Raw genomic sequence first — 71177 nt, 5'->3', positions numbered from 1 at the left:
AACTAACCTTTTTCGAGAGGTAAGGAGAGTCCATAATCCTCGTGTTTGGCGGTCTTGCGTAGATTCTATTCGTGGTGTAGACCGTGAAGTGATGAGATGAAGATCGTCGGCTTAGTCTGGCTATGCATCACCTTGGCTGGGTTAGGGAACATCATGACGCTGGCTTGGCGAGTTGTCGGTGTTGGTGCGGAAAGTCATGGCGCGGATGGCTTGGCATGGTGGGGCCAAGGAAATGACGCAGTTTGGTGAGGCAAAGCATGCGTGGACGGCTTGGCATGTGGGGCCACGACATGGCGCGGTCCTAGCAAGGCAAGCATGGCGGACGGCTTGGCGTGGTGGGGCCAAGGCAATGGCGCGGACGGTCTTGGCATGGTGATTGGTCTTCGCGGGCCCGGTTGCCTCTTTTCCTTACTTGACTCAAATAGGAAGTCCTTTCCTGTTTCAAACTCCCAAGTATCGTGCCTATAAAAGGAGGGCCGACCACTCCTTTTACTTCACACCTATTTTTTTTTATTCAGGCTGTGTGGTAACAGTAAAGCGGACGAGTGAATCCCAGGTATGTCTTCCAACACTTCATCTTTAACTTTTTTTTTTTTGTGTGTTAGTGCAAACCCTAGCTGTAGGCGTACCTTTTCATGAACTTGTAGAAATGTTATCCTTCTGCGTTGGTATGAATCCTAGCCGTAGGTATGCTTTGCACGAACTTGTAGTAACATTTAGGCGTGAATACCGTAGTGATGTTGGCCGCCTCAATTACCGTGCAAAGTAGGCATGCATGAGTTGGTAATTGTCATTCCATTCCCGCAAAAACCTAACTTCTACGGTTTACTCCTTTTTCCTGGTGTGGCCGTGTGTATGGTTCCCGTGGTGGGGCGCGCATCCTCGGCCGGGCGCAAATTTCCCGCTGCAGGGTACGGTCTTGGCATGAGGTGGTGATGTAGGGTCTGTCAGTCCCCATTTCTTTGCCTATGTGCGTTATGACTTTGAAACAAATTGGCTTGCGTCCAGGATGGATCTCCTGTATCTGATAAAATAATTTCCATGCACTTTCCGTAATAATTTATCTTCGTATTGTTCCATTGTAGTTATTTCGAAGGTGGAAGTAGCGTGAGAGAATTTTCGTTAGGATGTCATTTGAGAAAGTTCTGCCGTAACGAAAGATGTTGGAAATTACAAGCCAAACATAGATGATAATTTCTTTACAACATCCACCACGATTAGGAGAAATCATCCCAAGTATGTGTCGATTCTTCTGACTAGTCCGGAAAGTGAAGGAGAGGCCCGGTCGGTTCGGCCAGGAGGTGTAATAAGGTTTTGTCTTCATAGGAAAGAGTATCATGCTTCTTCTATTGACTTTAAAATCTCTATGAGTCCGTTGTGTCCCTTTGAGAAATATATGTGATTCATGATGAGCCAGGAATATGTAAAAGCCAGTTTGACCAAGGCGCAGATCATTGATGCTGTCGCGGCTTCCGCAGTGCTTCGAATTAGGAAAGATATTCCAGGCTTGGTTGCTTTTATTTCCAGATGATGTCCAGAAACTCACACGGCCATATGAAGGTGGGGTGAAATGACTATCTCCTTAGAGAGCGTGGTCGTGTTGTTGAACCTTCCCGTAATAGGAAACCTCGATGTCAAATTGTTTGCAGATGAAGAAGAAATGCGCGCCGCTCTGGTTGCGAAATCAAAAGGATTCGTTCGGAAAGAAAACGAGACGAGGTGCTTCTACGGCTGGTGGGTGTCTCAGTGGTTTCCCGATGAGTTGGAGCCTAATCAGAAGAATAGTACGCTTCATGTCGCGGCGTTCTTGGCTCTTTGGTTATCCAGAGATATTTTCGATGACGGATCGGGTAAGAAGGAGATAAGGCAGGAACTTATCAAGTTTGCCATAAAATTGGCAAAAGGTGTCGTTCTCCCTATTGGCGGCTTGTTTCTTGGTTCTCTGTACACACACTTAGATCAGCTGGTCGCGGACATGTGCGCTTCAAATGGTTACATGAAAGTGGATTCGTATATTCATACCGCCTTTCTCCAAGCGTGGTTGTGGGAGCACTTCGAAAGGTATGCTCCAAAACCGTTGGCCGTACTTCCCGAGTCTTGGGGTGGCTCTAGGATACTGCGTTGGTCGAGTAGGCGCCAAAAGATTGGTTCGAACCTGGTTGGATTCCTTGATAACTTTCACACGGTCAATTTTGTCCATGGGCTCCGGCGCATGCGTCCATAACTCAGATCAGTACCTTTGCTCCTGCTCCGAGCATGTCTTTGTCTTCTGATAAAGAGGATATGAGTATTGGAGAGATGGTGTTCATGCGAAGCTGCAAGCCCGGTCATGTGTCGTCTTTATTTCAAGGATCTTGCAAAGCAGTCTCTTACAATATCGATAGGGCGGGTCGGCATATGGGTTTTGACCAAGGGGTCCTACTTGTTCGTCAGCCAGTTGCTCCAGAAGTCTCGTTGCCAACTGTTCTCGATGCTACTGTTCTTGTGTCGGGTAAAAGTCTCCCTTTCTTGCTTGCGGAAAGAAATCCATCAACAACCTCCAAATATAACATATTTTGGAAGGATGAGTTTCTCGTTTTCCATGGATTCTTGAATGATGTGGTAGAAAACCGTCGCGGTAAGCCTTCTCCTGCGGTTTTAATGGAGCATCCACTGCTGAGGGATCCTTCTTCGCCCAAGCGAAAATCCGTTAGCCCGAATGCAGATAGTCCCCAAGTGAATGAGCGAAGATCTAAAAGCCGTGCAGATGGTTCCCAATCAGTTTCGACAGCCCTACCGACTTTCAGTACGTCCAATATGCGGGTACGTGTGATTTTTCTCTTGACTTTAGTTGGATCGTGTATATCCTTGTTTCTTTTCTGAGTATCCGTCTTTGTATCTTGCCTAGGGTCTCAGCAGCGTGAATGCCTTTACCAAACTTGCAAGTAGTCAGAAACATCGCTTCTCGAGATGGAGGGTGGCGGTGCTGAGCCTATTCATGGCGATGGAGAACCCGAGAAGGATGAAAGCTCAGAGTTCAGTGATGACGAGAGTAGTTCTTCCGACAGCAGTGTTGAATCTTCCTCTAGACAGTATGAAAGCGAATCAGTGAGTCTCCCGCATGTTTTTTTTTCTTTGGAAAATATCTAATCCGTGATGTCGTAGGGGAAACCGTTTCTGAAGATGTCCCTGAGACAGAGCAGTCGCACCGGGCGACTTGAAATGGATGTTGAACGAGATGAAAACGTCATTTTGACTTAGAAAATGGAGAGTACTCCAGTGGCCACAAGTGCAATTTTCGTTTGGAATCCCTTGCCGGTTCCTGATGTGGACGCGGGCGCCACTTTCAACCCTCCATACCTGGTTCCTTATCCGGATCATGTGTTGATCGGGGGATTTAGCATGCCAGCCAAACATGCGGCGCTGTACACCAAGATATGGGAAAGCTACGGACATATCTCCACGACCAAGAAGATTACTAGTCAATTTGCGTTAGTTACGCGTGTGGAGGAAGCTTTGTCTTCGATTGACGACATGTGCAACGTGACCGGTAATACTGTTTCTGAGGATGTAATATCGAGCTGGAGGTTCCATCGTGACATGTGTGTAAACTTCGAGTTTAATGTTCCTTGGTTCGTTGAAGGTTTCTCTTAGGTTGAAAAGTTGCTGGTCGAAACAGTCGAAGGTCCTTCTGCGGATATGGTGAAGAAGCGGGAAGCGGGAGTCGAAAAATTGTCCAGGAAGCTGAAGTTGAAGAGGGCGGATCTCCAAAGCACGAAGGAGGCTCTTGCTAAGAAGAGCAAGCATTGTTGAAAAACTTTCCTTGAATGTAATTCTGTCTTCTGAACTTCTTATTTTTAGTTTTTTTTTTTTTGAAAGGCAAATGAAACGCCTAGTTTATGGTTTTGATTTCCTGGATTTTTGGGTTGATAGACAAATGTTACCTTGAGAGTTTTGGATTATTCTTTTGGAATGAATTGTTTTGGAATGGATTGTTTTGGGAATGATGTTGTCTTGGTTATGATTGCAAGTGACGCAAACATCCCAGGAAAACCATGGAACCGTGAGCATTGCGTGTTGGTAGATGACATGGGGTGAAACATAACATGTCTATCAGTTTTATCGTTCCCGTGAAAACTTGAAATAGCAAACCATGTATTTTTTCTAGGTAAGACTTACTCGGTTTTTCAGGTTTCCTGATGAAAAGGGAATCTTCCGGGTGTAAGACCGAGTTTTACGGGAGGCACCGCCGTGATTGTGGAAAGTCCCCAGTCATCTCATCTGATAATCGAGTCGTCGATCCCTGGTTGGATCGTTCTCTTTTAACCTCTAGGCAATCCCCAGTCATCTCTCACCGTCTCAAGACTGATAATCGGGTCGTCTGGTAACTGAGTCGTCGATCCCTGAGCGGATCGCATGTTTCTACCGTCTTGATGTCTGGTTCGAATCATGACATCGATGGTCGAAAATTGACATTGTAACCGAAAGATCAATCTCCCACTGTGGTCGCCAATTGTTTAAGGGTGAAAACGGTTTCTGCTGATTTCGGTAATTTCGGGTGTGTGGGTGAGAAACGAGTCTAAACCGTAAACAATGTACTTCAAGGGAGTACTTTAGATTCGAGAGATCAATCTATACAAATCCGGCTTAAACCAAGAAATGGTCGTTCCAGACTTGCTTCGGTCACAAAGTGGAGGAGAAGGGTTGGTTTTGGGGAGGGAAGCGAAGAGAGCGTTGAGACCAGAATAGTTTATTCTGGAAGAGTAGTTGTTTTGACTTGTATCAGAAAGCGTAAGCTGACAGATGGGAAAGCTAACAGGTGATTTCTGAGTGTTGTATGCTCCTGACCAAAACTTGTTGTTCGGTGGAAATAGGTAATGCCTATTTATACAAGTCGAAGTGAAACGTACTCCGGTCTCATTAAGAAATAGAAAACGGTTGAGTAAATGGGAGGAGGTGGTAACTGGTAATGCCTGGAATTGATGTTTCATAAAAGAAAGCGTTTCACCATTACTCCTTGTATTTACTAACCGCCTCATCCTTATGACACTTTCTTATAACGGGCGTAGTGTATGCAGCACGCTGTAAACCGCCAAACCAATACCCAATGAGCATCCCCCAGTTTGTGACATGCGTTGATGTCTCGAGTGTTTTCATGGAAAACATGTAGCACGTTGTTGTTGTCCGGAAAGTTGATCTTGGGAGACTTTCCGGCTTGGTGGTGACCTTCGACGATCAAGATTTTGCATCTTAAGAGGAAAGGTAACCGTTGATTATTGCAATCCTTCGATTGTAGCCAGTGGCATGAAAGCATGATCCGTATGGCTTTAATATGGCCTAGTTTAGGCGTGGCCAAAAGTTAGGGTTTCATCTTTGTATAGGCACGACCAAACTAGGGCCAAAGGTTGCCATGTGTTAGATGGTAACTTTGGATGGCTAAGATCTGCACCTTAGATGAAAAAGTGGTCGTTGATTGTTGCAGGCCTTCGTTTTGGCAGCCGTATAGGGAAGGCCGGCATGGTACGGCGCGGCAAGGTGGTTGGCATGCTATTGGCACATGTGGCATGGCATGCCTTGGCGTGGCCAAAACTAGGGTTTTGGGCCAAAGGTTACCATGCGTTGTTTGGCGACCTTGGACGGCTAGGATTTGCATCTAAGATGGAAGGGTGGCCGTTGATCATCGCACGCCTTCGTTTTGGTAGCCGCATGGTGGAGGCCGGCATGTTATGGCGCGGCAAGGTGGTTGGCATGTCATTGTCACATGTGGCATGGCATGCCTTGGCGCGGTTTGGCGTGGCCAAAACTAGGGTTTTGGTCCAAAGGTTACCATGCGTTGTTTGGAGACCTTGGACGGATAGGATTTGCATCCAGGATGGAAGGGTGGTCGTTGATCGTCGCACGCCTTCGCTTTGGTAGTCGCATGGGGAAGGCCGGCATGGTATGGCACGGAAACGTGGTTGGCATGCCATTGGCACATGTGGCATGGCATGCCTTGGCGAGGTTTGGCGTGGCCAAAACTAGGGTTTTGGGCCAAAGGTTACCATGCGTTGTTTGGCGACCTTGGACGGCTAGGATTTGCATCTAGGATGGAAGGGTGGTTGTTGATCGTCGCACGCCTTCGTTTTGGTAGCCGCATGGGGAAGGCCGGCACGGTGGGGCCAAGGCAAGGTGCGGTTGGCTTGGCATGGTTGGCCCAAGGGTTTGGCATGCCATTGGCGCATGGTGCGGCTAGCATGGTTGGGACCAAGGCAAGGTGCGGTTGGCTTGGCATGGTGGGGCCAAGGGTTTGGCATGCCATTGGCGCATGGTGCGACTAGCATGGTTTGCATGACTTGGCGTTGTAGACGTGGCTGGCATGGTTTTCCATTGGAACAGTGGTGAGTCTGGCATGGTTGGCATGCCCTGGCGCGGAGATGTGGCTGGCATGGTTTTTCATTGGTACAGTGGTGCGGCTGGCATGGTTGGCATGCCTTGGCCCGGTAGCATGAGAATTAGGGTTTGGCATAAATGATGTCGTTCAATATTAAGGGTTCTGTCGTGGAACATGACACAAAAAAAAGGTACCCTGGTAATTATTACGTAGGCATGCTGATCGATTCAATAAATGTGCTAATGGTCATAATGACGTCATGTCAGTTGTACGGTTTTACGATTTTAAACCTAAGCTAAAAACCACCATCAACACTAGTTGAATAATATCTTGTCCTACTATATCCCAACAAATCTGTTAGAAACCGGCTTGATATCCGTCTGAATCTGGTGGTTTAGAAGCTTTGATTTTAAAGACAGTTCTCTTTATTTCTTCATAAGTTGGCACTTCAATGAGCAGTTTTTTGTCTTCTGCGGTAACACTTGGAGTTATGAGATTAAGGAGATTCTCATTTATGATAGGATTGCTTGAACATCTGCTGAAGATCCTCCATGCTACGAAACCACTTTCCTTGTTTATCCTGAAGAGAGTCGATGTTGTTTCTTTTGTTTCTGTAATTTGCTTTCTGATGAAAGTATTTTGTGTTCTTGTCCTCATTTTTGATGATATTATCTCTTGAATGTTGATTAGTCATCTGACTTTCCTTTTAAAATAATAAAAACGTCTTCAAGATGCAAGAAACAATGGACCCCATGATCAAAGTCTTATAAAGAAGTTAGAAGAAAATCTGGAAAAAAATGGTATCAGAAAAGAATATTTGGTGTAGTAGAGATGCCAATTGATTGATATTGTGAAAAACTAAAAAAAATATATTGTGGAAGCTGCAAGAAAAATTATTGACTCGTTTTTGCAGAAAACTCACTTTTGAATGCGCTCATCATAGCTATGATCACTGATGATGTACATGATAATATCAATATATATATATGATAATTTACATAAATAATTTACACTTTAGGGAGAGAGAAAAAATAATAGACTTTGACTTTGGCCGTAATCTTTGACCAAAATTATTATGATTTGAAGATTGGGGCAGCTGATCATTATCAAAAGAAGTGGAAAAAGATGGATGGAAAGTGGTTAAGAGTAAACGCAAACAAAAAGCATCTACATATTTCTTAGCTATAGTATTCAGACGTATGACTACGGATGACTACATGTTAAAGTTAGGTATTTTAGATCCACAAATCGTTTTTAAATATTATACAAGAATATTTCTTGTTTGCGTTTTATTCTTAAATAATAGTTCTTGCAAGGAATAGTCTATAGGTTTCGAAATGCAAAAGTTGGTGGTGTACCCTCTCGTTTTCATTTACTTCAATATTTTCTAAGACAACAAATGTTGGATGGTTACAAGAGTTCCAAGTTCCACCAAATTGTACTAAAGTGAATCATGTTGGAATTTGCAAATGACAATACTTTAGTGTTCTTGATTGCTGAGATAAATCAGGTAAGGATGCATAAATATAATCTCTTGTTATTTGAATATGCTTCTGGTTTTTACACAAACTTTGGTATATATATCTTATTGGTGAGGTAGAGAATGTGGAATGGCTCACTTCTGTTTTTAAGTGTTTTATCGCTTTTTTTCTTGCCATATATGCAGGGCTCCCTACGGGAGATACAACTTCATCCGCGTCATCCTATAATAAAAAAAAGGATGATGGAATTATGTCGAAAAATACTTTGCCTTTGGAAAGCTCCTCAAAAAAACATGTAAATTAATCTTGATTAAGAGTACGCTATTGGGTATAAATGTCTATTATTTTCTTTATTTATGTGTCCTTTATGTGTTATCTCTTAAATCGAAAAGGCCATTCGAGATTTTATGTGGTATGATTCTTGTAACTCCAAGATAGGATGGGATAGAAAAAATATGCAATCCCATTCAAGCTTCTACTTTTTTTTTGTGGGAGGCATCGCCGAAAATTATTCAGTTAGTCTGCCTGTAATTTATCTAATGTTAAATATAAATCTACTTTTCCCCCTCTTGATCCAGAGCTTGGTCGCACATTGTGGGATTTTTCCTTTGACTACGTGGTTAAAATAACCTCCCAAATCTCGACAATCTACAAAGAACAAGTTTTGCATTGGTTACATCAAGTGGAAATCTCGTATGAATGTGTGTTATTTGTGTAAAGTAGGTGTGATGTGTTTTCAATGTTGTTGTAGTAATAAGATTCGTTCAAGACTTGTGAAAGCAGATTTTAGACTTAATTTTAAATAACAAATATAGGAAACTTAAATAAAAGTGATATGAAAAATATGGAGAAGACTGGGGCTATGGATTCCACTGATTACCAATATCAAAGTGATTTATATTTTCTAATTATAATTATGCAAATACTTCATTCAAGTTGATTCTTAATATTGCAAAAGTTGATTTTTTAGAAATAACAATTGTAAATCGAAAGTATGGGACATCAAAACCCTAGGCTAGCATGCTCCATCAATTGAAATAACAATTGTTTAACAAAAACCATTTTATCTATTTATTTATTAAGGCAAATAATCATATAATAATTGCACACATTAAATAAAATAGAGATTACGACATTTCATTGGCGAAATAGCTTCCTCCGTCGCCCCAGAGGATGGGTTTAGCTCATCATTGTATAAACTTGCTCAAAATATTGATTCATGCTCAAGATTTGTTTACAAAGATGAAATGGAGAGAAAATAATGAAAATCGGGTGCTTGCAACGTTTATAATTGTTGCAAAACACTGTTATAAAGAACGATAAAAATGAACTGTTGTTGTTGTATCTCTGCGACCCTCGTGTGGCTGTCGTTGTCACTGTTGATAAACGACTGCCTCTGGTGGTCTTTTATTCTTCGTGTTCTTCAGCAGCAGCAGAAATGGTGGTTCCCTGGTGCGATTTTTTTCTCTTCTGTTGTTGCTCTCCGCCTCTCCCAAACTCTCCGTCCTCATTCTATGTGATCCTATGAACCTATTTATACATCATTGCGACATTGAATCTCCAAAAATCTCTTTATTTAATCCCATTATTTCTTTTATTCTCGAAAATATATTGTTTCCAAAAATCGTTTTCCTACGCGTCTGCAGCTGTATTTATTTCCTTCTATACCTTCTTCACGCTCCAGAATATCGATCAACTCTTCCAAGCACGTGCAGTACACGTTTAAATTCCTCACAACTCATGCAAGCTCATGTTTTTCCTCCAACTCCCTGTTTGGATTAACCCAAGTTATCCAGCCAAATTTGATCGAAACAAACACCCATACTAGCTCTGTTAGGACATATCACAACTACCCATGAAGTTTCAGCGATTGAATCACACAAAAACTCCTCCAAACATTCGATCGAAATTCTTCCAGTGAAGTGAATATTTTTCCCGCCATTTTTATTTTTGAAATGTTGAAGATGAAGTGCCCCTATCCTTTTCTGGGTTGCTAATAGCAGAAGGGTGCTGAGGACAAATTTGGGTGCTGAGGATGAATTTGGGCTACACATAACCTTGGGTGTCCCTTAGCCAAATTTGGGGTCCGTATAGCAATGTCCTCCAGGGGTCCAAATAGCACTTTTTGAGCAACTTTTTCCACACAAGTGTATTTCTCCAAAAACACCTACACAAACATAAAAACACCATAATAAGTACAAAATCAAGCACTAGCAATAGAGGCACTGAGGACAATTCAGACACAAAAATGTGTCTATCAAGGTGCCGAGTTTAATGATCATATTTTTTTTATCAATTGTTGTTTTACAAAACATATTTGCTGGAAGTATTGTCTATATTTCAGGATTTTGTATGGACATTACCATAAAGTTGGTCAACTACTCACTTATCTACTCGTGGTAAGGAAATTCAGAATTGTACATCTACACCTATCTCCTATCTATCTTGATAGAACATACCAGTCGAATTTTCAACTCTAAAAAAAAACAAGGTTAAAAATATTATTAATAATACTCCCTTCGTTTCTGGAAAAATGTTACTTTGACTTTTTCATTTTAGCCTAAAAATAGGCCAAATTAAAAAAATGAAAGTAACATTTTTTTAGAAACGGAAGTAGTATAAGTTAAAGGTGTTTAAATGGGCTAGGTGAAAAGGAGAAAGTACTTACTACACCGTCAATTTTTTCGTTCATAAACCTGTATGGACAATTCCTTGTACAATCGATATGTATAGATATCTTGAATTAAGATCCTTATTCCTGGTTGTATATCAAGGTCAACCTAGTCTGTACCCGATCCGTACAAGATCCAAATTCCAACCATACAAAGTTTTATTATATATATTTCAAGATATGTATTCAACAAGAGTAGGTCTTATAGGATCTTTACAATCGAGATATAAACTTTCGAGGTTGATATTTCAATCATATAGAAACAATATCATGTGGAAAAAAAACACAAGACACATCAGAAATTTTGTTAACGAGAAAATCTTCAATCTAACAGTAAAACCCCGGGACCTCATCCCTTTAATCTAACGAGAAATTTTATCAAGCCGCTACAAACAATATCCTACTATAAGACTTCATAATAGAATGTAGACGAGATCGAATCAACCCTCTGAGAAATTAAACTTTAGTTGTGCTCCTTGGGTATCTTGGATCTCGCAAGACCCAACGCAGCACGAATACCCTAGTTGACGTCCTTTACAGGTCTACGAGTTGCTTCAAGAAGATATCAAGTAAACCACAATAATTATGATAGCTTACTCTCTTCTGGTTGTAAAGATGTATAATCGATTATACCTCACAATATCAATCTGACACAAATTTAGATATCAATCTTGTGGAGTTACAAAATATGAGATGAAGATCACTTTATAATTTATATCAACCTTATTCCCTAACGAATAATTCTTGAATGGACTTATAGTATAAGAGACAAACCTTAGTATAGGAAAGAACTACGATGATCAAGATAAGATTCCGGATAAGAAAGATCTATCATGTAAAAGATATATGAATCCCTTATTGAAGACTTTAACGGTCGTGACCTAATTATGTTTCACGAAGAAACCTAGGTCTTTAGAGGACGACTCTAGCTGCAACTAGGACACAACGTGCAAGGATTAAGATTCTAGGCTGTAGAGAGTCCTCTATTGATAATGATGAATTAGGATATATGTGTTAAACTTCATGCAATCGTGAGGACAAAACAAGTTTATGAAGTAGTTTCCATATTTACGAATTACTCTGATCCCAAGCAAACTTAACTTTCCAATGTAGATTGATCCCAAACGACGTAGTCTTAAAAGATATATAATGGTAGAAATAATGAGTAATTATGATAATTATGATAGTCAGTCTTCACATACCTTTGTTGATGAAGTTTTCGCAGATATCTTCATTGTTTTCAAGTTTTCAATCTTCAAGGGTTGTTATGTGAATTATGATACTCAACTACGTACCATGCTCTAATCCTAGTATGCTACTGATTTTAGCAGACTATAAATCAAGATATAATTTTTTCATCTAAAATTGAGAACAAGTTTTACATACAAAAACTTGTGAGTTTGACCAAGCGATACTATAACACTAGGTACGCTACTTGTTTAACTGGTATTTGTATTAATGATGTAATTATCCATTGAATGGATTAGTCTTTTAAACCTTTGTGATACTTTTTTTTGTCTTTGGGTCGGTATTCTTGCTAGATCTGGATTTAATCCTTGTGTATGTTTGCTAGTCCTTTCAATATAAGAGAAAAAAAATTGTTAGAGCACTGTTCGGTCGAACTCGCAAGCATTTCTATCTCAAACTTGTTCAAACTTGTTTGTCAAGTTTAGTTGATCAAAACTATATACTTGATTTTTGGTCTACTTATAGCTATGTCGTCTCGGATTAGGATGGAATGTGTAGTTGATCGTTAGACTTCACGGCGTTCACCAATTGAAGAAGAAGATCTACTGAGGAGCTTGGAGGAACTTCGTCAACAAAAGGTATGTGGAGACTAAATCAAAAACGCACCTGATATGGCCGCACTGGACATCTTATATTCGCTCCAATCCTGGTCACGCGATGATTCTTCGTCAGGCAGGTATTGATAAAGCTATAAACTCGTCTCTCAAACGTGAAGTGAAGAGGTACATGCGTGATTTAAACCGACTCTTCTGTCGTCGGGCTCCTTCTGTTCACACTCTCTTTACCGCGTGGGGAGAGGCAACCATAGTTTTGGAGGATGTAGTCGCCCTTACAGGGTTACCTATCCTTGGTAGCCATTCATACGACGAGGCGGAAGTTTATGGAGCATTGACCGATGAGGACAAGGCGCTGCGGGATTATTTGTTGGACTGCAAAGATGCCTCTCGGAGTGAGCTGGTGAGGAAGGACCAGGTGCCGGTGAAAAAGGGAGAGGAACGGGGGATTACTGGCGCAGGTAAGAAATAAGCGCCATCATATTCCACCAAAGGGAAGGCTGCGTTGGTCAGAGAGAAGAATAAACCCCCTTCGACGCATCCACAAGGTGCGCGCCAAAGGGAAGTATTCAGTATTCATCGTTAGATGAAAACCTGATTTAAGATTCAAGCTAAGTCTGCTTAAAACCAAAGAAATATATCTACACCGTTAGATGGTCTTAGATTGTTACACACAAATGAAATATACTTTCATTTAGATATGGGTAACCGTACCTATTTAGTTGGCTCAATAATAGTTAACCGAAGTTAGACATATAAATACTTTTGTCTTAACCACATTCATCTAACACTTCTATATCAACTATGATGATCAATAAATCATGAAAGACAACCAAGTGAATTTAATTGTGTTTCAAATAGAGTTGTTCAATTTCTCACTATTTCACAGAAATATATATGAACCAATTGAATCAAAATCGGATTGATTCATGAGAATCAATTCATGAACATTAAGCCATGGTTTGCAAAGATTGCATTCCTTAATTCATAAATGTATTTGTTCATGAGTATGAAAACATACTTAAACGATTTTAGAACTTTAACCACTAAGTTTGCAAACGGGTACGCAAACTATAGCCTCCGGACTTTGGTCTTGTCCGGCAGTTTGCAAACTGGTATGCATAATGCTGTCCTGGACCTTAAATCAGGTAGAACTGTTCGCATACTGGTATGCATACTTGGTTACCGGACTTTAACAGATAAAACCGTTTGCATACTAGGTTTGCAAATAAGGTTTCCGGACATGAATCATACCACAACAGTTTGCATACTGGTATGCATACTGTGTTGTATCTAGACAAAGGTTAATTGTTCTAAACTCCCATTTCAGTCATTGAAACATCCTTAGAAGACGACAATAGCTGTCTCACACAAACTATTAAGTAATTTTCAATTGATTGAATAATCAATAAGAAACTTTCCGAGTCGACATCAAATGATTGTCTCACACAAATCATGTAATATGTTTCAAGGCGATTTTCACATGATCATCTTTTGACTTATTATTTAGTTTCCAACAAATAAATTATTTCCAACTAAACTCGTCAAGAATATGATGAACGTAGCTAAATAAAAAAGCTTCCAACACATATTTCGAGAAATAGATAACCGAGTTAAACTCATCTTAAAATATCAAATGTGTATAATATAAAAGTCTATATAGCTATACGACTTAGTCTCATTAGGAGATAGAATAGAATAGACTTCTGAGTGATAGATAAGTTTTAGTCTCCACATACCTTTTGTTGATGAAGTTCCTCTAAGCTATACTCAGTAGATCTTCGACGAACGTCGTGAAGTCTAAAGCTCAACTACACATTCTATCCTAATCCGACACATAGTTATAAGTAGACTAGAAATCAAGAGTTATAGTTTTGATCAACTAAACTTGACAAACAAGCTTGAGATAGCAACACTTGCGAGATCGACCGAGCAATGCTCTAACACATTTGACCATGTCTAGATACAATACGGTATGCATACCTAGTATGCGACCTGGATTGTTATGATTCAGTTCCGGTAACCTTGTTTTCTTACCTAGTATGCGAACGTTTCTACGTGAGTTGGGCCCGAGACTGTTGTTTGCTAACCTGGTTTGCGAATAGCTGGACATGGCCAAGGTCCGAAGCTGTTGTTTGCAAACCTGGTTTGCGAACACAGTGGTTTAAGTTCTAAAATTGGTTAAGTATGATTCTCATACTCATGAACTAAACATTTATCAATTAAGGAATGCAATCTTTGCAAATTGTGGCTTAATGTTTATGAATTGATTCTTGTATAAGTACTTTGTAAAATTAGGAATCAATATGATTTTGTTTCAATTGGTTCATATATATTTCTATGAGACAGTGAACAATTAAACAACTCTGTTTGAAACACAGTTATATTTGACTATCTTTCATGATTGATTGATCATCATATTTGATCTAGAAGTGTTAGATGAGTGTGGTTAAGACAGAAGTGTTCATATGGCTAACTTCGGTTAATTGTTCTTGAGCCAACTCAATATACACGTTTAGGTACGGTTACCCATATCTAAATAAAAGTATATTTCCTTTATGTGTAACAAGCTAAGACCATATAACAGTGGATATTGATTGCTTTATTCTAAAGCAGACTTAGCTTGAATCTTAAATCAGATTTTCATCTAACGGTGAATATTGAATGCTTTGTTACTAAGCTATCTTAGCTTTGACTATAAGAAAAGCCTGATTTGAAAGACTATATAAGGGAGAACTATAGAAACTGAAAAGCCTAATCCGGACACTTTCCCGTGTTCTAGTTGCAAACTATAATCGATTCTCCTTTAACCTAGGTTTTTCCAAAACCCTATTAGGTTAACGACTTGAAGACTCATTTAGGATTCGTGAAGCCAAACCCAACTATTTTATTTGTAGTTGCATGTTCTGATCTTACTTGTTCTATCGTGTTGAGTAATATCTTCTGTAAGATTTTCTCGAGATTTATCTCTGATAGGTAAGATATAAAAAGTAGTCACAAAGTTATTCGTCTCAGACTTTGTGATTAGGCAGTAACTTCTTCTAACACCGTATAGTTCAGTTATTCTAAGTTGATTGATATTTCTAGGATGCTCTTTGGGAGTATAAGACCAGATTATCAATTGGTTCATGTTCACCTTGATTTATCAAAAGACGGAACAAAACTTCATAGGTACTTCTGTAGGAGACAGATTTATCTATCAGAATAGACTTATCTGTGGGTGACAGATTTGTTTATAAGTTTTCGACTTTGGGTCGTGGAAACTCTTAGTTGTGGGTGAGATCATCTAATGGAATCAAGTGCGTAGAATCCTGGGTAGTTCTAGAGGCGTAAGGAACACGACTGTACCTTAATCGGTGTGAGACCTGGTTAGGGCTCAACTACATTACAGTTGAAGTTAACTTGTAGTAGGCTAGTGTCTGTAGCGGCTTAATACAGTGTGGTGTTCAATCTGGACTATGTCCCGCGGTTTTTCTGCATTTGCAGTTTCCTCGTTAACAAAATTTCCGGTGTTTGTGTTATTTCTTTGCTGCATTATATTTTTTATATAGTTGAAATCAGGTTGTGCATAGTTCAATCAATTGGTAAATCTGACCTTGATTGTTGGATAAGAATTGATTGGCACTTGGTTATTGGTCTTTGGTATCGTCCAAGTTATTTCTCATAACAATCAGGCTCACAAATTTTTATCTATTCGATTGCAGATTGTATTGAGAAATTGAGATTAAACTCTTGATATATCTCTTGATTGAACTCGCTTTTAAGTTGGTTCTCTGAATTATGTTGTAGTTAGTCCCTGCATATTGCCGAACGAATTATTAGGTGTGGTTGTTATACCCCCGCTTTTTCAGATTACGCTTTAAAGATCCTGATTAGAAGTAGTATTAGAATTGTGAAGGGAATTAACAAAAGATAAATTATACCTAATACTAATAAGGAAGAATAATTCCTCAATTTTGACAACTTAATCACCGAGAACATAAGAGTTTCAACTTACTAAATCAATATTTTTGCAAATAAATCAGTCATCACTATATTTGAGATGGGTTCGTTTAAATAAGTTTGATAACTATAAAAGAAATCCTACACATGATTCAGATCTTCCATCTTCACTTCTTTGATGCTGAGAGGAAGGGAAAATAATAATGGAGGTCTTCTCGACAGTCTCTATCTATAGTAGATCACAAAAGGTATGGTTTGAATAGGTTGATACGAAAAGATAATGGTGTACTTGGTACCCTCGTCATTTCACTGTTGGGATAAAAAAAAAAATCCTATGTTGATTATTCGGGGGATAATTTCTGAAAGTTTTTTTAAATTCAAGAAATGAGGGGAATATTCCTCATATAATTGATATGATTTCGAAGATGATTGTAGCCTAAACTAAACTGCTTTGACCACTGATTTGCACAAATATGAAAATGGGAAACACTTCAAACTACTTCGAACAAGATCAATTTTTGAAATGAAAACTCCACTATTGGGACTACACCTTCACCCCACCTAATGATGAAGAGTAAGTGGCTTTTGAGACTAACTACGAGTGGCTACCATTACTAGAAAAGATGCAATCTCTTAATATGCAGAAGAAAAAATAGTTCGAGATTAGAACCGGAGAGTAATAAATAACTAATTTAATATTTCCAAACAAAAGATAACTTAGGATTACTACTTACAATTTTTTTCCTAAACTCAAACATGAGTCGACTCGAAATATTGCAGAGAAATAAAAAAACTGATTAGAGATGAATGAACCAAAACATTTAGTCACAAAGTATAAACTTGAAATAAATCACAAAGTAAGATTAGTATTCATGTCTAGTAGAAACACAAAGTTGAAATTTTGATCAAAAAATTTCACTTAGTCAACTTAATTGAGTATCCAATTTTCAGGGCTTCTCTCACCGACTTAATAAACAATCATGATTGATTCGATCAATTTCTCCTTTAGGTTTCAACCTACAAACTCGTTGTAAATAAGCTAAAAGTGAGTTTATATCTGATGATGATTCCTAAACTAACCCTATGTCTTCTAAAATTCTCACAAATACTCTTTAACCTAGTGGATATGAATGTCCAACGAAATTCTAAACCAACCATTCCATATTAGATTGTAAAAATTATATACCTACGTCCAATCCATCAATATACAGTAGGACACCGTGTCATCGACCCAAAGAATTTAGGTGAACCGCGTCAGGTTGGCGAATTTGATAACAAATGCTCAGCCCTAGTCTTATAAGGTGTTTGGATGGGAAATTTTTTTGCTCTAGCAGTGCTAAATCATAATTTATCTAGGAGCACCAGAGCCAAACATGAGGGGTGTTGTGATGTCACCAAACTAGGAGTTTAAATCATAGTTGTGTTACGGTATTTTTGCTGCCAAAAAACTCTAATCTTTGAGGAAAATTTGAACTTTCAGCACCTAACTATTTTTAGCTACTAGTATCTTCAAATGGGTATGTAAACACCCAAGTTCCTTGATACAAGATGAATATTCCATTAGTATGCAGTGTACTCAGATCAAAACAATTGTTTAACTTTTGCTAAGGTCTCGACACTGTTTTGTCATAGCTAAATTGGTTTTTCCTTTTTAATGACGTGAGTAACTTATAAGGGAAAGAACAACAACCATTCACAATTGTTTTGCCTATAACTTAAAAAATGAGTTATAGATTCGTTGCTTATCTTGAAGGAAAATTTTGTTGTTCACTTTCTTCTTTGATTTAAATTCGATATGGAATATGCAGTTTGTGTTATTTTGTTCTTCAATTTTCAGATCAAAATCAATGTTATGGATTTTAGGTTTTTAACAAATTCAGAGAACTTCATATTTCTCTTGGCGCCAAACAAGGGAAGATAGGTTGAATATTCGGCAGCTAACAAATCCGTTTGATAACTATGGTTAAATCCATAGTTTGCCTACATCACAAAACGCCACATGTCCGGTTTTTGTGTTGCTAGATCAATTATGCTAGAGCAAAATTCTTTCCGTTTGGATGTACGTTCAAAAGTGATTTTTTAATTTCTAGAAGTCCAAAAACATGAAATCAATTTGACTATGCTATTTCCAAATGACTTCTAAAAGCAAAAACGTTAAGCTTTTGTGGAGCAAAATATTTTTGTTTCTGACTTGTGTTTTTGGTATCCAAGACGCTATTAAAGATTTAAATTTCCCATAGACAAATCCCTGCAAAAATCGTGGCCACGAACAATAGCTCCAATTAATCCAGCCCGCCCACTAAGAGCAACCACAGTGGACGGTCAAACCTATAATTATGGTCCAGAGACGAGACACAGCGGGACGGAGTAAAGACTAAAAGCCGGACCAAAACCAAATTCCAGACTATATTTGGTCTGAAACCAAGACCAAAACTATATATAGTCGAGCGAACGTATAATGTTCGTTTGTCACCGGGCGGATATATAATGTGATCCTGGTGATGGGGCGGGCATATAATGTGATCCTCAGTGAGGCGTACATATAAAGTTCGCTTGATGGCTGATGGGGCGTGTATATAATGTGATCCTGTGATGGGGCGGGCATATAATGTGATCCTGGTGATGGGACGACATATAATGTGATCCTGGTGATGGGGCGGGCATATAATGTGATCCTGGTGTATACTTTTTCCCAAACGACCAAATTTACTCTTACACCCTAATATAACACCACGGACTAAACTGAAATTTGGTCGTTTTTTTTTGTCATTCGTCTATGATTTTGATCGCACCATCGCAGTTGTTCTGACCAACACGGGATTTCTTAACCACTTTAAAAAGGACAGTTCCGTAATAAAAAGAAAAAATCATGACCATTAATTTATCTTTAATTTCCATTATCGAGATCTGGATTGTCATAAATCTCCCTCTCCCTCTTCATCCCTTGTTCTTCACACCAAAACCCTAATAATTTCTCCCCAAAATTTTCTTTCAGAACCCTAGAAATCTTCAAAAAGATTTTTCATTTTGATCAATACGATTAGACCCAGGTCAATACCCTGAAATTTCTGGGAACTGTGATAGGTTCAATGCTCAGATCATTTCTGTGGAATTCATTTTTTGGTTTAATTGCTTAATCTAGAATTCTCGGGTTTGGGAGTTATCGCTAGATCAAGGTTCTGGAGATTTGTACATCGAAAAGGTTTGATTTTGATAGAAAATTTCTCATTTTTTAATTTTGTATGAATTTTAGGATTTTTTCTCCTGATTAACTTGGTCAGAGACAGTCTTTGGGAAGAGAATAATTGGAGCTTTTCAAGGGGGAAAAATCATTTTTTGTGGGAAAAATGAATACTTAGGGTTTCATTTTGAAATATTGAATGATTAATTGTTGTTGTTTTGCTTGCAGATTAAGGTATAGAAGTACAGGTGCAAGTGTGAGTTGGATTAAAGATGCAACAACTTCCAGGGCAGATAAATGAAGTTCATATTACTGATGAATCACTGAGTGATTCACAATCTCTGCATCATGTTCATTACATGCAACAAAATCATGCTCATATAGTAAATCATGAGAACAATAATGGTAATGGTGGTAGTGTAATGGAAGAGGATGATGATGGTGCTGGAAGTGATGGTATGGAGGCAGAAGTTCCTACGGGGCATTTAGCTGATATGCGTGGAACAACAATGACTCGTAATGGTATTGGTGGACATGGAAATCAGTTAACTCTATCGTTTCAGGGCGAAGTCTATGTCTTTGATTCTGTCTCCCCTGAAAAGGTGCAAACTTCTTTCTAAATTAATCTAGTTCAGTTACATAATATACATAAAGTTACACCACGTAGGAGTGTATACCAATTGTGGCATTACCATGTAAATGATTATTAAATTTTTGTGAATGGAGTCGCTCATTCACCCTAGATGTCTAGTAGGCCTAACTCATCCCTGAAAACACCAATAAATATCAGAAAGTAGAAAGATAATTCGGTGTGCACAGTGATGTTTTGAGTTAGAGGAAAACAGCTTCTCAGCCAACAATCAAACGGATGAGGCTACAAGGGTACTGTGCATGCAGTATGACTTGGGTTACACCTAGTGAGAAAATAGGAAGAAGCCTTAGGGATGGCATAAATGATCAATGAGTTTAATGATTATGCTTCGCCTGGAGTGGAGGCTTGACGGTTATGAAGTGCATTGTTATTTGTGGCTTTAGTAAAGATCCTAACAGTTGTACATGTTCACAACCCATTCAGAAGCGTTAGTTTGGATTTGTGAAGTATTGAGTACTTACGACATTAGTGGGTTTTACAGCTATGCTACATTTAGATGCTGGTAATGTTAAATAGACCCTCCCCTTCTATATTGTATTCATTGCTAGAGTAGGAAGATGGCTATTCGGAGGAAAGAGAAACTAATACTGTGTATCATGTTGACATGCTTTATTTGCTCTTTTGTTTGTAAGTTACTGTCAGAATAATGATACAGGCATAGGTTTTCGAGGTTGTTACTTGTTAGTAATTTACATTGCTAGGAATACATGTTAAAGTCAAAACTCCAAACTCTTTCAACCTTAAAGTTTGCAAGGAGCCAAGGGATTTAGATTCTGCTCTGCAAGTTGCTTGGTACCTTGTTTATTTCATACTGGTGATCATATACTTTTTGATGGATTGTTGTCTATTTTGTGTATAAGTCACTGAAAAAGGTTGGGCATATTTCTTGGTCTCATTGTATCTTCCAGGTCCAAGCTGTGCTTTTATTACTCGGGGGACGCGAAGTACCTACTACTGTCCCGGCTATACCAACAGCTCCTCCTCATAATAATAGGGTATTCTTCTTATGATGATCTGTTTAAACACTTTGCTCCTTTTGTCCCTTCATATCTCTTTGCCTTACAAACTAAATCTATCTTCCAGGGGTTGAATGAAATTCCACCACGATTAAATGTTCCTCAGAGGATGGCTTCTTTGATAAGGTTTCGCGAAAAGAGAAAAGAGCGAAACTTCGATAAGAAAATTCGTTATACTGTTCGTAAAGAGGTTGCGTTAAGGTATGAGACACATGATTGTTGACTTCTTGGATCTGTTTTTGAGTGTGTCAGTTGTTTTGGGTGGTACCAATTCCTTTTACTTCTACTTCTTGCATTCGAATGTATGTTTATCGTCATTTAAATGCGCCCATATTCTTGCATGTGATAAGTCAAAGATGAACTATTTGCAGTTCTTTAGATTATGTTATGTTTCCCTGGAACACATTCTGGATTCTAAGACTTTGTTACATGGTTGGTTATATTAATAACTTGGGGTACGAGGTGCTACTTCTTAAAGTTTTAGGTGAATTGAGTACATTTGCTTAACTGCGTAAGACTAGCTCTTATGGGCATTCAACTTGGGAAGATGGAGAAAACTGTGACCTTAACTCAAGTTTTTAAGTTGGTTCCCTACAAAGAGGGAACGGACTTTGGAATCCAAAGAAAAGCGCGGAATGGTTTTCCGCTTGAAAAATTGTTTCCCACTTCTTTTTTCTCGATTTTTTTCTTTTTTTTTTTTTTGTATCTTTCAGGTCTTAGGTCCCACTTTTCCTTTGTTTTTCCGATTTTTTATTCTTTCCAACGGGTAATCATTGTGTTACGTGACACACGAAATGATTCCGTGTTCTCAACAAGTAATGATTATGCGTTTTGAATTTTGGAACTGGTATCCACAAGACCTAGTCTCTTCCAAAATCTGACGTGGTTTCTCTTGTGAATCTTGTGAATAAGGACCATAATTCTCTTGGGGAGCCACCTCAGACTTTGGAAGACACTAGGTCTTATGGCTGTTAATACACTAATTGAAAACAAGAAAGCGCCTAGTCGAAAAGTGGTGCGTAACCATTGCAATACACTGTTTTGAGTGAAGCGCATAGGCTAAAATGTCCAAAATAAAGGAAAAGTGGGACCAAAATTAAAAAGATGTAATAAAAATCGAAAATATGGAAGAAAATTGGTAATCGTTTCCGGTTGACTAGTGGGAAACCATTACGCGTTTTTCTTTGGATTCCAAAGTTTGTTCCATCTTTGTAGGAAACCAACTTTGGAACTTGAGTTTTTCCCATCTTCCAAGTTGAATGGCCATAAGACCCTAGTCTAAGACCAGTCAAAGAGATGTCCATGCCTTTGTGTGAACTGACAGAGTTTCTTTCTTAACTCCAGAAACCGTGTACGTGAGGCAGACAATTGTAGGAAAATAATTTTCCGCCTCTACCTTATGCTATGCAGTGTTTTAAAAAACGTTTTGAAGCAGGCTTTTTAGCGCTTCACTAAATAAACGCTCCAATGCGTCCGCATTTATATTTTCTAGAGAAAAAAATGGGAATATTCTGGAGAAAAAACAGGGATTTAAATCCCAAAAACAAGTCTCAATGTTTCCTTCTTAGGTTTTCTGGAGAAAAAACAGGGACAAGTCCTAACGTTTTCTTTTTAGGTTTTAGTATTAAAAAACCCTAAAAACTACTCAACTCTCTGCTAGCCAACTATTTAGAGACTCCAAAACCAAAGAACAAGTCAGTACGACATAGGCTTAGTTAGCTATTTTTTTTGTTTGTTCTGCTCCCTTTATCCGTTTATCATGGTGGATTATTATGTTACTGCATTCTGCATATGCTTAATGGTACATTGATTTCTGATCTTCAAGCACATCAATGGCATCAAAAAAGTGACATAAGTTATGTTGTATAGAAAGTCAATTCTTATTTAAAGAATAAGCGTGTTCTTGGGCCATCGTAGAAACATAGATAGGGTCGACGACGGAACGAAGAACGAAAATGACGACAGCTTTTTTGTACACGTTCACTTGCATAACTACTAGGTTAGTTTATTTATTCCTTTTATCATGGATTATTAGATTGGTTTTTGGTTTTGTGTTTAATCAGTTTCACATATATATCTATAAGTTCTTTCTTTTTTTTTTTTTTTTTTTTTTTTTTTTTTTTTGTGAAGCTACACTGATGCTATGTTGTATTGTGAACCATAGGAAATTGATCTGAGTTATGCCATTGCACTTAATTTTTTGCTACCAAAAACTGAACACTTACAGCCTAAACTAATTGTTCCGTTCCATGGTTGATGCACTGTAATCTTGAAATTACATTACGATCTTGATAAAAGTTATATTGCTATTTTTGTAGGATGCAACGGCACAAAGGCCAGTTCACCTCTTCAAAGAACATTCAGGATGAATCTGGGTCAGCAATAACAACTTGGGATTCAGGTCGCTGGGGTGAAAACGGACAACAAGAGGCAACGTAAGATCATAATGTGCATCTCTTTGTTCTTTTTGTACTTACCTTGCGTCTTGATGTTCATCTGTTTCTGTTGATGCCCATGTTGCTTAGTTCTTTTCCTGTATCTGGGCTCATTAAAGATGTGTTGGATCTTTGGAAACTCGTTTTAGTGATAGTTTTAACTTAAAGAATGAACTCTGGGTATTTAAAACTCGCTTAAATCCATCTTGTTAATCTCTTTAAAGTTTCTGGTTACATTTTACAGCTATTAGATTCTGTCAATCTTGTTTTAGTGCTACTTAATCTTGTTTTAGTAATACTTATGAGTTATGACTTAATGAAAATTATTTACTGTTCGTTTCCAAAAAAAATATATATATATTTACTGTTGACGAAAATTGTACATGTAAGAAATTAAATTCAAGCTCTTTGATTTTGTCTAAAATAAACTACTAGATAGTAGTGTTAAGTAACTTGAGTCATATGCTCTTTTGTGAGCCATGGCATGCTTTACATCCCACCAGTCTTTGTTCTCATTTTACTGACCAGCCCTTAGTTGATACATTTCGTTGGTTTTTTTTCTTTCAGCTGCCGTCATTGTGGGACTTCTGGGAAACAAACTCCAATGATGCGTCGTGGACCTGAAGGACCGAGGACATTGTGCAATGCATGTGGACTGATGTGGGCAAATAAGGTTATTATTTAGCATCGTACTTTTGACTGTTGTGATACTCCACGGCATTTGTTTTTACACCAAGTTATGGTGCAGGAATGGTAAAAGAAGAAAGTTAGGTTTCAGAATGTAGAATGAAGGAGAGTTCTTAGTAGAAACTCAACTGAAATAAAACTCAGTAATAAATAAAAAACTGCCCACAAATGAGTATCCTAAACTTATTTAGATTTCCTAGCTAAGAATCCTAAATAAGGATACTTTAAATCGTAGCCCTTAATCTATGAGAAAGTCACATGATGTATAAACTACCAAATAACTCATCAAATAAATAAAGAAAAGATAGCCAATTATGCTCCTGCATCACTATGGTCAGCATTTTCCTTAGAATAATAAAATAATAGATGATTTGTTACTCCCTTTGCAGTCAACATGCACATGACCCGATTCCGATATCCAATATCCAGGAGTTGATGATATTACCTTTGCACATGTTTATCGTCCTTGTAAAAAAAGAATGCAGTAGTTAATTAGTAGAGGTGCAACACAGTTTGACTATTTTTCACCTAACTGCATTTTTACCTGCAGGGAACATTGAGGGACCTCACAAAGGCGGGGGCGGGTTTGCCAGTGCAGAATACTCCTCCCTTAAATTCAACTGAGGAGGTCAGTACTTGTTTGATATTTCCCACCTATATAATACATGTGAACATAAGTTTCTGTAGTTTGCTGTATGTTGATAATATTTTCTAGACCTCCATGAAGTGCACAACTAGTTGTTTCTACCATACACAATTAGGCATGGAGAAAGACATTCTAAACATTTAAACTTGAGACATAGTTTGGTGATTGTTAATATCGAGTCAGATTCATAACCTGAGTTTTAGTATCATCTGACGTATTTTTAGAAATCATGAAGTTGAACTTTGGTTAAGATCGTTCTTACAAATAGCAACCCTTACTGGTCCTTGTGTAGATACTGATGTTAACCATAATTTCCTCAAAATCTGCTCATCCTTTTCTTTGTATGTTCTTTTTTCTTGCAGAACAAAGCTGCAGAGGTTCTTGAAACACCAGAAGCAACTGGTAGTGAATCCTCGTGACCGTGATGTTGCTACCAAGTTCTCTTGCGAGTTTTATGTATATGAATCGGATGACAGGGGATATCTCATCTCAGCAGCCCCTTCTTAGATGATGATGATGAGTTCTTAGGGGGTTCCTCTCGTACATGTATTCTAACGTGACATTTCGGATCCCAGAAAAAAGAATTTTATATTTCTATTTCTTCTGCACCCTTGACTATGGCAGTGCCACTCGTATTTACACTTCATACAAGAAGAGAATGAACCTTTTTATAGGTAGTTGATTAAGAGTTTTAGTTTGTTATCTTCACCACCTAAATGTCTTTGGAAGAGCTTAATTATTCACTTGTATATTCTCTTATGTTTCCAGCTGTTTCTTCTGAACATTTTTAGTGTATACTTTTACTGGTGCATCACTTGTGTTTGTATCTGAAGCCAAACTGGATTGTTTACTAGAAAAAATTCTCAAGCAGTGTGAGCCAATTTGTCATTGTGATACAATTCTTAGGCTAACCCCTATGGGTTGGATTGAGCTGCTAGATTGGCCAAAAATTGTTGCAAATCAAGAAAAAAGTGTGGGAAAAAAGTTAACACTACTTCTGTCTACTTGTCTCTCCTAGCAAGTGCTTGCAGTTGAACTAGCAGCGACGACTAGCCAAGACAAGCTTAATAGCGTCACATGCTATTCTCCTGTGGCAAGTCTCTTGACTTGCAACATATAGCAATCTGCTACATGTTTTCCACGAAAACACTCGAGACATCAAACATGTCACAAACTGGGGGATACTCATCAGGATATTGGTCTGGCGGTTTACAGCGTGCGGCGTGCAACACGTCCATTGTAAGAAAGTGTCAGAAAGTAGAAACGCTGAATGATTCAGCGCTCAAAAAATGGTCCCAATGCTGAATGGTTCAGCGCTCACAAAAATCATAAAATTTGATCTGATGGCTGAAATTTAAAGCGCTGAATGTCAGCGCTCAAAAAATGGTCCCAATGTTGAGTGGTTCAACGCTCACAAAATTCACAGGGATCACAAAAATCACAAAATTTGATCTGACGGCCGAAATTTAAAACGTTAAACCAAACAACGCTGGACAGTGGTTCCATATGACGCGGACTGCTAATCTAGCTGCTAGATTAGCAATATCATAGAACTTAAGAGGTTGCCCTAGCGGACGTGGATGACCAATCTAGCTGCTAAATTAGAAGACCATAGGGATTAGCCTTAATCTGGATTTTCCTAAACCGAGCCTCCCTCCCACAACATAAATTTGCAAGAAACACATAAGCAAAACAGATATATCCGAAATTTGTTACTACTGGTTAAGTCATACCCAAATTCTCATAATCCAGACCCATATATACTCGGTGATTTTAACTTACACTTCAACGGTTCAACCTAAAATTTCTGGACGCAACTAAAAATCTGCACTGCAAGTCTGCAACTCAAAACTAAAACCCTAACTAAACCTTGGAGTAGGAGAAAATGGTGAAGTATATGAAACTGAAGGGAAGTAGACATTTCAGACAAAGGCTAGTGTTATCAACTCTATCAGGAACTCCAATCTCAATTGAAGAAATCAGAGCTGATGAAACATGGCCAGGTCTACGTTCTCATGAAATCAAATTACTTCGATTAATAGAGTTGATATCTGATGGCGGGGCTGTTGTAATCAATGAAACTGGTAACTAAAATTTATCTCCAACTTTTTTTTTATTTGGATTCCGATTTTTGGTTTTGGATTATATGAGGGTTTCTGAATTTTTTGGTCTGCAGGAACTAAACTAAAGTATACGCCAGGAGTAATAGTATGTGGAAAGCGTTATGATGATGGGTTCGATTGTGGTCTTAGTAGATCAATTGGGTATTTCCTTGAGCCATTGATTGTTCTTGGATTATTTGGAAAGAAGTCGCTTGAGATTAAGCTTAAAGGTTGTTGTTCTCTCTTTACTTTAAACTTCTTAGTTTTACTAAGTTGACAGATTTTACTCAAAAAGTATTCTGTCTATTAGTATTAGGACCCGAGCTTTACAAAATCTTACTGCACTTGTCTTTCCAAAATCCACAAGAACCAAATTGTGACCGTAAATCTATAGACGTCCGATTCTGAAACATAGAAGAGTTAAACCAACTAATGACCCACACATCTTGGAACTGATATTATCACCCAATATTTGAACAGTGCCAAGTAGCTAAGAAATAAATGATCCCTACTTTCATCTTTGGTATTATATAGACTGCAGTGTGTCTTAATATCATTTCTGTACCTACCTAAATTATCTCTAGTTGGCAAGATATGGTACAAATATTTCCAACCAAAGAGCTTTACCCTCTATGAGGGACTCTAGATTTCACAGATGCTTCCAAATTTCTCTAGGAACAAAATTATCGCCATTGCTGTTAGCAGGTCTGAAGTTACTAAGAGTGTCGTGAGCACTCTTGACAGAGCACTTACTATTTCTGTCAGGAGCCCAATTGAGAGTACCAACACCTGCATAGCTAACCGTTTCCAGCTAACTAGTAGGGTTTATTTGTCTTCTCTTTACCATTTCTGTTTCATTCTTATATTTTTTGGGTTCATAAACATCAATTTAAGAAATATTTATGTCATCTAGTTACACTCTACGGGATTTGGTGTACGATATTGTTAATAATGTCATCTAATTACAATCTAAATGATTTTGTGTATGATATTGTTAATAATATCAATGTTGGTGTCATCTAATAATAACAATACCTCTCCTCCGTGTTATACAATTTCATAGTTGTACTCGTCGTTCATACCTGCCATTCAAGTAGGTGTTGTGATAATCCGAGAGGCATGACTAGAGGTGTTGAGATACAGTAAATGTGAAGCGCTTTCAAGTCCAGTATATTAATTGTTAGACTGAAAGAAATGCAGTTCATTTGTTAGTGTTGTCCTGATGTGTAGGAGATGTTTTCATCAGGAATCACTAATGATTCGAAGGATCCAACTGTTGATACTTTCCGGTCGACTACATTGAATATTCTGAAACGCTTTGGGATTGATTCAGAAGGAGTGGATCTGAAAATAGTCAACCGTGGAGCTCCGCCATTGGGTGGTGGTGAAGTTATTTTGATGGTTCCGGTGGTTGAAAGTAGCTTATCAGTAAGTATCTTGTGTTATTATGAATAGAATAACAGGGAGCTTTTCGTACGTTATCATGCTGCTTAGGATTGACTTGGTAGAGATGTTCTTTTATGTAGGCAGTTACTTGGATAGATGAAGGAATGGTTAAAAGAATCAGAGGAACAACTTTCTCCACCAGAGTGTCTTCTCAGTTTGAAAACACCATGATTCATGCTGCTCGTGGAATCTTCAATCGCCTACTTCCTGATGTTCATATATTTACAGATCATAAAGCTGGAGATAAAGCTGGAAAGTACGGACTTTTTTACAGGAGTGTTTCCGTGCAGAAATATGTTTTTATATTTTACTAGAAACTAGCTGATATCTTTGTTCAAGAAATTGAAATAAAGTCTCACATGTTTCATTGGTTCTGTTGCAGATCTCCTGGCTTTGGTATGTCATTGGTCGCTGAGACCACATCAGGGTGCTTTATCTCTACTGATACTGCAGTTAGCTATGCAAGAGGGGAGGGCGATGAGGATGATGAGACGAAGGAGCTAATGCCACCTGAAGAGATTGGTGAGCAAGCTGCTTCTATGCTTCTAGGAGAGATTAAACAAGGAGGAGTGGTGGACTCAACACATCAGGTTTGTGATCGGAGCTGTATCTTTTCCATTACAGTATTTGATATTATGATTTCATAACCTTATCAACACATTAACTTTTTGATAAGATGACCTAATTATAACCTACATAAAATCCTAAACAGTCCCATGCTTTAGTCTGCAATGACTCATTTTCTGCAGAATTCCTATTTCTTTTATAAATATGATGATACCGAGCTTGATTAGGAAGGCCAGTACTATGATGTTGTTTGTCACCTGAATTGTGGAAAATTGAACATCTGAGCACCCAAGTTGGATTACGTCATTTCAATGACAAAATATAGTTGTTGTATATGGTGTGATGCATATTTTGCTGTATGGATTGGCTAGATATCGTGAAAAGCGGTAATGAGGTTAACTGTTGAGGAATTCTCTTTCTTTTTGGTAACCCATCGTTTTTTGTTCTCTATTCCCATCAGTCCATGATTGTCATTTTATTTATGTGGGTGTGATTTTAAGTAGGTCTTAAATCACATACTGAAAGCCTATGGGGTATCGGTTTTGTGATGGTGATTGGTGAGAATTATTGCAAAACGTATGTGCTATATGGGGTATGCAATAATTGTTATGAACTTTATACATCTGCCAATATACTACTTTTTTTTTTAGTTATGATATCTTCTCAACTGTCTGCATAGAATTGACTACTGATTATGTTAAATCCCAGGGTTTGTTATTCCTTCTTTGCGCTTTATGCCCGCAAGATGTTTCAAAGGTTCGTGTAGGAAAGCTCTCACCTTATGCTATAGAAACACTCGGACATATCAGAGATTTCCTCGGTGTCAAATTTGTTATTACGCCTGATCCGTCAACAGAAACTGTCATACTAAAGTGCGTGGGTTGTGGTTTGAAGAATCTCTCAAGAAAGTTCTCCTAATACCAACTATACTAGTCAGGGGGTGATTTCCTAATGTAAAACTGTCTCCATAGGCTCACAACAATTTATGCACATGGTAAATGTACACGCTATATGAAATACTTGGAGGTGGGCAATTCTATTAGCTTGTTGGTTCAAATTTCATTATTCATTATGTTATCTTCATCTTCTTCAGTCTATTGTTTGGCCTGTAAAGAAACAACCCAAAATCCGCCTGACGACCCAAAATTCACACTGTAGCATCAAATTTACTCATGAAAATCTCATTTGTCATTACATATGAAGTTTTCACCTGTCATGACCCTAAACTTGTAATCCTGATCTAACGTATGTTTCGTAATCCTAAATCGTTATCGTACCAAAATCTATCTGGTGACTACTGTAACCCAAAATTTGTCAATCCCTCACTACGACATGATATTAATCCCTCACTATCTTGCCTTGCCTGACCTTAGCATTTGACCTTCTTAAGTCATTGGGGTCTTCTACAAGGACAGCGAAGCCGTTTATTTTAACAGAACAAATGTGTTCCATTAGATGGGAAGATCAAGGAATTGGCATGTGAGAATACAAGAGTGGAGGATAACAATGAAGTTTCAAAGACCATATCTGTGGAATGGAGAAACAGTTAGCAGATTCCAAAAGTACAATGGAAGGTGAATGAGAATGTTAACAAGCACTTGGCATAACATAGCAAAACAGTAACAGTTGCATATGCTGTAATTTGGTTCGTTTACTTGCTCTGGTCAAAAGCCTGGTTTGCATGAGAATTTCTGCCAGTCCAAATATTTGGTTGTTTTTGCTACAAAATTTAACAGACAAGGCAATAAAAGATGAACTGAGGAAGCAAAAATAGCGGAATAAAGAATATGCATTGTAGACAGATCTTGCTCTGGAACAGCAAGAACCAAACAATAATTTTGACACTGGGGATTCACTAAAATAGGTACAAAAACGTTTTTAAGCATCAAATGCCCCTTCAAACCACAAGTAGCAAACAACATAGACTCACATTTTATAATATTTTCTACTTTTAAAGGAGCATTCGCTACACCTTTATACGGATGACAAATGAACCTGCAAAAATAAATAAAAAAATTAAGAACTAAAAGGGAAACATATTGTAGCATGTTAACCACACTTTGACATACATTCTAAACAGGGAAATGGGATATGCATCAAATGCCCAAATAATAGACATATTTAACTGGTGAATAGTACCTGCAGGATCCTACAGAAGGGATGGAATTGTTGGCCCTATAATACCTTGGGTGTATTCTCCTAACCTAACCACTTCAGTCATTAGTATGTTTGCACATTTTAAAAAGTCCCACCCTGATGCCCCATTAGTCTGAAACATATACTCCCTCCGTTTCTGGAAAAGTGTTACTTTCACTTTTTCAATTTGGCCTATTTTTAGGCTAAAATGAAAAATGAAAGTAACACTTTTCCAGAAACGGAGGTAGTATAAATTACGAATACTGATAAGGTGTGCAGGTGAATGTAACTGGTTGAGTCTCTATGTTATCAACTAATAAGGTGTAGATGAGCCTAATAAACGACTACTGCTTGGATATCCAATAAAGGGAACATGAGATACGTATCATTGTCCCGCAGTGTTGATCAATTAAAAAATTGAAAAAAAATCATTCCCAGTTCTATGCTTCTAGCCTAAAATTAGCTTGGATAATTCATTAAATCCTCTAGCTAGGTGTAAGAAAGAACTAAACGTGTAGCTCCAATGCAAGTCATATAAACTACATATCTAACGAGTGACCAGTACTGGCAGGATCTTACATCGTGAGAAGCATGGGGATAGTTGGTGCTCTTACTTCTTAAATGTATTCTCCTAGACGGACTACATTACTATGTTCACACGTAATAAGATTATAAAAGCTCCTATTAACCTGATGCCCCATAATCTGAAACAAATACTATAATTTACAAAAAAAAACGAGACCAGGAAACCATTAACTCACATGCAGGAAGATTAGACATGTCTGCAGAAACTGCACAAGGAATTCCCAAATTCGAAAGCGCTCCCCTTATCAACCCACATGGAAAGTAGAGATGCATACTCGTAGCTTGTCCTGCCTTATTCTCAGTTGTGCCCATGGAAGAAGGATCTTGAGAAGAATCCGTAACGATTACAGGCACTGGATCAATCGACATGCGCGTGAGCCACCTAAACCTATTATCTTGCAAAACAAAAGTACCCTGCAGCAAACAAAACCATTCCCACAAATAAAACAAACCATCCATCCAAAAACCCTAACATTGTACTAATACTAGTAGAAGTTTACACACATACTCTATGATTGGTCTTCAAGTTGTCGATCTGTTTCTTGAAAAGCTCAGACCAGAAATCCTTACATATAAACTTGATTGCATCTAAATGATCAGTGAATCTAGGTCTTTCCATGGTATACCTGGCTACAACCAAGTCAACACAATTCATAAGAAACTATCCAATTTGGAGGTTAATCAAGTGATCAGACAAATTCAGAATCAATCAACGTTATCAATTATATTTTGTTTGTGCAAAGGAAAATACAGATCTATACGGAAATGAAGAGAGAAAGAAGAGAACCTTTCGGAGAGTTGGTGACCAACTTGGTAACCAATAGCTTCGATTCTCCGAGCAGCGAGTTCAGGTTTATTAGCATAGAAACGATTGCAGTAAGCAGATACCATCTCCATCATTACACTCTCGACACAACTCTCTGCTACTTCCTTCACCATTTTCGAAATTCAACTCCTTGGGTTTTTCTTCCTCAGGTAAATGAGAGAGATCTTAACAACTTTAAAAAAAAAAAAAAAATCAGACTGGAGAGGAACTGGATTCAATTTAATTACCGTAAATGACGTAATTACCCTTTTCTGTCTCAGCTTTTGTTATTGGACCATTTCAGCTCTATTATGCGCACCACTATAGGGTTCAGCTAAGTGATCCTGATCCATACTAATACCAGATTAAAATATTGCAATGATGATGGCAGTGTATAGGTAAGACTGCGTATCCTGTGTGATTGTTATCTCAACAGTTGAGAAAACGAAGAAGCTCACAGTTCATCAATTAAAAACTTGTATAAAAGCAAAATTGCGTAATCCAAAAATCTGAAGTCACTCAAATCACTGTTTCAAGTCCATCCAGTACCGTTTTCATGCATACTCGATTCACTTGTATCATTTTGCTAGCTCATTGTACGAACCCTCTCTTGCGCAGGGTGACATCCACTCTTTTTCATTGTGAATGTTCGGAAGCTTTGAGGTTGAGGAAACCGCCTAATTATGTTGTTAGTTGATTTTTTTGAACATTAATTCCGAGTGCAGTTGTCTTTGCACCTGACTTCCAAGAGTACAAACCTGATTAGATACTGAGTGAATTCATCGACGGGAGTCTAAGGAGAAAAATAATTTTAACCCAAACTGGATTTGTCAGTCAGTGGACTGGATTAGACAGCTAGTCATCATAAGGAAGATTTGATGGTTGCACAAATTTGAGTTTCATTGGAAGGAACTGAATACAGACGTTGCCACCAAACTTCCACACCTTAAAGAAGTAAAGTAAAATCATAACCGGGTGCACGCTGCCATCAAACTTATGGCGGGTTTGGGAACTGCAGAACATCCAGGCGCAGTCTTTAAAACACAGGAGAGCATTTTAGCTCCTTTAAGGCACCAAAAAGAAAAAAACATAAATGCGTCTGCCGGGAGTCGAACCCGGGTCTATTGCTTGGAAGGCAATTATCCTAACCATTGGACTACAAACGCTGCTTGAAGAAACCGCAGTGATTTTCGATGAACTTGTCTTTGTACCAAAACAAAAGGAGCTTTCTAAATCAACAAGAACAAGTATTTGGATGCTCATTGATTCCCAAGAGTCCTGGCAACTGCACCACAACTCAAACAAGCAAAATCAACTTCCCTATAGACATGCCCAAACTGTACACTTGACAGGATTTTCAAAATGCTGTCATCTAGCAGCCACCAACCACAAGACATCATTTTTATGGAAGCTCTACAAAACACGGAGAGAATCTGACACCAATCTTATGGGCTGACAGTCTCTTGCGCACGCCCATGCCAGTGCACTTAACACTGCCAGTCTCATCAACATAATTTCGGTATCCCGTCCCAGAGGAATAGTCATCACAGCATAACAGCGTGAGACCTTGAGTAAGGGCGATATGTAACTACATACAAGTAATAAAGACTCATTTACATTTGGGGTCACTGACTTGATCTAGAAGACAATGACTTGAAGCATAAGCACTAGACCTTTGGTTTGTCGAAGAGGCCAACCAAAAGCGAGTCAGAGGTCGTGAAAGGTTATATCCTAAATGATGCTATGCAGAACTTTTAAATTCATAACAAGTAACTATGTCACCGCAATGAAGACCACTGAGCCAGCTATAACAGAAAAATGTCTAGGTGAAGGAGAAAATGATTGCGAGACTCTCAAAATCAAGGCACCAAGAAGAAATTACCTACCTAGATTATTCTGGCTCACTAGTGGGTTATCCTCTCTAAATTCTGGAGTAATATTTTGTCCAATTATTCCAATTATAATTTATGCCATGGTGTAATGTTTACTGCAAACAAGAACAAAGTTGCTTTTTGCAAGTGTATAGAGGGCGCAACAGTTCAGCTGAATCTATATATGCTGGCAAAAGATATCCTGAGTGGTTCTGTGAAAATTATCGAATTTATAAACAACTAAAAAAAAATTAACCATGGTCAAACATTAGAAACTACATGAGCCATCAGTATCAAGTCAAACTGAGTTGTATTCGGAATCTAAAGATGCAACATCAAGCAGCAAAAGATTGATACCTAAAAAAACAAATAGCTCAAATAAACATTCTCTTATAAATTGAAAAAACACCATTATAGTAATTTAGCTGAGAATTTCATGGAAACAAAAGAGAGACTCTATATTGTATGAATTCCGCCGAAGTAAATTGAAAGATCTCAAAATCATAAAAAGCCCTAAAATCTCAGATTAACAAAAAAAAAAAAAAAAAAACCTAAAAAAAAAATCATCTTTTCAGACCTGATTGAAATCGAATCATCCAATTCACTTGCCAGCAGGGGATGGGGTTCCAAGCAAACTAGCATTCTGCAACTCAAGTTCAGTGATCTGTTGATCACGATCATACGCTATAAAAAAAGGAACAGCGAGAATCAAGAAAGTTGTTCCGAGAATCCAAGCTGCTTTACCGGTACTCTTAGCGATTCTTTTAGTAACATAAGCCGTATTGGATGCAGCTTTTTTCCCATGGTAGACTACTGTTGACTGCGATACCCTAGCTAAGATTCCTTCGTCGTTGCCGCTTGTTATAGCTGCTTTCCTGCTTTGGGATGCCATTGATAGAAATTTCGGGCGAGAGAGAGACGTGTTTTTTTTTTTTGAGGAAGAGAAACCCTAGAAAGTAAGAACCAAGAATGCTAAAATGAAATTATTACGGGTTAGTTTGTGTGGCTAAATGGCCTCTCAAGCGGCGGACGGCCCAGCTAGGAGCAGATTCTTTGCCTATGATAAGAACAAGGACGGACGGTCAGGATTGACTTATCTATCCAAGGAATAAAGACGGCCAGGATTAACCCTTATTAGACCGAGTGAATCAGCAAAGGCTGACTCATTTTATTGACTTGTTCGATGCCACTACATAACACAAAATGGCGGCAAACTGAAATGCATCATAAGAAAAATGGGAGCAACTAGCAACGAAGAAATGGAAACCCTAGCTTTCAACTTCGACCAAATCTACGAGGTTTCACCACAACAAAACCTTAATTTCATTTCAGATTCTCTGATTTTCGTTTTATTTTTATTCTAATCGAATGTTGTGAACAGGATTTTAAAGAAGGTATAACAGAGATTCAATTACTGAAATCAAATTATAATTCAGAGCTCAAACATCGCGAATCTCTCGAACTCACTTGTTCTAATCTTCAGTCAGGTAATCCGATCTACGAAATCTGAGTTTTGTTTGTTTATCCCTGGCTGTTTTTACTTGTTGTAACCCTAGTTTTCCTTGTGAGTACAGAAAATGAAAGACTTACAAAGATATACACTGAGTCGCTAAACAAATTGGTTTATCAGGTACTCTTTTTTTGTCTGTCACTTCAAAATCCGTCCAAATTCGGTTCGGTTTTCTTCTTTTATTAATCAGTTTAGTGAAATCGAGATGCTAATCAGATTGAGAATCGATCAAAATGTCAAAGTTTGGTTGAAGAATTGAAGAAGCTGAATGATGAACGTCTCGTTAAAGAAGATGTAAGTCTCATCAAATTATTTTTTAGGTTAAGAAACTGTGATTGCCTATCCTAATTTTTGCAATTACATTGGCAAGAATCACAAAATTTGGAGGTAAAGTGATAAACAGACCTCATATATTTTGTTGGCAGGGTTTTGGATTTCCAGACTTGTTTTATGTGGTTCTGTTCCCATTAGATTACTGTGACAGATGGAGTGTGGAAGTACTTTATGAGATATCCAGTAAAATTGTGTACATTGTTATAAGTATCCTAACTATTGAAGAAGATGGAAAATCCAAGCAGGAGCATAGGAAAGAAGTAGAGTTGCTGAAGCAAGAATACACGAAAAAGATTAAAGACCGGGAGACACAAATTAGGTGAGTTTTTGTATGGCTAGATTGTTTGATACTCCTATATCTTTAGCTGTGTGTGTGTGTGTGCGTGTGTGTGTTTTCGATAAATCAGAGGTTGATATATCAATACTTTGTTTATAATCGAAGGGTTTTTCGTTTGTTTTCATCTCAGGAGCTATCTTCATCAACAAGCAGCAAATGAAGCAACAATTGATCAACAAAACCGTGAATTGGTTGCACATAAGAATCAAATTCAAGCCCTCACAAAGAGGGTAGATTGGGTTCACTCAGATATGGAATCAAAACGTGAGGTTCCAATGGACTTTAAACAGAATGTTTACTTTGCTTGCCAGATTTCATAAACTAAGTTTGTAACTCGTGTTAGCTTGTTGATTAACTTGTGTCAGATCATCAAGAAATTCAGGATTTGAAAGACTGGCTTCTACTCGAAGAGGAAGAAAAGAAGGCACTGAATAATAAGCTGCAAATTGCAGAGAAGGAATGTGAGTTTTAACTATCCCGTTAACAGATTCTTTAGTTTTACCCTGATATGCTTCTCGTCTCAGTTAGTTTCTGTTTTTAGTCCATTTTGTTCCCTGAAATTAGAAAAATTAGTTACTCAAGGTGGATAAGAATCTCAAATCTACTACCTGATTCATGAACCGTTCTTTTTCATATCTTGGTTTGGCAGTTTTACAGAACATTTTAATTGTGTTCGGTTTGTGAACTAATGTGAGTCATTGTCTGAAATACACAACATTTAGTTATTTCTCTAAGAAATGATCTTTTGGATGATCTACCTAAAATCCGGGACTGAAATTTTTGGGTTTAACTGTTTGGTCGTGTATCTGTTGTGGTACTTAACTTGAATGCAACATTCAGATTTCGTATCAAACGTGTATGGGGGTGTTGAAAATTACTGAGAATGCAAAGAGACAGTTTTGTTAGATTGTCCTAGTGCCGAGACTGTGTTGCATTTTGTGAACCAACTGTTGCCTTATAGATCTATAAGGCCTTCATGTGGTACTGGGACTGTTAATCCAAAGTTATCTTAGCTCAGCTTTAGATTGGTCAGATTTGTTTTTGTAAAATTTCAACAGTTTGAAAATTTTTGTGCCGTCTATCTTGAGTGCCAAAATCAGTATGTTTACTCTCTTTACTGGTTTCATGCAGTGCTGGTCAGCAGAAAGAAGTTGGAGGAACAACAAAGAGATTCAACATCAAATCGTCATGTTGAAACACTTAAGCAGAAGATAATGAAACTAAGGAAGGAGAATGAAGCCCTGAAGAGACAATTACCTTAAACTTGAAAACAGGTACTAATTAGCTTTTCTGAATATTGTAGGTTACATCCTTACAACAGTCATCTAGTGAAATTGTATCATGATTTGTCCTTTTCCTATGAATTAGATGACCCAGCATCCTTGCAGTAATATTCATAAATAAATGAGCCACAGTTTTTTTTACTAAATAAATGCTGATTAGCAGTATTGGGTAAATGCTGAAATTACATTATTATAATAAGAAACAGAGTGGAGTGGAAAAAAGAACAATATAAAAGTGGTATTACCTTGTAGCTAATTGACGTAGATGATCAAACTGACTTGGTGCCATTGACTCCATGAGTATATTTGTTCCTCACATCTTGTGGCAATTTTAACAAGTTTACCATATTTGCTGCTTCAGAATGCCGCATGCTTCTCTTCAAACTCTCCATTATCATTTATTAGTTACAGGCTTACAGCTTCCCGAATCGTGTAACCTAATATTTCCCACGCCATTTAGCATTTTTCTTCAGAAATGTTGCCGAATGGTATTTGGATTGGTAATATAGCCAATATTTTTGCTCTTCTTTACGAGGCAACTACCACATTTGGCTTTAGGTATCCAGTGACGGAACCAGGATTCAAGACTAGGGGTGGCTTGAAAAGAAAAAAGTTTTGCGCGGTGGCAAAACAAAGAGATTACCTCTTAAACGAACATCGCTCCGGCGATAACTTGTTCCATGTACAACAATCATGCCTCTAAGAAAATTTGTATGTATTTTGTTACGAGTAGGTGATTTAACCAATTTCATTGTGGAGAAAAACTTTCTGACGTTGAAACAGGAAGAGTCACACAATATTAATCTTCCATTGCTTAAAGTTGATGTCTAAGTTCTTCCAATTCAGTTCTTTGGGAACACATATTTTCGGGTTCAATGCATAATTAGCAAATCACATAAAACAAATAGAAATACAGATGATATGAAATGTAAAAGACCTCTGATCTTAGTACAACTATCCAACTCTGGCAACTTTCTGCTACCCGTGAAAAAAGTGGGAACGTAAATAAATATGTATGGTATTAGACTTCACCCTGAGACACAATGTCATAGATTAAATAGAAAAGAATTTGGAGGAGATACCATAAAACATGACCAAAAAAAACTCTTTTACCATTCGAAAACAACCATGTTGATTGTGGAATTTGAGCATGATATCCAAGTAACTTAATCTGAGAATTCCTGTAAAGACTCAAACAATCAAGCAATCTAAAGTACCCACTAAAACCCTAAAACAAATATTCCTTATAGATCCAAATAAAATCCCCAAATCATAAGAATCAACAAAATCAGGTTAAACAACTAATTCAATTAACACAAAAAAAATTAAACTGAAAAATTCAGCTTTTCAATCATACGAAGTTACAAACCAAAAAACGTAGTGATAGTATTCTTAAATTAAGAAAACCCATCCCCATTCATGAAATTAAGTAAGTTGATCGAATTTCATCTAATCACCCACATCAAATCGTATCTCCTTACCTAGCCTATAGTTTTTTCCTGCTTTCCCTATCTTTCTCCCGCTCAAACTAAGAGACGGGAAGAAAGTTTCTTTCTCTTTTCGCATAAAAGGAAACTCTCATGGGGACTGGGCTTGTCAAATATTTCTTTCTCTTGTGGGGGTGGCTTGGACTGGGCTTGTCGAATATTTCTTTCGAACCCTGATTTTGGACATACCTAAATCTTTCTAGGCATACAAAATAATAGTCCCATCTTGGGTGACCTTATAAGGGGTACCCTATGGATAGTTCAATTACCTATATACCCTTAATACAAAAATCTAAAATCAGTTTTCTAAAAAATCAAAATCAATTTCCCTTAACATCTCTTCTTCTTCCTCCTCTTGCCGAACTCTTCCTCCTCTTGCGAAAAAAAATACTCATCATCGTGATTAAGTGTCGATTCGTAAAAATTTGATCGTCGATTAAACTCAACCACATAATGACTCGTACAAAGAAAAGCAGGGACTAGGCAAACCAAATCGTCTTCTAATCCATCTATTGAAGAAGAAGAACCAATTGAAGATGAAGGTGTAGAAACTGAAAATCAACCACCAATTGAACCAGAAATTGAACCAACTGCATCTCCAACTCCGGAAATGAGGATAAGAAAGTAAGTTGTACAACCCAATCTCCTAGTTGTTGTTTTTCATCGATTAAATGACGATTACAGTGTTGGGTTCGACTCAAAATTGAGTTGCGTTTTTAGCCTTCTTCACAAAAGCTTCCTGTAAGTGTATATGAACAGTTCGGCATGAAATTTCATGAAATTTCAAGCCGAACCTAGTCACAGATAGAGATGCATAGGGGTTTGGTGTATTCGATAATCATAATATGTGCCGAACCTAGCACATTTACAGGTTCGGCTATTACGATATTCTCAATATGTGCCGAACCAATAACAATATTTTAACCCAAAAAATAACAAATTGATGTTCGGCTCATACGATTTTCGAAATATAAGCCGAACCAGTAATTATTTTTTTCCCGGGCTATTCAGGATGTTATTCGGCTTACTATGAAACTTTCATATAAGCCGAACTAGTGTCTAGCAAAAGGGTTGGAATTGAAAATTGGAGGTTCGGCGCATGCAGTAAACAGATTCAGTGAGCCGAACCGTTCACCAATTGGTAGATTCGGCTCATAGATGTGAGCCGAACCTCAAGTTGTTTCGCCGAACCATGATCCAAAAAATCATCTAAACAACCTTTATAATTCTGAAAATTATCTTAATCACTAAACAAAATATTTAATCACTAATCAATATTACTAACACTAATACGTAAAGGGCAGATTTTCCATTAAAAAAAATGGTTAAGGGGTAAATTAATTTTACTATTTCACAACCTTTTTTGTCTTTATGCAGTATGCCTAGTAAGATTTCAGTATGCCCAAAATCAGGGTTCTTTCTTTCTCCTGTGGGGTGGCTTGGACTGGGCTTGACGAAAATTTTCCTTTCATTTACTACCAAGTAAGCGAAATATCTTTTGCTATTGGTGGCTTCAGGCAGCCCTAGTCCGGGCATAGTTCAGCCCTTGTAGGTATCTGCAGATGACCAATCCGAGTTGGCAAAAAGTTAGTCCCCTAATGCATCCATCCTGAAAATAAAGCGGACGCCCATATACTTGATGTATATCGTAGCAAAAGTTGCGAAACTGAAGTCTAAGACGCCTGATCCAATTCAGGTCCAAGTTCCATTCTTTTGTACATAAATGATGTAAGCCAAATACTGTACAATAATGATTCCTGGTTTAATTGGGGGCCATAAAAATTAAATATGGACTGTACCAGAGGACAAAAAAAGGTCACCTCATTCTAATTTGGGTCATCCCTTATTAAAAAAATTCTAAATGGTTGAAATGCCCCTAAATAATTAGTGATAATCTTAATTAATTAGTGATAGTTTTATTTAATTAGAGTTTAATTCTTTCTTTTTTCCAGATTTTTGTCTGCAATTTTTTGACTGATTTTTTTTTTTTGCCCAGATCTGTGTGAAAAGTCGTCATGGTATAAAAAAATTTAAGTGACGACCCTAAACAATCTTAATGTTTTGACTATTTCAGTGACGACTCTAAACTATCGAAGATTCATGAATGGCGGAAATGTACGACAGTTTTGAGTCGTCATAAACATAATCAATTCCCTGACGACCCTTTGGAAGAGTCGTTATTGTTTTGATTACGTGTATGACGACTGTAAACAGTAGTTAATGTTTTAGAAGTGTCGTTACGTACAGTCGTTAGTCTCTTAGAAGAGTCGTTATCTTCGTCGTTAATGGCGGAAATGTACGACAGTTTAGAGTCGTCATGTAAAGGGTCGTTAACTAGGATCGTTGTTTGGGAAAAAAAAAAGAATATTAACCAAAAATACAACAGTATATTCACGATCAGATTAATACGCCCCTGAAAATTTTGGGTACAAATAAAATGTCATGACCCCATTTAATATTTATGACCCCTAATTAAATTAGGTAATGATTCCCAAATCAAAACCACGCATTCAAGTCTATGAAGTTATTTGGTAAAGTCGTCGTTCAGAAATATGCTGTCATCTGGATCCATTTGAAAAGCAAATTGACGAAAAAAAATCTTTTAATTTTTCATTTGGCACTTTCCATTGACTGAAGACGACAATTCTTGACATTTATACATCGTGGGACATAGGTAGACCCCACTGACCTACAGTAACTTCCCAATACCAAACTCTCTGTACTCTGTAGTATTTATTTGGGACATAGGTAGACCCCACCGACCTACACCCCCAAATAAACCGGTATCCCTAGTAAGCACTCCGATTTAATATGGTATTTGTCTTTAAACCCAAACGGATTCGCATAACACTTGATTAGCGACTTTTGCTACGCTATAAATTTGTACGCCACTTGATCTGAACGAGACACCCTTCCATAAGAGACGTCAGTGGAATCCAAGTTATGTAATTCTAGCGTTTTTGCTTTTAGATCGAGTTCCAAAAGCTACAAGTTACCTTGCAAGGTTTTGCAGAAGGTAATTCGATCTACATCTAAAGTGTCAATTCTCTCGGCATCGAGAAGATCTCAAATCTCAGTGGAAAAATCAATGGAAGCTATCTTTTTCGACTTCCGTTTAGTGTTTTGTTCAAAGAAAAATGACATCCCCAAGTGTGGATAGTGTAAAAATAAAAGAACCCTATTATTGGGGTTGTATGAGAGAGACTTTGGGGCTTAAAATACTAAGTGGAACCCAAATATTATAGGGGAAGATCAGATTTATGTAAAAATTCAAAAATACCCTCACTAATTTTAATTTATTCTCGTTCTACCCTTCCATTAGCTACCTAATCTAATAAAAAAAAGCTGAAAAAAAACGGAAAAACCATTAAAAGAAAAAAATTGTCGCCCCCCGTTCTTCTTCTCATATTCTATTTTCTTTTTTCTTCTTTTCTTCTTCCATTTTTCGTTGTTCAACGATTAATCGTCGATCCTAAAAAAAATTCTTCGTCGATTAAACTCGTTCTATAAAATCATGAAACGTAAGAAAAATTTAGGTCAAGTTTCGTTGAATCAACCTCCTTCCGAAGCAGAGAAACCAACTTCATCAAATGAAGATGAAACTAAAGATCTAGAAGAAGTGAATGAAGGAGATGCACCAGCCGCCGCGAGTCCTGATATGACGGCAATAAGCTTAGCGTTTTGTTGATTATTCTGTTGGTTTGAAAATTTTAGGTTTGAGAAAACAGTTTCTGAAACTGCTTACGTCTGGGAGTTCTTGTTTTCCCAGCCGTAAATAGTCCTTACTGTTGGGATTGTTTGTTTTCCCAGCCGTTTATATGTTACATGGTTGGGATACGGTGGAACTCCCAGCCGTTTGTAGGATTTACGATTGGGATATCTTAGAACTCCCAGCCGTAATATAGTCGATGCGTACGAGATGGATAAATCATATCTGCAACAAGTTGTATACGGCTAGGTTATTCCTAGCCGTATATTCTCCTGTGTTCGAATTTTTTTCAGCGGTAATATTTACGTCTCGGTCATTCTGTCTGTAACCTTGTTTGGGCTGGATCGCTTATTTAGTTTCCCAGCCGTTTACGTGTTACGGCTTGGAGTTTCCTAGCCGTTTTTTATTATGGCTAGATCGGTTACTAATCTTCCCATCTGTTATGTTTGTTGAGTCTTGGGCTATCGAATTTTCCTATCCGTTTTGCTTGTCACGGTTTGGTTGTGTTAAAATTTCCCAGCCGTTATTGCTTAACTACTATAGGTTTTTGGCCTTGTTTGTCTTTGAACAGAGGAAAAGAAAAGAAGAAGAAAATATCACAAGAAGTAACACCTCGTAATGACCCGACTCCGCAACCTCGTAACGGAAAACCATTGGGTGCAAATGCAAGGACGGCAAGTGGAGTTGTGACTTTTGGAGAAAATGATGGTGGAGGAGATGGAGTTGGAATTACTGGAGGAACTGAAGTTCGAGTTGCTGGAGGAACTGAAGTTGGAGTTACTAGAGGAACTGAAGTTGATGTTACTGGAGGAACTGAAGTTGGCACTTCTAGTGGTGGTGGATATGAAAGCGTACTTGTTGTTACCGGAGGAACTGAAGTTTGCACTTCTAGTGGTGCTGCTATTGATAAAGGTCAATCCGTAGTTGAGGAGGACAAGAAGGAGGGAAATAAAAACTATCCACCAAAAAAAACGGCAAGACAAATAATTGATGCTATGGTGCCTTTCCTCCCAAGAGGAATGAGAGACCTTGGGGTGAGGCAAGAGATCGTTTCGTCTTTATTGGCTACGCGTCTTCATGGGATGCTAGGGTTTGTGGCACAAACGTAATAAATCAAATTACATATACGTTATATTCATTTTGTTATAGATTATTAATTTTACAACCAATTTTCTTTTTGTAGTTCCCGTATAAAGCGGTCCCTAAACTAAAGCACCAACAAACAAGGTTTTGTCCGTTGGACAAGGAGCATCCAGATGTGATAGCTTTGGTAAAAGCTTCGGGGTTATGATTTGGAATCGAGGCTTTGCAGAAGACATATGATGTTGTGACATTTGGTGGTTTTAGAGAAATATTTTGGCCCGAAACAAGGACTTTTCACCTCCCATTCGGCGAGATGACTATCACTCCGGATGACGTAAAGCAAATCACTGGTCTAGCTTTGGAAGGAAAGGCTGTGTTTGAGGGTTTCAACAATTCTATGACTTTTGATGAGCTTCGTGCCTTGGCGAAGAACTGTCTTGGGTGGGGTAAAGATGAAGCGGAAGAAGAGTTTGAGATAGGGTATAAAGCACCGCCTAAAGCTAAAAGAAAATTTAGTGCACCGGGCGAAATAAGTGAAGCAGTTAATATGCCAAGGAAGATTAATTTGGTTCGTCTGAAGGAAAAGTTTGGGGATTCTGATACCAAGACTAGGAGTGGATTGGTGGTGATGGACGCAGAAAGAGCTAGACATACGACTATAGCTTACTTGTTGCATGCTCTTGGGACCGTCTTTTTCCCCGATTTCTCGGTGAATAAGGTAAATGCTTGTTATTTGCAGTGGTTGAAGACTCTCAGTCTTGATCCGCAAACAAATAAGGTACTTAGGTACTTATGGGCCACCGCCCTCCTTGATGATGTGTTGGACTGTCTTTGCAAAGCTTCTAGATGGAACGAAACACAAATTACGGACTGTGTTGCTCTTATCCAGGTATCTTTTTGTTCTAGTATAACAAATATTTATTTTACTTTTATATATTGACGTACTCATGTCTTATTAAGAATATTTTTTTTTCAACGTAGTAATGGGCTTACGACCATTTTAAAAGCTTGAGGCCTATTCGGGATACAAAATGGCCTCTAGAAAAACCTACAAGAGGAAGATACCCATTTGGAGGGACCCAACACAAGGCTAAAGAGACGGAAATGAAGGAGATGGGGGGAAAATTGGATGCTTTGACAATCGAAGATGTGGCTTTTGATCCATATTTGAAGCTTGATGAGGATGGAGAAGATGAAGTTGGTGATAAAGTATTTTCCGATGTGGCTACCTATACGGGACCTTTGTTTCATGCAACTGGGTTCGTCATCTTAGATCCCCGTAGAACGCTCCGCCAAATCGGTATTGTCTAGAAAATTGTACATGAAGAAACTCCTTTTAAGCTGAGCATAACCACCTCCCAATATAAGGACAAAGATGTCAAATTGAACTATGAAAATGCACCGCCGATCGAGCATTGGAATGCTCGTTCCCAATAAGTAAACCAAATGAGTACAAGACTCCTTGAAGCTTCTCATGGGACTTCCGAAGCGGATGCGAATTACATGGAATGGTATCGAAAGTGGGCTCATCCTTATGTGGAAAATTTGGATTCGGAGGCGCAGAGACATATCAAGAATGCAGAGAAAGAGATTTCAAAATCAAAGGCATCAATGAATGAAGAAGATGATTGGGAGAAGATGGTGGTACGTACACTACTAATTATGTTTGAATATGTTTTTTTTAATTATCTATGAATAATTAGATATGTGTGTTTGATATGAAAAATAGGTCGAACGAGTTAATTGGGTGGCCAATGACATCACCCGTATGATTAATTTGGGTGAGGAGTTAACAGTAGCTGAACTAAGATTAATTCAGAATCGAGTTAGAGGCATAATTATCCCTGAGAAAGGAGGTTTATATCCTGATGAAGCGGAACGACCAAGGAGAACTAAAAGGTCTAGGTCTCCTTCTTCTAGCGACGACTCGGACACTCCCCCATGTGACCAAGGTTGAGGTGGTAGAGGTGCAAAAGGTGGCCGTGCTGGAACAAGTGCAAACGGTGGACGTGCTGGAACAAGTGCTCGAGGTGGACGTGGTGGAGGTAAAAAGACTCCAATTCAAGGTGGCAGCGGTCGAGGTAAAAAATCTAGAGTTATAGAACAAGTTGTGGAACTTGAGCAAGAGGACGGTTTGGATGAGTTTTTGCGCACTTCGGAAGAGGGATCAAGTGAAAGTGAATGACTATTTACTCTCTTTTTATTATATTACTTCATGGATCTTTTATTATCTAAGACTTTGTCTATTTACTATTTTTGTTGTTTGGTTATGGATTTGGATTGATGAACTTTTATAACTTTGCATTTATGAATGAATGTTAGTCTTTCCATTTGTATAATCTAAGAAAACTGAGGAAACAATCAAGATTCACTAATTTTTTGTGCACTTTCAGCTAGGTCGATCCTTCACATAACCTAGCCGAAAGTGCATATAATTCTTGTCAAATAAACTTGTACAAAATTTCGGTTGGAAAGTCCCGACCGTTATAGGGAAACGGCTAGGAAAACGAATCGTAGCCGTGTTACATTCAGGAAATATCCAACCGTGTATTGCACTGGAGACTCAAAAATTAAATGAGTCTTGGTTACAGCTACATTTCCGCGCCATTTATCTTTTCGACGGTTAGAACTCCTAACCGTAATTCTGACATAAATTTGCAACTCTGATTTATGGCTTGGTCGACATTTGAAGTTCCCGGCCGTAAATATTTATACGGTAAGGATTTCCTAGCCGTATGTCACTCTAATAACCAAAAAAAAAAATGGCTCCTTGTTGCGGTTATATATCCAGGCCGTAATCCTGACAAAAATTAACAACTATTATTTACGGCCCGAAATACCTAGCCGTAAATCTGACACACCACAAACCCTGCAGGTTTATACAGAATTACAGCTCGGTATACCATGCGTTTTCCTAGCCGTAAATACCTATAATTTTGAATACCACATCATATCGGCTAATTTTTTGAATTTTGAAAAAAATAGATCCGTTTGAATACTGATCTATAGAAGGTTCTAGCTTTTCAACCACTTATTTAAACTTGAAATAACTCCATCTCCATATAACCACCCATTCCAAATAAAAATCACACCTTCTACACTGATAATCTCTACTAAAACTCCTACAAACTCAATGCAATGTACTCAAAGGATAAACCCGACTTTACTTTGGATGAAGACTTATCTCTTTGCAAAAATTTTGTGCTATGCTATCCAAAGAAGGGAGAAGAACGAAAGAATGGTGGTGTACCAAGTCAATCTTATTGGAAAAAGATTTTTGAAAATTTTTGTAGTCAAACAGGGAACACTAACAACCGCGATGGGATTGAATTGTATCTTCGATTCTCAAACATACACAAAAAAGTGGAAGAGTATATGGCTTTACTTCGTATGTGCAAGCAACTTCGACTTAGAGGTGAGACTGATGAAGAAGTCGTAACTCAAGCTAACAAGGAATGGAGAAAATGGAAAGGTTATAATTTCAACTTCGAAGCTCAATTGACCATCATCAAAGATTTCTTGATACATAGGAAGGGATGTTATTAAAACCAACTTTGTAATGGCGATATATTAAGCATGTAATGAGTTTTATTGTGGTCTAGTTAATGAAAGTATTAGTAATTATCAATCGTATTAAGAATTCATGTTGAATCAAAAAATTTCTCAACTTTCAAATCTAATTACGGACGGGAAATTTATGTAAACCCATCAGTAATGCAGACTCAGGTTATATTGGGAAGAATAACGACCACAAGTTCATAAAATCCCATCCGTTTTATGTGTTCACGTCTTGGAGTTCCTAATATCCCAACCGTTTTATCTAATTTCGGTCGGGTCGACACATTTACCCAGCCGTAACAACAGAAAATTCCAGATTTTTGACGGATTTGAATTGATAAAATTGATGTTGGGAGATGATCATAAGGTTATCTTGAGTTTTGTGATGAAGGGTTTCATCATTTTTCTTCAAAATTTTTCAAAAAAAATTCACCAAAATCACCATTTTTCCTTCTTCAAAACTCAATAAAATCAAGTTTTGATTTGCAAAAGATTAATATTTTGATTAGTCTAATCGATTCAGTAAGAATGATTAGTTAACTTAATCAATTTAATTAACACTAATCAAATTAAGGGTAGATTAGCCATTACAAAAAGGATAGATAAGGGGTCCTGTGGGTTGTTATTTCATGACCCCATTAAGCCCCAATAATAGGGTTCAAATACAAGGGTGAAAAGATCATTTGGGACCTGTGACACTAACCTACGGTGGTAGGTCACATGAACCATTTGGAACCAGCCAACTTTGCTGGATGCTTAAGGTAGAAAATAAAAACAATTTTTATCCACCAACCAAACAACTACCTACAGTAAATCCATTTTCTTACTTATTTTCTCTGGTCGTTATTCCATCTCGTTGGGAATTTCTTTCCTTCTTCTTCAACCTCGTCTCTGTGTGGACGATCAGTCCATTTCACAACCCTAAAAATATCAAAAGGAAAACTAAAAATCAAAAATTGAAATGAATCTCGATCTGTTAAGAGACTCGTGTTGATGAAATATACTGATCTGATAATAAGATCACACCAGATTCAGAAGAAGAAGAAAATTTTTGAATAAAAAATAAAAATAAAAATGGCGAGGAGTAGTAGATCTTCATTATCATCAACTAATCGATGGAGATATTTATCACCATCTTATTATTTAAAGAGACCAAAAAGATTAGCTTTTCTTTTTATTGCTTTTGTTAGTCTTAGTTTCTTTGTATGGGATCGGCAAACCCTAAATAGAGAACACCAGGTATGTCTTGTTCTTTCTTCTTATGTCTTTAATTATCCTGGGTTTCTGTCAAAGTTTGATCTTTTTAGTTTATTATTTACTAGATCAATTTGTTCGATTCTTTAATTTTGGGCGTTTCGGGGATTGGTTATGTGTTGTGTGAACTTGGGTTTTCCTTAATATTTGTGGCTGCTGAATAATCAGCTCTGGGTTTCTTGAAAATTTTGAACTGATAAAAATCAATTTAGGCATGTTTAGCTCTAGATAAGTTGAATGTTGAAGCTGAAGTTACGGACTCTAAGCGAATAAATTCTCATTAGATTTTGTTGGGTTTGATGTGCAGGTAGAGATTAATAGGTTAAGTGAAGAGTTAATTCGGTTGAAAGATCAGGTATGGATAAGCATACTGTACTAAGAACTTTGAACTGTGGTTATATGAAAATTAGGTATTAGTATTTAAAATGTTTCATTTCAGGTGCACGAATTGAAGACACGGTATGGTGAAGCCACCGAGGACATAGATATTGACCAGAAACCCATCGATGTTCCGAAGAAGGTTGTTATTCCAGATGATCCCCTTGATAAGCAGCGGAGAGAGAAAGTTAAAGACGCTATGCTTCATGCTTGGACTTCTTATGAGAAGTACGCTTGGGGTCAAGATGAACTTCAGGTTTCTAAATTCAATCCAATTTAAAGTTTTATGTCATAATTGACACCTTGATGAGAATGAAACACCTTTTGGGATCTTAGGCTTTGCATTGATCTGGTTTAATTGGCATTGTGGTTATTCTTTTATTTTTTTTAAATGTTCGGGTATAATATGCATGCCTAGATCAGCTAGATGGTTCTGATCATCCCATTAGCTCTCCCCATTTTTATACTGAATGTCTAAAAAAAGTTATCTTCTTGTTGGCCAATTTGGTAAAAGATGGCTTGTGTGACTCTGTCTCTGCAGTCTTCTCCTTTTCGTCTAGTAGACTAGTACTGGAAATGTTACCTTAGGTGATTGGCTTTCATGATGAGCTTCTGATGTTCCTCCAAGAGAAGGTTGCGAAGAAAAAGAAACAAGGGTTTATGTTACTAAGTTCTGCCTATGAAATTTGTATCTGAATACCACCATAGACATCACTACATCAGTCTTGCTTTCCTCATCTCTTTTTGCAATCAGCACGAACATATAGGCTGGCTTTTTAGAATCATTTTTTATTTTCTTTCTTCCCCACGCATCTAACTCGAATCACAAGCGGTAGTTGTGAAGCAAAGCTAGGTCCCGCAGAATGTGAGTTGTAGATGGAGAATGTTTTCAACCGCATGATGGACAGGAGACATTGTTAAACCTCTGAGGACAGGTTCCTGGCCTAGAATAGTCTACCTTACCTGTCCTGGCAATCTTGTAAAATAGTGTGTAAAGATAACTCCTTGAGTTCTAATTTTTCATGTTATACTGGTGTGCGTCACTCGGGATATAGTATTTACTGAAAAAAAAGCTGACAGCTTTCTGATTATGCTTATTAGATACTTGATTTTAGGTCAAAACGTACATATCTGCAATGCTAGAAATTCTATTCGAGTTTTCTCAAGAATTAATCACGCTAATTAATTCAAATCTTCTCCACTAACCTGATGAATCTTTCTGTTATCAGCCACAGACAAAGAATGGTGTGAATAGCTTTGGTGGTCTTGGAGCAACTATAGTGGATTCTCTTGATACGTTATATATAATGGGCCTAGACGAACAATTTCAGAGGGCAAGAGAGTGAGTTTTTCAGCATTTCTTACATTTAAAGCTTCATTTAAAAACTTGTGCAAAATGAAACCCATCAATGTGAGTGTCTTAATCAATACGAAGCTCTTATCACATTTTCCTTGTAAAACATAGGTTGGTGTGTTCGTATAATTTAATAATGTTGGACCACCACCTTTAACTTCTACATATACTCATCATGCATACTGTATAGGATAGAGGAACTTTTGTTTGGATCGGAGTTGTACTTACTAATCATGTAACATCATAGAAACAAAAACAATCAAGTGTATTGCTGATTTTTTAGCGATGTATGGGTTTGTAACCCATATGTTATGGTGGTACCATTGTCTGTTTTTTAAGCAAAATGTAGGTAAGTAAAAAACTGTTTTTAGTACCTCATGTCAGGGACAAGTAAAACTATTACTTCCCAGGATTATCTATATGTATAAGAAGTTCATCATTTCTTTTGGAGCTCATTTTTCTTTACTTTTAGATCCTAATTTCGGAAGAGTTACTCTTACTTAAAAATGTATCCCTTTCCATGATCCTAAAGTGCTTCTGTTACTTCGACAGGTGGGTTGCAACCTCATTGGACTTTGACAAGAATTACGAAGCTAGTGTTTTTGAGACAACCATAAGGTTGCGTTATAAGGTTCAACCTTGCTTTTATATTCTGCTAAGTCCTCTCTCCTATTGGAAAAAAGCCCTCCGATGGCTTTTGAAATGTGGATGAGGGATAGTTTGTTTTGTTATGCTTGCCTAATATCACTTGTATTTTGATTTTGCAGAGTTGTAGGTGGACTTCTTAGTGCATTCGATCTCTCCGGGGACAAGGTTTTCCTAGAAAAGGCTAAAGACATAGCAGATAGGTTGTTACCTGCATGGGATACACCTTCAGGAATCCCCTATAACAGAATTAACTTGCAACATGGGGATGCCCATAATCCTGGGTGGACGGGGGTAATATCATCTGTCTATTAATTCTTTTTTATTGTTACACATAAGTTTAGTTTGCATGGGTTGCACTTTACTTAGTAGTTTGTATTAGATTGTATTTAACTGCATTGAGATGTCTCAGATTCCAGTTTAAATGTGCCTTCAGATCAGTTGTCTGTTTCTTGAGCCTGGCAAAGTGCACATGGGTTGTACTTGTGTTTGTATGCAGTTTAGTTTGTACATATTCCCAATTTAAGTGTTAGATATCCGTGATTAGCGTCTCTTTGGACGTTATATTCAGTGTTTTATGACCTGAGAATGACCTAAAACATGCTTTGGACTATAAACAGATTGACAACTGCACCATTCAGTTGTTGATTCCCCTGACAAGTAGCATTGTTTAATATTTTGATTGATTCTTGAATGGTCTTCCAGATTCCCAGATAGGGATCATTGTCTCTGGAACTAATTTCCGTCTCAGAAAGATTTTAAATCTATTGCGCATTGTATTTTCTCAAATTTGTCATATGAACAATCGTAGCTATATTCTTAACTTGTCCCTAGGGTGAGAGTATTCTGGCGGATTCAGGCACTGAGCAGCTGGAGTTCATTGCTTTATCTCAGAGGACTGGAGACCCCAAGTACCAGCAAAAGGTATTGTCGGAAGCTCAGACTTCTAATGATACTATTTTTGTTGAGAGTAAAGTATATTTCATTGCAGGTTGAATGTTACAGGAAGTACGGTAGATTAGAACTTACAAGTTATTAGGATAATTACAATCAGCTAGACTGATTAGATCGGAAGAAATTAAAGCATTAAACTTTAATTGATGCAGTCCTAGAAATGACCTCTCATCTTTTGGTGAATGTTTTTGCACGTGGGTACAGAACTGCAAAACATTATTGTACGGTCAACCTTCCAAGCCTTGTCAAGTCATATCTCCTTTATATGAGAATCATCCAAACTCTGAAAGCCGTATGGGCAAGCATATCTACTTCCACTTAAATGCAATTAGCTATTGTCAAATTGGCCTTATCCAACAGATGCCAGTGAAATTAAGGCATTAAGCTGCATAAATAACGTGCGTAAAGCAAATAGAAGGTTGATCGAACCTAAAATTGAAGTGTAGATGCTAGGTCACGGTGTAGTCAAGTAATAAACTTCATGAAACAATAGAAGATTAGCAATTATTTGTAATTTCTTTTCTTGCTTATGAGAAATAACCATACGTGCTAAATTAAACCTTTAAGTAAACCTGTTCGCAAGTTTCAGAACTTTTGTTACTTGATCTGGCTCTAAAGCTTGATAAAATTACTGTTTTAGGTGGAGAATGTTATTACACAGTTGCAGAAAACCTTCCCCGCTGATGGTTTGCTTCCAATCTACATCAACCCCCACACAGGAACAACTGCATACTCAACTATAACATTTGGTGCCATGGGTGATAGGTACTGCGATTCTTTGGTTTTGTTACTTCTGACTCATTCATAATCTTGACTTGGTTTAAGATTCTTTTTGGGTTCAACAGTCGATTCTTTTATCTATTTATACTAGTAAGGACACATGTGCGATGCACATGTTTGAATTTTTACTCATCCAACGATACTAAATTTGAAAGCCATGAAATTCTTTTCCTAAAACAAAAATTTACTATTCTTATTTGTACTCGTTACGTAGATAATTGAAAGAGCTTTTCAAATATATAAATTTAAAAAAAAGCCGGTGTATATTTTGAAAGATATCAAGTTTTTAAAAGTTTTGATCTATTTTTAAAGCAATGGTATTTACATAAATATGTAAAAAATGGGGAAAACTAAGTAATTTAGGGGGTCTCCTACCAAAAATCCCTCTTTTCTTTATATTAGTATAAGATAAGATGTGAATACTAGAAACGTGTTGTTTCTGGAACAAGAATGGTTTGTCAACACCTACTGACCAAAATGAATGATAACAACTGAAAAACTACATTTAAATCTGTCGATTAAGAATGAAATCATTGTTACTGCACATCATTTCACTACAAGTAGAAAAATAGCTAGCATGTGAAAATGGGAGTGTGTGAAAATGCTATTCTTGATCTTAGGTTCTCTAGTGAGTTGGTTAAAATTGTACATGTTTTAAGTAAGGAATACACTCCATTTTTTCGTTGCCCTAAATCATGATTATGGTGATTGCAGTTTCTATGAATACCTACTCAAAGCATGGATCCAGGGGAATAAAACTCAGTCTGTAAAGCACTATAGGTGAGTGAAGGTTGTGGTAGCCTTGGAAATCTGAACACTAATTCTTGTACTACATTGCTTTTATTTATTTTTGTACTTCGTTGGACTATTTGAAACTTTACAGTGACTTTGGCCAGGGTATGATTTTTTTACCTACAGTGTTCGTCCTTACTCAAAATAAACATGTGTGTGTATTACTCATCAGAAGCCAAAAAAGAAATGTGTTGCACAACACAAGATGTATTTTTCTAAAATGATTGACTATTAAAGAGATTATGTGCCCAGAGTTTCAGCTATTTGTTTCACTGTATTTCTGAATGTGAATCTGGAAGAAGATACCTGTTTAGCAATATTATAATAGGTCAAGCATTGGATCATTGTGGTGTAAATATAACCCAACTGTGTCACGTATCACAAGTTGGAGAGTTGGATATCTTACCTCTTCTGCTAGATCTAGATATTCAACTTTGTTACCTTTGTGGTATTTTTGTCGATTTTAGCATTTAAATTGAGGTGTGTTTCGCATTTTTGGGGTTTTTGCTGCTTAGAATTATCACTTCATGAGGATATTCACGACTACTAAGATCTGAAACAGGGATATGTGGGAAACATCTATGAAAGGTCTTGAGAGTTTGATCCGTAAAACAACACCATCATCCTTTACTTACATCTGTGAGAAAACTGGAGAGTCATTATCTGACAAGGTTAGTCTTTGGTACTGAGAAGGGGATTGCATCTCTACTGATAATTTGCAATTTGGTCTTTAAAGCTCTATGTTTTTGAAATGTATGCAGATGGATGAATTAGCATGTTTTGCTCCAGGGATGCTTGCTTTGGGATCATCTGGTTTTTTCCCAGGGGACAATGAGAAATATCTACAACTTGCAGAAGAGGTGGTTCCACGAGCTTGCTTTCTTCTGGGTGTATTTGCTTTTTGTTTTATTGTCAATTAGCTAACGTTTCATATTCTATTCTTTGTGTTTCTGGCGGGGTAATGTAGCTTGCTTGGACTTGCTATAACTTCTATCAGTCGACGCCAACAAAATTGGCTGGAGAGAACTATTTCTTCCATCCTGGACAGGTATTGATAGTTTAATTTTTTTTTCTTGATATTATCTCAATTAAGTAGAGATTATGAGCATTGTTTTTTTTGTAAATTTGCAGGATATGAGTGTAGGTACATCATGGAACATATTGAGGCCAGAGACGGTTGAATCTCTCTTTTACCTCTGGCGTCTCACTGGTAACAAGACGTACCAAGAATGGGGTTGGAACATTTTCCAAGCATTTGAAAAGAACTCCCGCATAGAGTCTGGATATGTTGGATTGAAGGATGTAAGCACTCTATAAAACTACTATGAATTTAGTAACTAAAGTGGTAACTTCTAGTTTAGTATTTGGCGTTGGGATACAGTTCTGATAGAAAGATTTAGGAACCATAGTATTGGAAATATGGAACGCGATGACACTCCACCATGAATAGGGTTTCCCTGATATAATAGTTAGATATTTGCATATTGCCATTAGTACTCAAGGACTTATTGGGGTCTCATATTTGATTATATAGTGTTTGCCTGGTGAAAGTTCTTTAGCCTGGTGAAACCCCAATATACCCGACACTTTGGAAAGTACTTTCCCCACCCCTTAGTCTGTACTTACAATTAATATGATCTGAAAGTCTAACTGTAATTCAAAGTGCTTGTGTCTGATGCTTTCTGTGGTTTATATTGTGGTTAGGTGAACTCTGGTGTAAAAGACAATATGATGCAAAGCTTCTTCCTTGCCGAAACACTGAAGTATCTCTACCTTCTATTCTCACCATCCTCAGTCATTCCTTTCGATGAGTGGGTATTCAACACAGAAGCCCACCCTCTAAGAATTGTAACTCGCCATGACAAACCAGAGGAATCTGGAGGATCAAAGACACAACAAAAGCCGCCTCAGAGATTTCGTGCGAGGAAGGAAGGTCGATCAACAGATAAATAGAAGTTTCAACCTTTAACTGAAAATTTTGTCTCTCAAAATTTTTACCATCCAATTTTTCCAGTTTCTCACCTAATCTTCGGGATCTGGACCAGCTTAGAAGCCAAAGTTCAGAACAACAAGATTAGGTTCCTGGACTTGATTTAGATAGCCTTGTTCTATATTCATCTTCCGTACATGGGAATAATATATATACCTCTTACATGCATTCCCACCAAGGAATGCAATAGAGAGTGACTGTATTAGGTCATCAACAGAGTGACTTTGAGCTGTAGATTTGTTTTAGCTCCCAACTCTGTTTGGGTTGTATTATAGAATGTAGAAATATTAATTTTTGAGTTATCTTTCTCCCTGAACCGGGGATTCCCTTCATCCTTTGATGAATCTGGCTGGAAACTAAGAAAGTTCTCTTTCTTTCCGTCTTTTATTGTAATATCTATACAAGTTTTGATGAGATTAGAGGTAGTAATAGAACAGTTGAATATGTCATTGTCCTTGCTAAACTAATTCATCCAGGTGGAAGTGTTCCATTACGTGTAAGAACAGAACTGATTGTTGATTACCTACAGTTTCCTTTTTGTTGATGAAGGACATCCAATGAGGGGTGGTGCCATCGCTGCTAGGAAATTTTTCTTATGAGATACGTGAAGCCTAGCTTCATTTTTTAATATATTCACTTCATATACGGTTTCTAACATATTCCTTTTCTAATATCCCAAGCTTCTTCTGGTGTCGTACATGTAATTACATGATGATAGATATCTTAAGGTACTCTCGTCTTTTCAATTGGTATCAGAGCAGGCAAGATCTAAAAATCTGTGTTTGTGGTGATCCTAACTTATAGACATGGACTCTAGTTATTTCAAATCGTAACCTTTGTAGCGATCCTAACCTATAGACATGAACTCTAGTTATTTCAAATCGATTTCAATTCATAACCTTTCGAACTTAATGGTACAAACTATATGTAGCGATCCTAACCTATAGACATGAACTCTAGTTATTTCAAATCGATTTCAATTCATAACCTTTCGGACTTAATGGTACAAACTATATGTGGTGGAAAATTGCTACGCAATCGTTCTACAATCTTATGACTTGTAACACTTGGAATCTTAGAACTATATGTGATAGGTGCATTATTTGCACTAGTTTGATACTCAAGTTCCTTGCTTTCTTGCTAGTTCTCATATCATTACACATTCATTTGTTTGTTTTTGAATTTTGTAGGAGTTTTGAAGTCAATCCGACCAAAGAAGAGGAATGGAGTTCGTTGCAATACAAGAGAAGTCAAATAAAAATGTGTGATGCAAATTTTAAAGGTCCCAGGATAAGAATTGGCTAGGTCAAGATGCTACGAACCTATCCGATTATAAAGTGAAGTTTTCCCAAAGTACATAGGAACTTCTAGTTTGGTACTCAAATTTCTTGCTTTCTTGCTAGTTCTCATATCTTTACGTATTCATTTGTTTGTTTTTGAATTTTGTAGGAGTTTTGAAGTCAATCCGACCGAAGAAGAGGAATGAAGTTCGTTGCAATACAAGAGAAGTCAAATAAAAATGTGTGATGTAAATTTTAAAGGTCCCAGGATAAGAATTGGCTAGGTCAAGATGCTAAGAACCTATCCGATTATAAAGTAAAGTTTTGCCAAAGTAGTACATAGGAACTTCTAGTATTAGGTTGATGAATCGTCAACCTCGCCATTTTTCTGTTGTTGTGTTGAAGCATTTCTAGAATTGGTTACCATTATGTTGTAGAGAACAGAAATACGAGTCCAAGGCAAAAAGAATGAGGTTAATCGGACATCGAATGAACATTTTATGAGAAAAACAACAAGAAAGATAAAATTCTTGGAATATCTATGACTAGGTTGGATCAAGACGATCTATGTGAACAATTTTCTTTGGAAAGGTTGAAACTTGACGATTTTCTGAGTTAAAATTCTCAAAGTTACAGGGGCTTATACGGCTGGGTTGAGGAACAATGGTCCTAGTCGATTCAAGAGTATTCTAACACACGGAATAGGCTTCTAAAACAAGGAAACATGGTTGCGGATGGATTCTAAGCATTAATTTCGTGAGCACTCTATAAGAAGATTCGCACAATATTAAAAAGGAATTTTTTTACACCATTTTACAAGTCTTGGAAGAAATCAACAACACAAGGAGCAAAAGCTAGGGATTCAAAGCGGTTGCATCATCCTAACAAATTCTATTTACTCTTCTTTTATGTATATCATGGATGCTTCAATATCCATGAGTAGCTAAACTTCTTATACCGGTTAAGGATGTAGTCAAAAGTCAGAAACACGTTACTTGATTAATACCTTGGAATTTTTTTTCTTAATCTCATCATATTATTCTTAATCTACTGTGTATATCACCATGTATGATTGGGTGAATGTTTGTTCAGGAGCGCTATTAAATATCCATGATACATATCTACAGCTAGATTAGGGTTTTGAGATATAGAATTGTAGATGAACCTTGTCATAAGTAGCATAATGTTATTGCTAATTGTATTCAAAACCTTCTTATGATTGCATGTAGAAGTTTGAACTACATTAAATAGATTACGTGTAATAATTTTATTTCGTTGATTAGCCTATTTCATAAAACTTAACGCGCTTGGAGGATAAATTAATCGCATATTGCATTAGGTTGTTCTTTGAGTAGTACTATTTTCATATTTCATCATATGTTATGTGATGAAATAAAAATTTTACCATAGTATGCTCGATGGGGTGCTCTAAGACTCTTGATAATGAAAGATTAAGTGACACTCTAGTTATTAGTTAAAGTACATGTTTTATGATTGAAGATGAAACCCTAACCAGTATCCTCAACATATTTATTCACTTTACTCATTTTTTGTAAAAATGCAAGACTTTCACTATTTTTAGTGCCAAGATCAAAATTTGTTTGGAAACAAAATATTCCATTTCCGAATATAGAAGATATTTCATAAATACCCGATCTGAGAATATCAATATGGATATATTCTTGGATTATATTTACGCAACTAAATCATTTGCCATCAAGAGAAATAAGTTTTTATTCATAAATAAAATCCAGAATATATTTCACATCAATGTCTCACTAGTATAACATCATATTTATAGCTACTTGAAAATCCATGTACTTTGCTAAATTAGTCAACTAGTCATGTGCAATCTTATGAGAAACGAAAACACACTAAATTTCGATACTAATAGTAGTAACAAATATTAACCTTAAATATGAATCAGGATGTAGTCTTGAGTACCATTGGAGTTAATGTGTTGAATATTTTTCGGCATATGAACTTTCAGATCCAACTTATACACATTATAAAATCTGTAGATAAAAACTCAAGAATTATAAGACATACAATTTGAAATAGCAAGTTACAATCGATCCTTGAATCGATATTCGAATCGATTCTGAACGTAATCGGTTTTGGAATAGGTTCCGAATCCTTATTTGAATAGAAACTTAATTTGAGTTCAAACTAGATCTTAACATTTTTTACCCAATGACTTTCTAACATGTTTTCAAAGTACGGATTCATATCAAAGTTCAGCACTAAGTAGTAACAAGTACAACACTAGAGTTATGATGAAATCTCCAAAATATAGAAAACTAAACTTCGTAACTCAATGCAATAAATATTGAAATAATTAATGTATATCATTCCTTCGACATTTTGATCATAGATAATGATCAAGTCACCTTATTTACTAAAATCATGTAAACAAACTTCGCATGTTATGTTTTCAACGAGTAAAACCGTGAGAACTAAATAGAAAAGGAACGGTCATTAAATAGTTACCATCCTCAATTTAAAGAATTATTATTCGTTTGTCCTACACGTCATCAATGAGTAATTAGAGTTTTTTCTCCATATTTCTATGTCCTACGTATAACCTAACAAAGTTGACTTTTAGTATAAGCAATTCGTTGTAACAAGCGCCGACACTGTCACGTGTGTCTTACACAATTACATGACTCTCAGCTCACACGTTTGCACAACTCACGCTCTTTAGCCTGGTGAAACCCCAATATACCCGACACTTTGGAAAGTACTTTCCCCACCCCTTAGTTCGTACTTAAAATTAAAATGATCTGAAAGTCTCAACTGTAATTCAAAGTGCTTGTGTCTGATGCTTTCTGTGGTTAGGTGAACTCTGGTGTAAAAGACAATATAATGCAAAGATTCTTCCTTGCCGAAACAATGAAGTATCTCTACCTCCTATTCTCACCTTCCCCAGTCATTCCTTTCGATGAGTGGGTACTCAACACAGAAGCCCACCCTCTAAGAATTGTAACTCGCCATGACAAACCAGAGGAATCTGGAGGATCAAAGACACAAAAAAAACCGCCTCAGAGATTTCGTGCGAGGAAGGAAGGTCGATCAACAGATAAATAGAGGTTTCAACCTTTAACTGAAAATTTTGTCTCTCAAAATTTTTACCATCCAATTTTTCCAGTTTCTCACCTAATCTTTGGGATCTGGACCAACTTAGAAGCCAAAGTTCAGAACAACAAGATTAGGTTCTTGGACTTGATTTAGATAGCCTTGTTCTATATTCATCTTACATACATGGGAATAATATATATACCTCTGACATGCATTCCCACCAAGGAATACAATAGAGAGTGACTGTATTAGGTCATCAACAGAGTGACTTTGATATGTAGATTGGTTTTAGATCCCAACTCTGTTTGGGTTGTATTATAGAATGTAAAAATATCAGCTTTGAGTTATCTTTCTCCCTGAACCGGGGATTCCCTTCATCCTTTGATGAATCTGGCTGGAAACATTTAGGCACAATACACTGAACAATTTGAAGCATAACATTTCGGCACAATCCAACACCAACAAGAAACAAAAGAAGCCTCCTAAAGATCAGAATGAAGCAACTTAGTGCAGAGTGGTAATTGATGGGATATTTTATTATGCCGCAAGTGCATGGTTATCTATATGACAATATACAAATGCGGTTCGTTTCACATGGACTAAATTTGTTACCTTTAATTTCTAACTAAATAAAGTGAGACAGAGAATAATATAAGATAAAAATTAATGAAAGTTAATAAAATAAATAAATAAGAAAGACACAAGGTCTTTGATTCCACTACTATGTTGACTACAAGATTATTCAACCATTTTCAAGGCGATTTAGGATACCAATATTTATGTCTTGGAAGATAAAACATTATAACCCACTGTATTGAAGTTCTCAAAAAATATTAATAATTTATCTTCACTTAAAGTTTTGTTCTCTATAAATATAATATAAAACTCAATAAAATAAGCACGAGGACATGCGAAGAAAATTACTATCATAACGAAACGAGAACAAGGACCAAATTGAATTGTTATTGAAAAATAGTGGAAATCCTCTTGCATACATCATATGGATTCATCTAGCCCTAGTACAGAGTTATACCATTACATAAAGAAAAGAAATATCGTAAAACTATAATATTTCCCCGGAATACATACCCCAGACCTCCTTTTCTTCTTAGCCAAACTCTCCTTTATATAGCTAACCTTCTCCTTCATTCCTTTAATTTTTTTAATCACAATAAATCATAGAATAATTATAAGATCGGAAAATATGTGATAGATTGGGAGAAAATGTCTTTTGAGTAAAGTGACACCTCATCTAGACACCATAATATCTTCTTTCAAACCCGTCTTCTCATATATATTTACATGCATATCTCTTGATTCCATAACTAGGGGAAATATCATAACTCATATTAGTGTCATATAATTTCCAACTCCTCCTTTGCATGTAAAATATTGACTTTCCTTTTTGCTTCAAAAAGCTGGCGTTATTACCTTGTGTCCATAAATGAAATAAAATCCCTTTATTAAACACGTCCATGCATATTAATATGGAAAGATAATTTTCTTTTTTTCAGTTGCGGATCTTTCACGTAATTAGTTTCCAAACTTGCGCTTTTATAAATTTGTCCATTAATTCCAAAATGACATCAGCCCATTTGCCTACTTGCATCCTCTGCGCACTAAATGGGCTCGACCCACTAATTCGTAATGCATGAATTGTACTCAATTTCTCGGTTGGCCACATTCGTTCATAGGTATCTTGAGATAATTGATTTTTCCTTCATTTTGTTGGCGAAGTTCGCATTTCGGTCCAATTGAGCTTTATTCATTAAATTCTACAAAACTAAACAAAATCATTAAATATGCACAAAATAGAGAACTAATAAATATAAATTAAGATGTACAAAATAACGTGTTTACACACTCATCAAATACTCCCAGACCTACATTTTGCTAGTCCCGAGCAAAACTAAAATGAAAAACTAATTTAAAAATAAAAAAAATTCCTAACTCACTGTCGCAGGCATCGCAATTGCACTTAGCATGTACAACAAGCCTTTAAATCCCTAGGTGGCCCTAGTGACCGAGTTATAGTCTCTGGAGGGTTTACAAGAGGTGTACCCACAAAACCTAACTAGTCCCAAGTATCAAAAGATCTATGAGGACATAAATTTTCTCAACCTATCGCCAAGTAATTAGGGTGCAAGAGAAGAAACATCTACCATAATATCCGCTAAACATTGGGAGAGAATCGTTCAACAACGGAGGAGAAAGATCCGTTAACAACTGGAACGACATCAAGAGAGATTTTTACTGCAAATATGTGCCATAAATCATCTCGTCCGTCCAACTTTGCCAGCTTAGTCGGACGGCTTGGATTAAAAGTTAGGCGATCAATGAAGCGTCTCAATGATTACCGTACGCCACTCTACCACAGGGAATGATCGATCAGATGGTGGCCCGCCCATGCGGCCTTCAAACGATCACTCGAAGATGGTTGGACGTGATACCATTTTAAGACGCTTAATCCGCGACTTGTTCAATCAAGCTTTAAAACAACGATGCTTCATACATATCGATTATTTTGAGATGCTTGCTTAAAAGCGATGCATTACACGCATCGAGCATACACGATATTTCATGAATATAAACTCCATAAATAACTTAGCCTGATAGAACTGTATGCTATTTCTTACGGCGGGTCCCACGATTCGACCCACTCATTCGAGACATCAAACATGTCACAAACTGGTGGATACTTACTGGGGTATTGGTCTGGCGGTTTACAGCGTGCGGCGTGCAACACGCCCATTACGAGAACGTGTTAGGAGGCATGGACGGTTAACGATGATGAGGGAAGTGGGCAAAGGCGTGATCGTGTGACAATCACCTACACAAACCCACTACTCCATCACTCAACTTCCTCCATTTCCTACGAGATGAGGATTGCTCTCAAATGACTTGTATAAATAGGTTCTTCAACCTATTTTAAAAAGGACGAACAACGCAAAGGTTATAAACCCAGAAAACCAAGTTGTTGTTAACAATGTATCCAGAAAACATCCAGAACTGATAGCTTATATTATGCAAGCCAGTTCAACATTCTGATACAAGTCATAAACAGCCAACACCTTCACAATCTTAACACCTTCTTCGCTTCCCTCCCTAAGATCAACCCCATCTCATTCACTTTGTGACCGAAGCAAGTACGGAACAACCATTTCTTGGTTTAGGACAGAATTGTACAGATTGATCTCTCGAATCTAAAGTACTCCCGTGCAGTGCATTTGTTTAGGGTTTAGATTCGTTTCTCATCCATACACATCCAAATTTACCAAAACCAGTAGAAACAGTTTTCACCCACAAACACTGTATCACACATAAAAGTCTACGATAATAGATAAATCCGTCTCCCACGAATATCCTTTGAGTTTTGTTCCGTATTTTGATAAATCAAGGTGAACAGGAACCAATTGATAATCCAGACTTATATTCCCGAAGAACAACCTAGTATTATCAATCACCTCACAATAGTCTTAATCGACGCAGCGAAAAAAGATATTGTGGAATCACAAACGATGAGACGAAGATGTTTGTGATTACTTTTTATCTTGCCTATCGGAGATAGAAATCTCAAGACAATTATTACAATTGTACTCGTACGATAGAAACATCAAGATCAGATCATACAACTATAAGAAAAGTAGTATCGGTATGGCTTCACAATCCCAATGAAGTCTTTAAGTCGTTAACCTGGTTTAGAAGAAGAAACCAAAGGTTAAAGGAGAATCGATTCTATCTTAGCACAACTAGTATCACACAGAATGTGCGGGGATTAGGTTTCCCAGTTGCTAGAGTTCTCCCTTATATAGTCTTTCAAATCAGGGTTTGCAATCAATGTTAGCTTAGTAACAAAGCATTCAATATTCACCGTTAGATGAAAACCTGATTAGATTCAAGCTAATATTTTTCAACCGTTAGATCGAAAACATAGCTTGTTATACAAAAATGAAATGCACGTTCCTGGGCTTGTGAAACCGTACCCAAACTTGTGCATTAGTTGGTTCAACAATAGTTAACCAAATGGTTAGCCATATGATCACTTTCATATCAACCATATTCTTCTTCACCATAACTAGTTCAAATGACTCAAATGAACTAGTTAGAGAGTTGTTCAATTGCAAGGAAATCGTATGTACTACACAAGACACAATTGAAGCAAAAACGATTTGATTCACATGAATCGGTTTATGAGCTCTATAGCCACGGTTTGCAATTGCATTCCTTAGTTTATAAAGATTATGTCATCTACAAGGATGTACAATGACAGGATAAATACTTGATTCAGAGAATCAATTTTCTCTTCTCTTGCGAACAGCCTAATAATGGAATGAACGATTGTTTTTGATTAATAATTTTGGTTGAGTTTTCATTACAGAATAATTAGCTTATAAAGCTAAGCTTCCGTGCCCTGCATCTAACGGCTACTACCTGCAAAGATGGCTAAATCTAACCCATCCCATACAACTGATAAATACACCTATTGTTAAGCTAAACACTACCACCAATAAATAATACTAAATACTGACACTAACAGGATATGGGAAATTCTCTTCACATGAGGCACATGACATTACCCACCCCTTCAAGACATCCTTGTCCTCAAGGATGAAAGAACTGACTAGCAAGGTTTTGTTGGAGAATTTTGAAAGGTGTGGCTTGGTACTCTGAGAGCAATCTCTTGTACAACTCCAGTGAAGATCGATAACGCCAAGTACTCATCAGTTGAGGTGTCTTACTCTCGCCAGTAGAAAAGGTTGTCGGCTGCTTGAAATCACCTGTTTGAATCTGGAAATAAAATGGTCAGATGTAATAATTCCTTTTGTTAACCTGCCAACCATTTTGATTCTCTGCGCAATTTCTAACTTTATCACGTCCAATGCAACTTTCTTCTTTACATTAATTGTGCATGCCTTAAAATGCTGACAAGCGATACAGACGGCTGTAACCCATAAGTAATCCTATAACTGCTCAAAAACTTCAGCTTGGATCGTCACCACATAAGTGGAAGCATCCACTTCATTGGGAGATGAACTTGTTGACGTCCCATTAAGAATCCAATCCTGACTAAGCATTCCCATTTTCCGACCCGAGAACTCAAGATGGATATAACCCCTTGGTTGTTGATACGCCGCACACGTCAGTTTATCACAACACAAATGTCTATGTTTGACGGAGTACCGGTACTGGAGAACAAACGCAGCTGAATTCTCATTTCTATGTTTGATAATTTCAGCTTAACTCTTGCTCCAGTTCCACAAAGCACATCCAGGCATGTTAACAAGGAACCCAGGTGCTTTCTCTGTAATCCTCATTTGAATAACAAATGTATCTTTCAAACAAAAGCTAACCGTACCTATTGCACTATGCCGTGAAACCATAAAAAACCATCTATAATCATTCACTTCTGTGCTTTAAAATGCGATCCAACTGGCAACACCAAAATCCTTAGAATCAGATTTCCCTAAAATGGGTTGAATCATTTTTCCTTTATCAAACAACAAACGAACACAACTCAGAGAGACAGGTGTTCCAAGTAGCTTGATGACAAGCCATATAGCACAATTATTAAATCTCGTACTCCATAAACTTGTTGAGCCTAATCTGAATTTCCACTTCAAGTACTCGAACCATATAAGCACATTCAGAATACTCAATACTGTGAGCAATAACGGAGTTCCACTTAACATTGCAAAGAACTCCAACTTGGTAGAAAAACCAAGTTCAACTGCCTTTAGAACAGTAAGAGTCTCATAGATCGCAGGAGACAGCAAGGGACTGAGCATAAATAAGCCTGTAACTAAGAGTCTATAATATCTTATAAGAAATGTGAGACTCGCCATATAAGAAAAAACAAGGAGATCCACAGGGTTACCACCTGAAGTTAAGACATGAAGTAAGTGGTTAGACACCGTATTAGCTGAGATAGAAGCTAAGTCCTCCACCGTTACTCTACCTCCCAGAAGGTGACTATGAATATAACTGTTGACTGTAAGCCAGCCATTAAACTTTAAGTGCTTGAGAATCTCAGCCAATCTCCTCATCACATGTGTGAATACCAGTACCTTATTGAGCTGAGAATCACCATCCCATATAGCAGGGTAACAAGGAAGATAATATTCACTCAAATCCAATTTGGAAAAAATTGTTAGGTTCTTGCAGCAAGGATCAATATACCAGGTAGAGTAACACAGGTGCAAAGAACTACAAAGGGACTGCCTAAATTGCAATATATTTCTCTCGTGAGTCTCCAGTCTTCCATTCAAACTCCATAAGTGAATACATCCATATAATTCATGTGGATCATAGTGTGAGTAGCAAGGGCCAGTACTTAGGATGGAGTTCAGAAATACCTGGACACTGTCTTGTGGGAGAATATAGTGACGACAGAACTCAGGAATAAGCAATGAACAACGGAGGGAGAAACATGTGCAAAAGAATCTAAGGCAACTTCTTGGAAAATCAAGCATCAATGTAGAAGTATAAAAATTAGATCGAACAAAAGCAACTGCTGAACTTACAACTGTAAGCAGTTGCAAAAAGACATTGTCAGCAGAGGTACAGTATGATCTCACAAGCCTGTCCAGAGAGAAGTAAACTCCAACAAGCACCCTATGAGGTCTATTCCCTGTACTCCAGAACAACTTTCCTCTATCATATATCCAGCGAGTAGAAACTTTAAGCATTTGTACAAGGACCTTGCCATGATCGTATATCCAGTTAGCAGAACTGATGATAAGGAAGAGACATTCATCCATTATTAACTTGTAACTCATTTGCGCTGTCTTAAGCAGTAAGATAAAAACATCTCCACCATCACACAGACACCAAGCTTCACTCGCAGTAATTAGATGAAGGAACACCAAAGCAGTATCAGTAAAACCACCAGTAATTAACAGACAAGTAAATGTTTCACTAAACAACACATCTGGTTGATAACCGTATTTGCTAATCAGCTCATGAACAAGTCTCCTATAGTGTCTATCCAACAATTTGAAACCCACAAAAAGTTTAGAATACCTTCCCATAAGTTGAATTTCTTTCCCACGATCAAATACTCTATCCATAATGAGTTGCAAGAGGAAATCAACTCCACCACCACTGAATTCAATAGCGTTACTCTCAGATATTTTATCAAACAACTTCCTACCACCACTAATTTCAGCCTCATTTACACACAGAACTAGTGAATCCAGGAATTGAAAATCCTTTGTAATCAGCTCACAACCCAAATTCCCATTTAACTTATCATGTACAATCAACCCACACAAGAAGTATCATAACAGAATTTATCAACAGAATCATAAAAACTCTTAACATATTCTGATGCTTTTCCGCGATCGAAAATGCTACGAGAAGAATTGGGAATGATATAAAAACGCTTACCAATTAGTTTACTGTGTCTAACGACCAATTCCTTCGAGCATTCAGGTTTCATAACCTCAGAACTCGTAAGTTCTTTCGATTGAAAATTCAACTCATCGGGCCAATCTTCTTCTTCGTTGAAGAAAAACGAAGGAATGAGAAATTCGAAATCGAGACACTCATCATCTTCTTCAGTTTCAACAAAGAAAAATTGGGGTATCAACTCTAGTTCGAGAGAATCCTTTTCTTCGTCAACACCAGCAGGAGTTAATTTGATTTCCCCAGATGGAGAAACAATGAAATCAGCAATTGAGTCTCCAATTTTTGATGCTGATCTTAAAAACCCATTTAAACCCTTATCTGAATCGGTTTTAGACCAAGAATTTTAGGTCGAATCTGAATGGTGATGTGATGCAGATGGTTGTTGTATATCGATTCCAAGAAGATTTAGAAGAACATTCATTTTGGTACTCAACGAACTAATTTCAGATTTGATTTCAGTAATTGAATTTGTCTGCTAAGCAACAGTTTGATTTCAGTAATCTCCTCAAGCTTTTCTTTGGTGGCCATGGCTACAGGTTCTGAGCCATGTACAAGGATGTACAATAACAGGATAAATACTTGATTCATAGAATCAAGTTTCTCTGCTCTTGTGAACAGCCTAATAATCGAATGAACGATTGTTTTTTATTAATAATTTTGGTTGAGTTTTCATTACAGAACAATTAGCTTATAAAGCTAAGCTTTCCTGCCCTGCATCTAACGGCTACTACCTGCACAAATGGCTAAATCCAACCCATCCCATACAACTGATAAATACACATATTGTTAAGCTAAACACTACCACCAATAACTAATACTAAATACTGACACTAACAGGATATGGGGCACTCTCTTCACATGAGGCACATGACAAATTAGTTCACTAAACATCGTTTTTAGACATAACTTACTCAAGTTTGCGGACTGGGTTCGCAGACTCAAGTTCCCGGATGGAGTTCACAAACTCCAGCAGAAAGTCTCGGGTTTGAGAACTTCGCAAGTTCGCGGAATTAGCTCACGCACTTCTCCGGTTCACTTGATCAACAAAGTTCGCAAACTTCAGTTCAAGCAATAAGGACTTATACATATATGTTTTTCCACAACAATGCTTATATCCTCCAAATGGTTATATAGTTGTTATTCACAAACCATTTCTCGTCAGAGCAATTTTCAAAGTGATTGAAACGTAACATGACTTTCGTCACTAGGTAAAGATGAACTTGGCTAAAGCGAAAGCTTTACCAACACATATTTCGAGAAATAGATAGGCGAGGTAAACTCTGCTCGAAATACCAAATGTGTATAATCTAAGTCTATATAGCAAAACGACTTTTGTCTCAAGATAGGAGATAAGTAGACTTTTAAGTGATAGATAAGTTCAAGTCTCCAAACACCTTTTAGTCGATGAAGATCCACCAGTTCCTTGAGTAGTCCTTCGTCTTATATGATGATTGCCATGGAGTTCTTGAGCTCAACTACACTTTCTATCCTAGTCCGAGAACTTAGCTATAGTAGACTAGAAATCAAGACTTATAGTTTTCATCACTAATATTGACAAACATGCTTGAGATAGCAACGCATGCGAGTTCGACCGAGCAACGCTCTAACAAATTTTTTCATAAAGACTGATGTTGATGGTGGTTTTTAGTTCAGGGTCAAAATCGTAAAACTCTATATTAACGCTGTCATCCTGCAAAGTAACAAAAGCCATTTGAAAGTGATGATTGTTCAAACCTCTTTACTTATATATGTATCGAACAATTCATCATATTTATGAAATTTATCAGAATGGTGCATCAATCCCAGATATTCTATAAAATTCAACCTATCGCATTAGTTACTAATGCATTCGCTTGCCTAATATTTTCCCATGCTATGTTCTCAGCTGAACTCTCATCATTGACATGACATGACGATGAAGTGTTCACTCTCAGCAGAGTAGCATGAATCTCCCGAAGTGTCAGTATTGAGATCTGCATGAAAACACCCATACGGGCTACATCACTCTCTGAAAAAGAGATCAATGCGTTCACACGCTTTTAATTAAAGTTACATGGTCGAACGCATATTTACTTTTAAATAAAATCTAGACGGTTAATGTCGGTCTCAGAAAACGATCACGACCACACAATTTGGCCGCGCGATTTAACAAGCTTAGACTACTCTTAGTAGAACTAGGCGATCACCGTAGCAATCACCGGCGGTCCCACTAGTCCTCTAGTTGATCGAATCCCGTGTTTCCTATTCACAAGCCCCTCAAACACCGACCCAAACATGGACGTTTACGCTGTGGAAAGACAAAGCTCGAACGAGCTAAAACCGTACAAAACGGTCTCAAAAGCCATCATATTCGTCCAACTTTGTCAGCCTAGTTGTACGGCATAAATCGCGTTCCAAACTATCAGAGAAGTGCTAACACGTCCACCACCGACCCAATGCTATCCCTTACCAATTCACTTGCTCATGGGAAGTTAATAGGGCACCAAATCGTTCGATTGAACTAGGATGATCGCATAGCCTTGAAAACCCTAAATTGAACAAGCAGCTTTACACAACTTCCGCTAATCGATCGTATTCGTCCAACTTCACCAGCTTAATTGGACGGCTTAGATCGTGCTTCAAATGATCAAGGAGATACCAACGTGTTCAACATTGAACCAACTCCACACGTGAATGATCGACTTGCTTATAGCAAGAATAAAGCGCACCAAAACGCCAGCCAAAGAAGCGTGAACACGCTGTTTCAAAAAAACCTAAAAAATACTTTGCGGCAATACATTACTGCCGCAAATCTATCTCGACCACTCATCTTTGCCAGCTGATTTGAGTGGATAAGATTTAACTTCAAACGGCATCGAGGACATCAACGTGATCACTGTCGTCTCACCTTCACGCGTGACTGACCGACCTGCTTGAGCTGACGATCGAAGCCTCGAATTGCTCGCCCAAAGAGGGTGACCGCGCGGCCCCCTAAACCCTAAAGTCACGTCAATGGCAGTTTGAAACTGCCGCAAATGATCACGACCATCTAACTCCGCCAGCCTATTTGGATGGTATAGATCTATTTTTAGAAAACAAGCAAATCAACATTGTGAAGACAAGCCATCCTTCTTCCACATGAGGCGATCGTCCAAGTAATGGCGTGTCCCTAGAGCCTCCAAACGATCACCCAAAGGTGGTCGATCATGCTTTCTCTTTTAAGACGCTTATCCGCGACTTAGTCAATCAAGCTCAAAAACAATTATGCTTCATATACATCGATTAATTTGAACTGCTTTACATGCGTCGAATACATACATATTTTATTTTGGCCTCATAAACAACTTAGTTGTTTCACTTAATAGCACCATGCTATTCTCAGTGGCAGGTCCCACGACTTGAATCTTTCAATCGAGACATCAAACATGTCGCAAACTGGGGGATGCTTGCTGGGGTATTGGTCTGGCGGTTTACAACGTGCGGCGTGCAACGCGTCCATTACGAGAACGTGTCAGGAAAGGCGGACGGTTATCAGTAATGAGAGTAGTGGGAGAACGTGTGATCATTCATTCCTCATAACGAGACACGATGATCACTACCTTCCGTACAAAA

General features: G+C 37.5%; 5 protein-coding genes and 1 non-coding gene across 10 annotated transcripts; 4 read left to right on the top strand and 2 right to left on the bottom strand.

The window, feature by feature from the left end:
* Positions 1-19166: 19166 nt before the first annotated feature.
* On the top strand, positions 19167-25722 carry LOC113358647 (GATA transcription factor 24-like). Its single transcript, XM_026602260.1, has 8 exons — positions 19167-19447; positions 19655-20028; positions 20987-21073; positions 21162-21295; positions 23413-23529; positions 24097-24202; positions 24767-24844; positions 25225-25722. Exons 2-8 carry the CDS (start codon positions 19699-19701, stop codon positions 25279-25281), a joined length of 909 nt encoding a protein of 302 aa, XP_026458045.1. The 5' UTR covers positions 19167-19447; positions 19655-19698; the 3' UTR covers positions 25282-25722.
* Positions 25723-26613: 891 nt separating this feature from the next.
* LOC113358646 (probable RNA 3'-terminal phosphate cyclase-like protein) lies at positions 26614-30072 on the top strand. 2 transcript variants are annotated; one of them, XM_026602257.1, is made up of 6 exons: positions 26614-26946; positions 27039-27194; positions 28211-28392; positions 28491-28666; positions 28793-29000; positions 29686-30072. In XM_026602257.1, the coding sequence occupies exons 1-6, from the start codon at positions 26748-26750 to the stop codon at positions 29893-29895; spliced, it is 1131 nt and encodes a 376-aa protein (XP_026458042.1). In that variant the 5' UTR covers positions 26614-26747; the 3' UTR covers positions 29896-30072. The 2 variants fall into 2 exon arrangements, with proteins under 2 accessions (XP_026458042.1, XP_026458043.1); XM_026602258.1 differs by lacking the exons at positions 26614-26946; positions 27039-27194 and adding an exon at positions 27363-27782.
* A 657-nt stretch (positions 30073-30729) lies between these two features.
* On the bottom strand, positions 30730-32718 carry LOC113362113 (trafficking protein particle complex subunit 6B-like). Its single transcript, XM_026605100.1, has 4 exons — positions 32486-32718; positions 32207-32324; positions 31875-32112; positions 30730-30972 (listed from the first exon to the last, which is right to left on the bottom strand). The coding sequence occupies exons 1-4, from the start codon at positions 32635-32637 to the stop codon at positions 30944-30946; spliced, it is 537 nt and encodes a 178-aa protein (XP_026460885.1). The 5' UTR covers positions 32638-32718; the 3' UTR covers positions 30730-30943.
* Positions 32719-33597: 879 nt separating this feature from the next.
* TRNAG-UCC lies at positions 33598-33669 on the bottom strand. The gene has a single exon. It is a non-coding gene; the product is annotated as a tRNA-Gly (tRNA).
* Positions 33670-35564: 1895 nt separating this feature from the next.
* LOC113362112 (protein At-4/1-like) lies at positions 35565-39197 on the top strand. Of its 4 annotated transcripts, none has more exons than XM_026605097.1 (9): positions 35565-35672; positions 35756-35861; positions 35949-36004; positions 36101-36178; positions 36310-36536; positions 36685-36818; positions 36920-37015; positions 37686-37828; positions 38396-39197. In XM_026605097.1, the coding sequence occupies exons 1-8, from the start codon at positions 35610-35612 to the stop codon at positions 37814-37816; spliced, it is 891 nt and encodes a 296-aa protein (XP_026460882.1). In that variant the 5' UTR covers positions 35565-35609; the 3' UTR covers positions 37817-37828; positions 38396-39197. The 4 variants fall into 4 exon arrangements, with proteins under 4 accessions (XP_026460882.1, XP_026460883.1, XP_026460884.1 ...); XM_026605098.1 differs by having other exon boundaries at positions 38199-39197; XM_026605099.1 differs by lacking the exon at positions 38396-39197 and having other exon boundaries at positions 36463-36536; positions 37686-38149.
* A 9328-nt stretch (positions 39198-48525) lies between these two features.
* LOC113358645 (mannosyl-oligosaccharide 1,2-alpha-mannosidase MNS1-like) lies at positions 48526-56265 on the top strand. Its single transcript, XM_026602256.1, has 14 exons — positions 48526-48913; positions 49236-49283; positions 49368-49562; positions 50536-50648; positions 51213-51278; positions 51428-51599; positions 52140-52229; positions 52900-53024; positions 53754-53819; positions 54394-54502; positions 54593-54691; positions 54799-54879; positions 54963-55133; positions 55536-56265. The coding sequence occupies exons 1-14, from the start codon at positions 48749-48751 to the stop codon at positions 55782-55784; spliced, it is 1749 nt and encodes a 582-aa protein (XP_026458041.1). The 5' UTR covers positions 48526-48748; the 3' UTR covers positions 55785-56265.
* Positions 56266-71177: the final 14912 nt, after the last annotated feature.

This window comes from Papaver somniferum, chromosome 3 (genome assembly GCF_003573695.1).
Source record: "Papaver somniferum cultivar HN1 chromosome 3, ASM357369v1, whole genome shotgun sequence".
NCBI classification, from domain to species: domain Eukaryota; kingdom Viridiplantae; phylum Streptophyta; class Magnoliopsida; order Ranunculales; family Papaveraceae; genus Papaver; species Papaver somniferum.
The sequence above is the reverse complement of the archived record's forward strand: the minus strand, read 5'-3'. Positions and strand labels throughout refer to the sequence as shown.

Coding starts and splice junctions, on each gene's coding strand:
- LOC113358647 (XM_026602260.1), top strand. CDS start 19,699: ATGCAACAACTTCCAGGGCAGATAAATGAAGTTCATATTACTGATGAA. Junction 20,029..20,986: donor ATTCTGTCTCCCCTGAAAAG/GTGCAAACTTCT, acceptor TGTATCTTCCAG/GTCCAAGCTGTGCTTTTATT. Junction 21,074..21,161: donor CTCCTCCTCATAATAATAGG/GTATTCTTCTTA, acceptor TCTATCTTCCAG/GGGTTGAATGAAATTCCACC.
- LOC113358646 (XM_026602257.1), top strand. CDS start 26,748: ATGGTGAAGTATATGAAACTGAAGGGAAGTAGACATTTCAGACAAAGG. Junction 28,667..28,792: donor GCTGGAGATAAAGCTGGAAA/GTACGGACTTTT, acceptor GTTCTGTTGCAG/ATCTCCTGGCTTTGGTATGT. Junction 29,001..29,685: donor TGGTGGACTCAACACATCAG/GTTTGTGATCGG, acceptor GTTAAATCCCAG/GGTTTGTTATTCCTTCTTTG.
- LOC113362113 (XM_026605100.1), bottom strand. CDS start 32,637: ATGGTGAAGGAAGTAGCAGAGAGTTGTGTCGAGAGTGTAATGATGGAG. Junction 32,113..32,206: donor ACTTGAAGACCAATCATAGA/GTATGTGTGTAA, acceptor TGTTTGCTGCAG/GGTACTTTTGTTTTGCAAGA. Junction 30,973..31,874: donor CATGTCTAATCTTCCTGCAT/GTGAGTTAATGG, acceptor TTATTTTTGCAG/GTTCATTTGTCATCCGTATA.
- LOC113362112 (XM_026605097.1), top strand. CDS start 35,610: ATGGGAGCAACTAGCAACGAAGAAATGGAAACCCTAGCTTTCAACTTC. Junction 35,673..35,755: donor ACTTCGACCAAATCTACGAG/GTTTCACCACAA, acceptor TGTTGTGAACAG/GATTTTAAAGAAGGTATAAC. Junction 36,005..36,100: donor TAAACAAATTGGTTTATCAG/GTACTCTTTTTT, acceptor GATGCTAATCAG/ATTGAGAATCGATCAAAATG.
- LOC113358645 (XM_026602256.1), top strand. CDS start 48,749: ATGGCGAGGAGTAGTAGATCTTCATTATCATCAACTAATCGATGGAGA. Junction 49,284..49,367: donor TAATTCGGTTGAAAGATCAG/GTATGGATAAGC, acceptor GTTTCATTTCAG/GTGCACGAATTGAAGACACG. Junction 54,503..54,592: donor GAGAGTCATTATCTGACAAG/GTTAGTCTTTGG, acceptor AAATGTATGCAG/ATGGATGAATTAGCATGTTT.